We start from the raw sequence: 53,735 nt of genomic DNA, 5'->3' as shown, positions 1-53,735 counted from the left end.
GAGCCAAGCTAAGGAACTGGACTGTCACCCTGCAGCAGTGGGAGATGGGGAAGATTTTCAATAGGGATGTGACACTATCAGATTTGTGTTTTATTTATTATTATTATTTGTGGTGCTGGGAGTCAAGCCCAGGGCTTCAGGCATGCTAGGCAGATCTGTGCTTTTAGCCATGCATTGTGGCCGGATATGGGAATGGATTGCCAGCGGTGGGACTGGAGGTGGGGAGGTTTGTGTAACTTATTTTAACCTTCCTGTAAGCTCCCTAAGGGAAGGAACTGTGATCCAGGCAACCTTGTACCCGACAGATGTCTAGGCATCCTAGAGCTTAACAAACATACTATTGTCACCTCAGACACACTATCTCCGCCATCTTTCTCTTGCCTCCCCATCACTGCCTTCACCCCGTGCCTGGCAGCACCACTATGGACACATACCATGCACAGTCCATTAGTGCCTTTCTCCAACTTTTCTCCAGAGGCCTAGCCTAGAACAGACTGCGGCATTTCCAGTCAGCGCCTTGAGGCAAAGATGAGAGCCCTGGGCTGCAGTCAGGGATCCTGGTCCTTCCTTCCATCAACTCTGCTGTTCAGTCATTGTGTGACCCCAGCAGGTCCTCCTCACTCTGCCCTTGGTTTCCTTATCTATTAGAGTAAATTAGTGGTTTTCAAACTTTTTTTTAGCCTACGCTTTTTCTCCAAGAACACCTTTGGAAAGTCATTTATTTAGAAATCTGAAGCTCCTTGTAACACAATTTGACAACCTCCTGGATCTGCCAGCCTGGTGTTTGAAGAATAAATTTGACATTTCTGGCTTCTGCCCTGCTTTTTCTACAGGAGCCATGAATGAAAATTGAGGGGACAATCAGATGGATCAAATCCTGGGTCTCAGGCACTGCAGGTACCTCTGGTAGGACCTGGGTAAACCCTTTTGCTTCCCATCCCTCCAAGAGGTCATCTGGGAAACTCCTGAAAATAGGCAGATGGGTGGCAAGAGGGATCACACAGATGGGCAGGGATCCCACATGAAGACTCCATGAGTGCAGGACCCCCAGAGAGCCACTATGGGTCAAGTGAGATTTAGGCAAGAGCATCAGCTCCAGGCATGGGCAAGGGATACAAGGAAGGCTTGTGGCTCAGCAGAAAGAATCCTTAACCTGGAAGGGCCCAACCTTCAGTCCTGAATTCTGGGCTGAAGGCCAGACTGTGGCTGTGACTATAAATAGACAAGGCTAGCCTAACGCATCAGGACAAAGGGCATCCAGGAGAGTTGGTACCATGCTCTAGTGACCTTATTTTTAGGGACCCTTGGAGCTCTGCTGACCGAAGGACTAGGAACTCACCTCCAACATACCCAGCAACCTTATCGTAGAGGCTCATGGCTCCCCTACTTGCTCTCTGAGTTCCAATGTCTAAGTGCCAGAGCCACAGAGTCAGTGACCTCTAAATGGATGGCAGCCCCTCCCGGCAGGCACTAGGCCAGACAGACAAGATCCCTGGAGATGTGAGTGGCTGGGGAAGGCCCAGGCCTGGGCCAGCCCCTGAGGGCTGGATATTGACTGCAGGCTCTCCACTCATCAGTCCACCCACTCCCACCTCCAGAGTCCAAGGGTCCATGTGGTGGAGCAGGTTGAGCTGTGTTAGGTACTACAGAGGGACAGCTGGTGGGTGGGCAGCATGGGCTTTGAGGAGCTGCTGTACCAGGTGGGTGGCTTCGGGCCCTTCCAACTGCGGAATCTGGTCCTACTGGCTCTTCCCCGACTGCTGCTGCCCATGCATTTCCTCCTGCCCATTTTTCTGGCTGTCGTGCCTGCCCACCACTGTGCCCTGCCTGGCACCCCTGCCAATTTCAGCCACCAGGATGAGTGGCTGGAGGCCCACCTTCCCCGGGAGCCTGATGGCACCTTTAGCTCCTGCCTCCGCTTTGCTCACCCTGGGGCTCTCCCCAACACCACCGTGGGGAGAGAGGCACAGAACCCTGGGGAGTTGAAATCGAAAGGCGAAACCACTACAGTGCCCTGCTCCCAGGGCTGGGAATACGACCGCTCTGAATTCTCCTCCACCATTGCAACTGAGGTACCCAGGCCCAGAGGATGAGGGAGGGCCTTGGGTGGTGGCTGTGTGAGCCTTAGATAAATCCCTTTACCCATCTGGACACAGGGTCTATGAATATAAATCACAGAATTTAATTAATGGCCTGTAATGAGGGACTCCATAGGCAGGAGCCACTGGGAGGTGATGACGGCAGGGAAGGGCTAAGGTGACTCTGGAGAGTGGGAGCTCATTCCCACTCCCTAGAGCTGAGAAGTGTGTTTCTATAGTGAGAGTCGAGAACCTACAGAAGCCTCCTTTCTCCCAGTCTCCCATCCTCTTTTCTGGCCCCAGGTCTGAGGTGTATGTAATCCATCTGCAGAGGGAGTGTGGGTGAGGCAGTTTCCCTGGGGATGGCAGGACTCCCAGGTCATGGTCAAGAACCTCCATGGGAAGAAGTTGAGGAGCAGGACTTCTGATGCGGGGGTGAACAGCTGGAGGCGGGGTAACACAGTTGTCCTGAAAAGGTCCCAGGGTCTAGAGAGGAGGGGCTGGTGCTCCCTGGCGAGGGACTTTCACCCATAGGAGGCCCCTGACTTCCTGTCCTTGCAGTGGGATCTGGTGTGGGAGCAGAAAGGCCTGAACAGAATTACATCCACTTTCTTCTTTGCTGGTGTGCTGGTGGGGGCTGTGCTCTTCGGATATCTGTCTGACAGGTGGAGTGAGGCATGGGGTGAATAAGGGAGCAGGTTGTCCACCCTGTCCCATCATCTGGGGGTTGGGGTGAATCTACCTGTATCTTAGAAGCTCCCCAAGAAGCTGATTCTGTAGGAGCCTTTGTAGGTTCGGACGACGCCGGCTACTTCTGGTGGCCTATGTGAGCTCACTGGTGCTGGGCCTGGCGTCTGCAGCCTCGGTCAACTATGTCATGTTTGCCATCACCCGCACCCTTATGGGCTTAGCCTTGTCCGGTTTCACCATCATTGTGATGCCACTGGGTAAGGCACTCAAGGGACAGACAGGGCTAGAGGGCTGGAGGGAGGCTTTTGCCAGGGTGAGATGGTCCATCTGGCTCTTGCTAACTCTCTTCCGGTCTCCGGCCTGGTCCTGGGCCTAGAGTTGGAATGGCTGGATGTGGAGCACCGCACGGTGGCTGGTGTCCTGAGCACCATGTCCTGGACAGGAGGTGTGATGTTGCTGGCACTGGTTGGATACCTGATACGGGACTGGCGATGGCTTTTGCTGTCTGTCACCCTGCCTTGTGTCCCAGGCATCCTCAGCCTCTGGTGAGGACTGCAGGGAGCTGGGAAGTGGGAGATACACGAAGTCAAAGTTAGAATCAATCAGAGGCTAAGGTTCAAAGGCAGAGAGACTGGAGGGATGAAGAGAAAGGGAGAGCCCAGGACCAAGCAACAGAAAGAGATACCGAGAGAAAGAGACGGAAACAGAGACCAACAGAAAGAAGATGGCACAGGAGAGTCAGAGAACAAGACACAGAGCGACAAAAATGAAGAAACAGAAATCAAACTAGTGAGAGATAGTGAGGGACAGAGACCAGAACTGAAAGGGACAGATGGAGACAGACACAGTGAGGGAAAGCAGAGTCAGTGAGAGACAGGAGAGCTCTCAGTGAGACAGTGCCAAGAAGAGGCTGAGGCTGGACCTCAGAGGGGTAGGGATTGGGCAGAGCCAGAATGGTGATAGGGGCTCAGGCAGGAGGGTGGGAGGCCAGACAGGGTGAGCATTTCATTGCCTCCCAAAGTTGGACTAACTGGCTTTGGATGACCTTTCTGTGTGTGTCACTACATCTGTCACTCCTTCATACTGGGCCCTCCTGTGAGAAGTGTTTGGCTGGTGCTGGGAGATAAGGTTTTGAGGGTAACATCAACTTAGTTGAGTAAGGAAGGAAACCCTGGGAGATGCAAACCTGAGCAGGGAAATATGGGAAAAGATGGCTCTTAAATTGGACCTTAGAAGATCAGTAAGACCTCATCAATGGAAGGTTTAAGAAGGCCTTGGGGAGGAGATGACACTCCAGGCAAAGAGGACTGAATGAGCAAGAGTCTGGAGGTTGACAGCCTGTGATGAGCCCAGGAGGGAGAGGTTGCTTACGGTGCTGACTTTCTCTGCTGAAGGGTCTCCTGACTCCCCTAGGTGGGTACCTGAATCTGCACGCTGGCTTCTGACCCAGGGCCGTGTGAAGGAGGCCCAAATGTACTTGTTCCGCTGTGCCAGGCTCAATGGGCGGCCCTTGGGTGAGAACAGCCTCAGTCAGGAGGTGGGTGAATGTGTGTGTGGGGGTGGTGGCGGGGGCTGTGCCAAGTGCCCTTGGGCTCACCATATGTGGCAGGAAAAGCCCTTGACCACTGGTGGGGAGTTCAAACAGAGCCGTTCTTGGTTTTGGTGGGTCACATCTTTCACTCTCAAGGGCCACCTTCTCAGCTCCCATGTGTACCTCCACTCCCATCACTGCAAAGGAGAGGAATAGAAATGAGAGGGAGAGAGAGAAGGAGAGGGAGAGGGAGAGGAGAGGCAAGAGAGAGAGAGAGAGAGGGAGGGGGAGAACCTTAGCACTCAATGGGCCCTGCTGAGACCAACTCTGATGTCACAACCTCATCTCCTCCCCTATCAGGCCCTAAACAAAGTGGCTGCTGGTGAACAGGTGGTCCAAAGGCCCTCATACCTAGACCTGTTCCGAACACCACAGCTCCGAAACATCTCACTGAGCTGCATGGTGGTGTGGTAAGGAGGAGCTGACTTGGGTCTGGTGGAGTCGGGTAGTGAGAGGGAAGGGACGACTCCAGGGTGGTGCTGAAGAGGAGTGAGAAGAGTGAGTGACAAGAGTCCCTATTATGGGGGGGGTGATCTGGCTGGGGAAGGTCAGAAGATGGAGTAGGCGGCAGAAATGCATGGGTTCAAATTCAGCCTCTGCCATCTCCTTCCCATGTGACCTTTCACCACTCACTCAGTCACTCTGAGCCTCAGTGTTCCTTTTGTGAAATGGGTAGCATTAGTTCCTATGTCACAGGTTACTGTGACGATGGGAGTAAAGGTGCTTTAGCCACTGGTACGTGATACACACTCAGGAATTGTGGTGGCAGGAAAGGTCCTAGGCAGCGGGCTCTGAAGTGGGGGGGGCCAGTCTTCCTGAGAAGTGAGGACAAAGTGGGATGAGAAAGAGGCCCCTGAGTGGCACTACGACTCCGTTCAGGTTTGGAGTGAACTTCTCCTATTATGGCCTGACCCTGGACTTGTCCGGGCTGGGGCTGAACGTGTACCAGACGCAGCTGCTGTTTGGGGCTGTGGAGCTGCCTTCCAAGCTCTTGGTCTACCTGTCGGTGCGCCACACCGGACGCCGCCTCACGCAGGCGGGAATGCTGCTGGGCAGGGCCCTGACCTTCGCCATCAGACTGCTGGTGTCCACCGGTGAGCCCGCGGGCCCTGCCCGCGCCGAGACCCCGCCTCCTTGCAAGAAGTCCCGCCCTCCCCGGGCCCCGATTCTGCCTGGCATCCAGGGAACTCTTGACTACCCCACCGCACTGCTGGAACCCCTTTCCCTTCAGAGACCAGGTCCTGGACCACCGCCCTGGCGGTGATAGGGAAAGGTTTTTCTGAAGCTGCCTTCACCACTGCCTACCTCTTCACTTCAGAGTTGTACCCTACTGTGCTTAGGTAAAGGGACCTGGGTCCCAGGCAACCCACCTGGGGGAGGGGCTGGTTAACCCACACTTCCTTGTACACAGACTGCCCTCCCCTGTCTTTCCACCACACCCAGAACACAGAACCCCTCAAGTTTTGGAGAGGGCGGGGCATTTTATATTCAGTACTGTATGACCTTAACCAAGTCAGACAACCTCTCTGGACCTCCTTTAGAAGAAAACAGTCCCAGGAAGCCCTATCCAGCCCACTCATTCAGAGCTGCCACTGGGGCTTTCCCTGGACACAAGGCCAGGAGTCCTTTCAACTAGCCACTGGCAGGGAAGGAGGGGACTTGTTGAGAGGAGCCTTCTATGATTAGCATCTGGTTTAGAAAGAATTGGGCCTCTAGCAACATGGCAGCACCCGTGCAAGCTGCTGACCCTCTTCTTTCCACACTACCCTCTCTTCTTGTCTGGTAACTTTTCTTTTAGTGGTACCTGATTGGTACGCTGTCAGAATACACTCCTGATCCTCTGGTGGGTGCTGGCTTGGGGACTCCTGGCCTGGGGGATGGGGGAGAGGCCCAAGCTTTCTTAGTTGTCGGGAAAGGGATTGGCAGGGCCTCCCAGCCCAGGAAAGGGGCCTTACAAGGACTGGCTCCAAGTAGGCATGAGAACCAGTTACACCCTTCATCCTCTCTTTGAACAGACAGACAGGGATGGGGATGACTGCCCTGGTAGGCCGGCTAGGAGGCTCTTTGGCCCCACTGGCAGCCTTGCTGGATGGAGTGTGGCTGTTGCTGCCCATGCTTGCTTATGGGGGGGTCGCCATTCTGGCTGCCTGCACCGCCCTCCTGCTGCCAGAGACAAGGAAGGCCAAGCTTCCAGAGACAATCCAGGATGTGGAAAGAAAAAGGTGTGTGCACAGGATTCTGTGTGTGTGTATGTGTGTGTGTATGTGTGTATGTGTGTGTGTGAGAGAGAGAGAGAGAGAGAGAGAGAGAATGAGCGGACAGTGTATATGTATGGGGGGAGCAGGTGCTCAGGTCCCTGACACCTTAGGATGCAGAAGGGAAGATACAGCTGCACAAATGCACTTGGCACATATACATGTGTGCATAGGTGTTTCAGGGTGCATGCTCTGGGGTATGTTAACTGTGCATAAAAGTGTACATGAGTCCATACATATCTGTGCATACAAATAGCCAAGGTTGTTCAGAAAAAGGTGCACACATGCACAGTCAGCCATGCCTACACATCAGGGATGTGTGTTTGTATACCAGGAGCTGGGAGGGGCTGTGGGCCAGCCCTGATGGAGCGGCAGGCTCCAGGACGAAACCCCACCATCGCTCCCAACTCCTTCCTTCTCAATGTCTTCCCCAGTCTTCAGGAAGAAGAGATGCAGATCCAGAACTGAGTGGAACTGGGGACAGCCCTCCACAGAAGCTCTGTGGCAGGAGTTGAGAGCGCAGAGGGCAGACTCTAGTGGCGGGCTGTGGTATTGCACCCCACTGCCTAGGGCTTGAGTTCCACTAGTGCCCTTGGCTGCAGTCATCCAGCCTGACTATTCAGCCTCCAGTGACAGGACATCTCCCAAAATGCAGTGGGCTGCTGGGGATTCTGGGCACCCCTTTCGTGATTGGTGGGATTTTTATAAATTAAGGTGAGGAGATTTGGGGAAGAATCCTGGATGGGAGGCCACTGAATTTGCCCTGGGTTCTGATTTAAGGCTTGTCACAGATTTTCTGTGTGACCTTGGGCATGTGGCTTTTCCTCTCTGGGCCTCAGCCTGTTCATCTCCCAAATGGATAATGAAGCCTCTCAGCAGACCTTCCTGTAAAACCTGTTGTCATGCTCAAAGTGAATGAGGTGCTAAGAAGGGGCTGTCCTATGATGACTTTGGGTACCAATGACGCTGGTGAACATGTTGTCCACTGTGCAGTGCTAAGGGCTGACCAGGGGACCAAGAGAACAGAGCTTTTTGGCACCATGGCTCATGCTGCTACCTCTGAGGCACTCTCAGGACTCCCATCTCTTTCCTCCACACGCCCCACTGCCCTTGTCCCACCACAACCCACTGTCCAGGCTCACACATAAAGAAGAGTTGAAAGCATGGGAGCCAACATTTTATTAGATAAGCCAGAGATGCTGAGGCTCAGTAAACAAGTTTGATGAGTACCCTGAAGCTCTACAATTTGCTGGGAAAGCCAGGAGGCCACCAAAGTGAGGTAGCCTATGTCCCCTATCCAGATAAGAGTGTGAAAAGGGAAGAATTGGCAGAGAAAGTCTAGACTCTCTGGTCTACCATGCAGCCTAGGCCCAGGCCTCCAGGACCCCACCTCTTCCCATCCCCAAGGGACTGGAGAATTCTGTAGCTCTTTTTGGACCAGGGAGGGGTGGTGGGAAGCTTTTGAGGTAGGGTGACCTCTCTCCAGAGCGGCTCATTTGGACTTTATCTCCACTGGATCATAGATGTAGCAGCCCACATCGCCAATGTTCACCCCTGAGGGAGAGAGCACTATCACTAAGGGCCTTGGGGCTGGGGAGGGGAGGGTGTTGGGTTGAGGGCTGGAGGGAATTGGGAGAATCCTGGGACATGTTTGACCCTAAGAGAAGTTGTTCACACAACCGCAATGACCATGTACATGCCATACTTTAGGCCTGGTGTCTGGGGTGGGGCTGCCCACCTTTGGGACCAAACAGGTAGCCGTAGCAAGGGATGTGGCAGTAGGGGACACCATCATGCTGGAACAGAGAGAAAGACAGTCTTCTCAGCCTGGCTCTCTTCTCATCCCTAGTCTCCCTCCTCCCAACATAACCACTATCCCTGCCCTGCTCACCTCAGCATGACTCCCAGCAGTCAGGGTCTTCCTGCAACGCTGGCACCTCAGGCAGGGTCGGTGCCAATTTCTGCCCAAAGACATCACCTTCTCAGCTGGTGGTGGAAAGAAGTGCCAGATCTTCCATTCTAAGGGCAGAGCAGGGCAGGGAGACCCACCTGCCTTGGACCACCTCCCTGTCCCTTACTGTCCTCCCAGTGTTTCTCTCCCTCAGCTGTCAATTGTCACTTACCAAAATAAACAGGCTCCCCACAGCCAGGGCACAGCGAGGTCTCCCCAGTGAATGTCTTCAAGTGGGGAGGGCCTTTAAGGGGAAGAGGCCCCGGCTAGGGCTGTGGTGGTGCCAGAGCCTAAGCAGGACCCACCAGCACCTGCTTGCACATGGCACCATCCTCTTCTAAAACCCATACGCATCCCAGAGCCCCCCACCCAGGCAGCCATGTGTATGCCTTCCCTGAGCCCAGAGCAGATCACCCTCTGACCCCAACTCTCGCCCCATCCCTATCTCATTAGAGACAACCTGCTTCCTTTGTCATCCTCCCAGATGCTCAGGTAGCCCCTCAACCCCCACTCCGACCCTGTCAGCAACTCAATCCTCAGAAACTTGAGCTGATATAGGAGCTGGCTAGGGCAGGGGTGTCAGGTGTCAGTGCCCACTCCAAGGGGTGGGAGGAAGGAACAGAGACCAGAGGAAATAAGTTGAAGAATCTGATGGCTTGATCCCATCCCAATGAGCCCTCACTTGAGGTCTTTCCTTCCATTGCCTTGGCTGGGGGGAAGCGAGCTGAGTTCCAGGCCAGCTTTGCTGTGACTACATAAGGTCATGTGTCCCTTCTGGACCTCAGATGCCCCCACATGTTAAATAAACATCATAATACCATCTACCCAGTTTACCTCTTAAACTCAATCGCTGACATGAGGGAGTTTCAAAAAAGGGGCCATAAATAGAGAGGACTTTGCCAAGAACTAAGCTGTAGGACTGTAGAGCAGAGGGCTGGGTAGAAGACTGAAACTCTGGCCCAGCTTTTCTGCTGCAGCCTGAGGAAGAATGGGAAGAGGAGCAGAACTGTTGAGGCCCAGCCTCACTTACTTTTCTTGCCATGGGGAAGGCCAGTCCTTGGCCTGGGGGGGCTGAAGTTGCTGGGGCTGAGGAGTGTACTGCTGGCAGGGGAGGGAGTGGGGGGGTTGTAGAGATAGCAGCCCACACCACCAATGTTGACTCCTGCAGAGACAATAACCGATAGGGGAGGCCAGGCTTGAGCCCCTTCTTCCCAGCCACAGTGAGGGTTCTGTGGTCCCTTCTAGCAGGGTACTTACCTCTGGGTCCAAAGAGAGCCCCATAGCATGGCTTGTGACAGTATGGCCTTCCATTATGCTGTGTATAATGGGGGGGGGGAGGTCACTCAGGGATAAGGGGGCCATGCCTCACAGGTCTTTCCCAAGATGGGATGCCAGGTATGTCTGTCCACTGGCCTGATCTAGTGGGGATGGGAGGGGTGGGTGACAGGCTGGCACACCAGAATTGCCAATGTGGTCTGGGGGTGGGGGATGGGGGAGCAGGTGGGGATGGGAGAGGAATGACTATGCTGCTTACCTTCTCTCCCAAGCCATGGGGGCACAACTGAGGCTCCCCAAATCCTGGTGGGAATGAGGCCCACTGGGTGGGTGGCCCTGAGGTTGCCTTTGGCAAGCTTCCAAGGCTTGAAATTGGGGGCGGGAAACAACAAAGGGTTGTGGGCTCTGTTCAGGACTTACCTCTGCATGCCCGCCAGGGGACAAGACGCAGTGGCAGCGCTCACATTTCAGGCAGAAGCGGTGCCAGTTTTTGCCGAGGGAGCTCACTTTCTCAGCTGTGGGGAACAAGATAGAACCAAGCTGCAAGAAGCGGGGCCAAACACCAGACGCCCTCCTTTCACCCTTTCAGCCCTCTGAAGGAATCAAGGGAACCAGCCCCTCCAGCCCTGCTTCCTGGAGACAACGAAGAATGTCTGCAGCAGTCCAGCTCCATCCTTCCACGATGCCACTCTTCCTTAGCTCTCAGAGAAGGGGAGGGGACCACACACACATCCCTACAGGTGGAAAAAGGTGCCTGGGACCGCACCATGGCCATCCCCATGGAACCCCATGGTTCGCACTCTCCCCATCTTTGCCCCCTCATCTCCAGCCTTACCAAAGTAAACAGGTTGCTGGCAACGCGGGCAGGTCCAGCTCATGGCTCCACTAGGGGCATCCCGCCGGCTCCACACCCCGCAGGCACGGCCTGCTGGGAGGCTTCCGCCCCTCCGCTGGCTCCGCCCCCCGCTCAGCTGGGAGCCCACTGGGTTGTGGGCGCTCACCGGACACCAGAAATCTACCCCTGGGGAATATAGGGGCTTCTCAGTCACTTCCAAGCACATTAAAAGCCTAGTGGGCTTGGGACTGGGAGCACTGGGGTGCCATGAAGATGCATGGCTCTAGTTCCTGGGTAAGGAGAGGAAAAATTTCCACAGTGCAGACACCATGAAAACACTATTGATACTCTCAAAACAAAGAGGCAGGCATTCTTTGAAGTGTTTTAATTCCACTTTAGCAGTCTAGCAAGTGGTTGAGAGCAAGGGAATGTGAAGTTCAACTTTACTACTTCCTCTTCCTTATCTATACAGTGAGTATCATGATATCATAGGGTTGTTATGAGAAGTAAATGAGTCAATACATGTAGAGTGCCCAAACAGCACCTGGCACATAAGTGCTATAAAAGTGATAGCTGTCACTATGATGGTCCCTTAATGAACTCAGGACTCTTAAGTTTGGAAGGCTCAAAATGTCTGCATAAAATCAAGGGCTTGCTCATAAAATTATAATGGCTATTACATTTAAAAGTATAATTTAAGCACCAATCACATATTTCTAATTTAAGGTTTTGTTATTTCAGTTTTTGGGTTTTTTTTTTCAGTACAGGGGTTTGAACTCAGGGCCTACACCTTGAGCCACTATACCAGCCCTTTTTTGTGGTGGGTTTTTCAAGACAGGGTCTTGAGAACTATTTGCCTGGGCTGGCTTTGAACCACAATCCTCCTGATCTCTGCCTCCTGAGTAGCTAGGATCACACTGGCACCTGGCTAGTTTAAGATTTTAAAATATGTTCTCACAGTAGCCCAGCAGGCTACAAAACATACTTCAAGAAATTTACCACAAAATGGGAGAAAATGTTTGCAATTCATCTATCCGATAAGGGTCTCATAATCAGAATATACAGATAACTCTTATAATGTAATAATGAGAAGAAAATCCAATTAAAAATGCAAGAGTTTGAATACACGCTTTCTGGAAGAAGATATATAAATGTTCCTCAAGCACCAGAAGAGATGTTACACATTAGTCACAAGGGAAATTCAAATCAGCACCACAAGGAGGTTCCATTTTAAAGCCATTAGGATGGCTGGAATTAAAAAGATAACAAGTCTTGGCAAGGATATGGCAAAACTGGATCCCTCATACATTGCTGGTGGCAATGTAAGATGGTACAACTACTTTGGAAAACAGGTAGCTCCTCAAAAAGTTAAACATACAGTCACACTATCACTTCGCCAATTCCACTCCTAGGTTCAGAGCCAAGAGAAATGAAAACATGTCTACACAAAAACTGGACTGTGAATGTTAGCAACAGCACTATTTATAATAGCTGAAAGGCAGAAACAACTGGAATGCCATCAACTGACAAATGGATAACAAACTGTGGCATATCCATAATGTAGAACATTATTCAGCCATAAAAAGGAATGAAAGACTGCATGCTACAACATGGTGGACCATGAAAACATTAAGTGAAAAAAGCCAGACATATATGATTCCATTACCTCACCAATTCCTGCCTAACCTCAGCACTCCCTCATCTGCTCAATACTGGGCTATCACACCTAGGTACACTCTCCCATAATCCTCTGGTGGAGGGTAGAAGAGGCCCAATCCAGGCCAGCCATGTTTTCCCTGCCTGAATGGTGAACAAAATGAGAGAAAAAGGCAAACAGAAACTCATATAATCACCTTTATTATTGATAAAATCTAGGCTGTACCTTAGAGTCAAATAGGTCTGCCAACTTCCAGCTCATCTCCCCAACTCCAACCCAGGCAGTCTGTCCCCTTAGTCAGAGAGCTCCGTGATGCAGGGACCAGGGCTACCTTGTCAACTTCTATGTACATTTCCAGTACCTTGCCTAATAAATGTTAGTGGCCAGGCATGGTGACTCATGCCTGTAATTCTAGCTACTAGGGAGGATATTATGAGGATCTCAGCAGGTTTGAAGCCAGGGGGTAGAAGTGGGAGTGGCAGTGGGGGTAGGGGTAGTGTCACAAGACCCCATTTCAACCAATAAAAGCTAGGCACAGTGGTGAACACCTGTCATTTCAGGTACATGGGAAGCATCAATAGGAAGATCACACTTTAGGCCACAAGAACCTGAATAGTGCTGGGCACTGGTGGCTCATGCCTGTAATCCTAGCTACTCAAAAGAGGCAGAGATTAGAAGAATTGAAGTTCAAAGACAGCCTGGGCAAATAGCTTGCAGACCCTATCTCGAAAAAAACCATCACTGGAAAGGGCTCATGGAGGGGCTCAAGGTGTAGGCCCTGAGTTCAAACCCTGGTACTGCAAAAAAAAAAAAAGAACCTGAATAGTTACCTCTTGATAAAAAGCCACAAAGAGGGCATTGAATCTTTGCAGCTTTGTAGGTAGCATTTACATTTTTTATCTAGAAGCATTTTCTTTGGAAAACCTTATCTCCTCTCGTTCCACATTAACTGAACTTAGTGCATAGATGGTTCAGTAAGGCAGACCTCTTCCCTGTTGGGCTTGTGACATGTATCTCGTCTAAGTATTCCATCCACCTGGCCAAGTAATTGTTCAGGGAGAGAAATGTGGCCCAGATTAAATTAATTAGTAACTTCCCTAGACTTTCTGGCATTGTAAGGGAAGATATACTCTCATTTTCACCGGTACACCCATGTTCATTATTGCACTATTCACAATAGCCAAACTATGCAATTGGCCTAGGTGCCCATGAATGGATGAATGGTTCAAGAAAATCTGGTATATATACACTGTTGTTTTAGTTACCCATAAAAAGCAAATGAAATTTGGCTGTTTGTGGGAAATGGATGGAACTGGAAATTGTCATGTTATATGAAGTAAGCCACTCCACAAAAACAAATATCACATATTTTCTCTCTTTGTGGAAAGTAGTATTAAAAAAAAACAAAAAATGAAAAACAAACAAGGTCATGAAAGTGAAAGGGAATTACTGGGAAGGTGGAAGTGGAAGGAAAAAGGGGAGAGGAGATAAGTAGGAGTGATAGAGCAGGTGAACATGATCAAAATACATTGGAAATATCACAATGAAACCCCTTACCTGTACAACTCATATATCCCAATAGAAAATGAATTAGCAAGTTAAGAAAATAAAAAACTTAAAAATTGTGGCAGCTTGAGACTGCAGGGAGTATCTTGCTTCTGCTAGAGAGACTTCATTAGTCAAGCAGAATTGAGGGAATGGAGAAGAGAGTCCTAATGACATTTCACATCTCCTGAACCTGGGTCTGTCTTGCTTTCCCAGTTACCAAGCCATAAATTACCCCCAGTCCTTTGTTTTTCTTAAGCTTCAGTTTGGTTTCTGATATGCACAACCAAGAGGATCATAATTAATATAACATGTGCCTTTATACAGAAAGAAATGCTGCTTCTTGTATCTAAGAATTATATGACATAGTGCAAAGTTCTGACAAAGGTAAGTAGTTTTTATACACACTTTCTTTTTTATTTTTTGATGGGACTGGAGTTTGAACTCAGGGTTTTGTACTTGCAAAGCGGATATCTACCCCTCAAACCACACCTCTGGTCCACTTTGCTCTGGTTATTTTAGAGATGGGGTCTCACTAACTATTTACCTGGGCTGGCTTTGTACCACAATCCTCCCAATTTCAGCCTCCCAAATAGATATTATTACAGGAGTAGACCACCAAGGGCCCAGCTCATATTTTCTTAATATATGATTTTCAAGATAATCTTACAGAAACAATAATAATAATGACAAAGGATTGGAGGAAGTGAGGAACAAAGTGCTTTCTATGAATAATCACTTTAAATGTAAACAAACTACCCTCAACATTGCTTTGGTCTGAATTTTTGTATGCCTTTCTCCACCAAATTCCTATGTTGAAACCTAATCTCCAAAGCAATAGTAGGAAGAGGTGCAGCCTTTAAGAGGTGATTAGGTCCTGATAGGGGAGCCCTCACAATAGAATTAGTGCCTTTATAAAGGAGGCTCAGGGGAATTTGTTTACCTCTTCTGTCACATAAGGAATTATAGTGAAAAGACATCCATCTATGAGGAAAAAGATCCTTATCAGACATGGAATCTATGCTTTGATCTTGGAACTTCCAGCCTCCACAACTGTAAACAATAAATTTCTGTTGTTTATGTTAAGTTATCCAGTCTAAGTTATTTTGTTATAGCAGCAAACTGGATTAGGACAGAAACTAAAAGACAGAAATTGCTGGATATGGTGGTACAAGCCTGTAATCCCTGTACTCAGGAGGCTGAGGCAGAAGGATCATGAATTCCAGGTCAGCCTGGGTTACATAGCAAGACACAAAAAGGAATGGAAATATAGCTAAGTGGTAGGGTGCTTGCCTAGCATTGCAAGACCCTGGTTTTGATGATACCGCACCTGCACATGCATGCACACACGCACGCACGCACACACACACACATGCATGCACTGGTAAAATGGCTTAGAAAAAGCATGATCTAACTATATGTTGTGTATAGAAGGTAGGCTAGTTGGCTGGCTAGTTGGCTTGCTTACTTTATTCATTTATTTTTGGTGGGGATGGGGATGGAATCCACTGCCTTCCACATGCTATATCCTCAGTCCCAAGAGGCTTACTTTGTCTTTGTGACATAGATTGAAAATGAAAGGATAAAAAGATATTGCATGCAAATAGATCTTAAATAACAATTGTTACAAGAGACAAAAAATCATCATGTATTGATAAAAGGATCAACTCATCAAGAAGATACAGTTTACTATAAACATACAGGAACTAGACAATAAAAGCCCAAAATATATGAAGCAAATATTGACAGAATTGAGGGGAGAAATAGATAGTTCTACTAACAACTACAATAATAATAAAAGTACCTCACTTTAATAATAGAACATTAGACAGAAGTTCAATAAGGAAATAGAGCCTTCAACAAAACTAAACCAAACAGACCTAGCAGACATATGTACAACACACATTATCTAACAGCAGTATGCAGTCTTTTCAAGTGCATATGATGCATTCTCCAGGATAGAATTGGTGTTAAGACACAAGTATCACCCTAGTATGGCCACAAAACTATTGTTTTTTGAAGGGTTTTTTCAAGATAAGGCCTTGCAAACTGTTTGCCCAGGCTGGTTTCAAATGGTGATCCTCCTGATCTCTGACTCCTGAGTAGCTAGAATTACATGGGTGAGCCACCCGTGCCTGACTAAGAAACACATTCTTAAACAACCAATAGGTCAAAGAAGAATTCACAAGGGAAATTACAAAATACTTGGAGATGAATAAACATAAAACCAGAACATTCCAAAAATGGGATGCAGTTTAAACTGTGCCAAGAGGGAAATTATACCTGTAAATACAACTGTGCAAAAGAAGAAAGATTTCAAATCAATAGTCTAACTTTATACTTTTAACTAAATCAAAACTAGCAGGAGGAAGGAAATAGTAAAGATTACACAATAGAAAAACATTAGAGAGACTCAATGTCCAAATATTTGAAAATCAACAAGATTAATAAACCTTTAGCTAGACTAAGAAAATAAGAAAGAACATGCAAATAAAACAAATCAGAAATGAAAGTGAGGATATTACTACAAATCTTCCAGAAATAAAAGGATTGATTATAAGAGAATGCTGTGAAGAGTAGTAGGCCAACAAATTAAGACATCTAGATGAAATGGACAAATTCTTAGAAACAAATTATTAACACAAATTCAAGAATGAGTAGAAAGCCAGGTGCCAGTGGCTCATGCCTGTAATCCTAGTACTCAGGTAGAGATCAGGAGGAATGAGGTTAAAGCCAGCCTGGACAAATAGTCTGTGAGACCCTATCTTAAAATAGCCAACACAAGAAAGGGCTGGCAGAATGACTCAAGTGGTAGCGCGCCTGCCTAACAAGCATGAGGCCTTAATTCAAACCCCAGTGCTGCCAAGAAAAAAAAAAGGAGAAAAAACACTGAACAGCCCTTTAAGAAGACACTGAATCACTAATTAGAACCCTCCCAAAAGGAACAGTCCAGAACCACCTGACTTCACTGGTGAATTTTACTAAACACTTAAAGAAGAACTGACACAAATTATACTTACTCCCTTCCAAAAAACAGAAGAGGAAACATTTGTAATTTATATATGAGGCAGCATTACCTTAATACCAAAGCCAGAAAAAGATATCACAGAAAAGCAAAAAAAAAAAAACAACAACAAAAAAAACTGTAGACCAATATGCTTATTAATATAGATGCAAAAATCCTCAATAAAACATAAGTAGCAAACCCAAATTCCATAGTACATGTAAGGTGGTTCAACGTAAGAAAATCAATTAGTAATACTGTAACACCACATTAATAAAGAAGTATTTGATAGAATACAAAACAACACTTTTTTTTTTTTTTTTTTTTGGTGGAACTGGGGTTTGAATTTAGGGCTTTGAGTTTGCAAAGCAGGCCCTCTACTGCCTAAGCCACACCTCTAGTCCTACTTTTTTTTTTTTTAGTGGTACTAGGGATTGAACCAGTAGTGCCCCATGCAAGGGCTCTATTACTTCAGCCATGTTCCCAGCCCTTTTGTTTTGAGATAGGGTGTTGCTTACTTTGCCCAGGCCAGCCTTGAACTTGCAATCCTCTTGCTTCTGTCTCCCCAGTAGCTGGAATTACAGTTGTGTACCACTGTACCTGGCTGAGAATAAAACACTCTTTCATAATAAAAATTCTTAAAACACTAGGATTAAAAGGGAATTCCTTCAACATGATAAAAGTCATTTATGAAAAATCTATAGCTACCATAATACTCAAATAAACCTGATGGGGAAAGGCTGAGCTTTTCCCATAAGATCAGAAATTAAAAAAAAAAAAAAACAAGGATGCCACTTTAATCAATCCTATTCAACACTGTACTGGAAGTTCTAAGTGGAGCAATTAGGCAAGATAAAGAAATAGAAGATATCCAAAGTGGAAAGGAAGAGCTAGGCATGGTGGTGCACGTCTATAATCCCAGCACTGGGGAGGATGAGGCAAGAGGATTTTGAGTTCAAGGCTAGCCTGGACTATATAGTGAGACCCTGTCTATAGATAATTAAAAAATAGATTTTTAAAAAAGGAACTAGCAAGTACCATGGAAAATTGGAACTGCTGTACACTGTTGGTAGGGATATAAAACGGTTCAGGAGTGGAAAATTGGTGGTTCCTCAAAATTTAAATATAGGGAGTAGTGGTGGTGCTCTGTGGTAGAGTTCTTGCCTAGAACGCAGTGTTCCACCCCAGGCACTGTAAAAAGAAATGTTGAACACAGAATAACCATATTCCTCTCAATTCCACTTTTAGGTATATATTGAAAAGAACTGAAAACAGAGACTCAAACAAAATAGTGCTGTTCGTAACAGTTGAGTAGAAACAACTCAAATGTCCACCAAAAAATGAATGAACAAATTGTAGTATATACATACAATGGAATATTATTCAGCCACAAAAAGGAATGAATACTGTTACATGCTACCACCTGGATGAACTTCAAAAACATTATGCTAAGTAAAAAAAAATATAAAAGTTCATACATTGTATGATTCCATTTATAGGAAATATCCACAATAGGTAAATCCATGGAAACAGAAAGAAGATTACTGATTTCAGGGCTTTAGGGAGGTAGGAATGGGACTAACTGCTTAAGGGATTCAGGGCTTTACTTTGGGGTAATGAAAATGTCACATATTTTATGATGTTAATTTTACCTAAATAAAGAAAAAGCACCTGAATAGCAATCAGGTAAAGTTACAATTTGGAAAAGCAGTGACTGGAAGAGAATATGAGAAGACTCAGGGGGTATTGGTCATAGTCTGTTTTTTGACTTGGTATTGGCTACTCAGGTATGTTCACTTTATGAAAGTTATTGTTGTGTGTGCTTTTAAAAACATGAATATTATACTTAATAGAAAACTTTATTTTTTAAAAAAAATATATAGTTACCATATGACCCAACAATTCTACTCCTAGGTATATATCCAAGAGAACTGAAAACATGTTCACACAAAAACTTGTATGGAACATAGAAGCGTTATTTACAATAAGCCCCAAAGTGGAAATAACCCAAATGTCCATGAACTAACTGATAAACAAAACCTGGTATATTACTACAATGGAACATTATCCAGCTATAAAATAAGATGAAGTAGTGATACATGACGCCACACAGATAAACCATGATGGCAAGTGGAAGAAATCAGACACAAAAGATCACATATTGTATGACTCCATTAATATGAGCTGCTCAGAACAGTAAATTCAAAGAGACAGAAAGCAGATTGGTAATTGGCAATCTTGGGCGTGACTTGAGAGTAGGGGGTAACTGAGAGTCTCCTATGGGCATGTGGGTTTTTTTTTTTTTTTTTGGAGGGGGGCAGTGGAAATGTTCTGGGATTAAATAGTGATGATGGTTGCACAACTTTAAAGATATTAAAAAAACAAATAATTTTATACTTTAAAGTATAATTTTGACTTTAAACATGACTAATTTTATAAATTTTAATGTTACATGAATTGTATTTCAATAAAAATATCTTAAATATTTCATCATTCACAATATGTATATACTCTAGTATATCAAATAAAAGAAGGGAAAAACTTTATTTATAAATGTTCTCTTATCCTCTGCCCATTCCCCAGATCAGTACACCTTAGACATGGACTTCAGATGCCACTGGGAGAATTGAGGTCTAAGCAACAAAACGGGCTGGAGTGTAACTGTGAGCCACAGGAATGAAAGTTTGTGACCAATACCCTTGATTGTCCCTAGGCAGAGAAATGTGATAGTTGATGATAAACAGATCTTGGGCTGGAGCGAGGGAGAGAAAGTGGTGGTGGTAACAAAGTGTTGGCAGCCCTGGTACCACACTGCTTTCCACTGCTTCACCCACAGCCTCAGCATTATGAGTGAGGTCCTCACTGACAGAATCTCAGAGCAAGAGCCCCGAGATACTTCCTACCCTTTACTTTATAGCCATCACTGATGGCTTTAATTATACACTGGGTTTTTTAAAGTATTTGTAGTGTCATCAGCATTCCCCAAAGTTACCATAACCATAGATTTATCTGGGCAGTAAACTAGACAGACCTCCAGGACTCTAAAAACGCCTGAATTTACAAATCAGGAATAAAACTAGGTTAATAGTTTTCTGGGTTAATCTGGAACTGGGGCAGCTCAGACTTAAATTAATCTCAGAGTTTAAAAGACTAAGGCTAGGCAAAGTTTCATTGTGTTCTGGTTCTCATTTACACTGTGTTGCTGAGCCTACAGTTCCAAGTACACAGGGGAGTGAAAGAAGTACCTGGAAGTGTTTTTGATGAACAGAGAATAAGGAGTTTCCTTGGTATTTTGGAATGGTGCCATATGTTCCATGTATATAGGAGAGGTAAAAAGACTGAATGGGAACTGGTAGACACTGTCCTGAAGTCTGAAATCTCAGCACTTCAAACCTCTGCTTTGTGATTGTCCCTCCTGGCTTAAGCCTCCTTTGGCTACTTGTACCCCTCTCCTCTAAGGACACACTCAATGTCACATTGATCCTTGCATGGACAAGTAAGGGAGGTTAGAACCAAGATAGACGTTCCACTTGCTGGGGATATTAGAGTACAGGGCCCAGAAAGAATGGGAAGGCTTGAAGTCTACAGTTTTAATATAAGTATGTATCATGGCACAAAATGAGAGGTGGAAGTTTAATAATTTATTCAATGAATGAGGTGTGGATGGCAAGTCTAAAATAAACTCTACGTCCATTCTCATCTTGGACCTCTCTATTAGTACACACACACACACACACACACACATATTCACTCACCCAACTCACCATTTACTGGAAGCAAAAATGACAGATCCTTCTCCACAATCCATGCCTGCCCCAAGCAGCCATACCTACCTCCTAGAAGTCAGACCCAAAGGTGATTGCCTTCTGGCCACAAGGATGCTCATTATTTCCATGGTCTTAATGGCTTCTATTCCTGCCTCCCTGGAGTAGAAATGTCTGCTGCAGATCTTCCTTTTGGAAATCTGAAGACTTCTAAAAATTGCCCCTGAAAAGAAAGATAGGTAGATGACAGTTAACAATGTGGTCACAATTATTCTTATGTAGGTAGGCTGCAAAGAAGGCTGAATGGAATCTTAGGTAGAATTATTAGAAGATGAAAGAAAATAATTCCTTAACATGGCTATTTACCTCTTTGCTATCTTTCTCCACATCTTTTGTTCTCCCATATGCGACTGTTTCTATTTTCATCCTGCTCATTCACTTCTCTTAAAACATACTCATTTCCCTTATTTTCTATAAAACTCTTTTCTTGCCTGATCCCCCATGAATGGAAGGGACAAAAGTCTGTAAAGCTTTAAATTACTACATCTAGATATGTATTATCTTCCATCCTATTCATGTAACAAGGACTTTGTGATGTTTGCTGTAACCACATTAAAGCAAGCTTTGTGAAAACAAGTGCCTTGATTTAATCATTTAATGTGCAAATGCTTGTACAGCATTAACAGATATGCACAATCAGCTCAACAGAAAAGGAGAGGAGGAAGAGTCTGAGAAGGAAACAATGGTGGGACATTCTTGAAGGAGGTATGTTGCTCTGGAATGGAAAAAGTCAAGGAAAAACAGCAGGATTATTTGCAATGAAATGTAGATGAAAGAAGTGAAGATGGAGAGTAGGAGACACAGCTTTAAGGAAAAAAAAAATACCCAGAAGTATACAGAATGAAAAAAAAAAAAAAAACCCGAAAGTTGGCTCATAATTCTGCAGCACCAGATAACCCTTACTGACGTAAATATACTTCACACGTGTGCGTGTCTATTTTATATGCATGTGAAACATTTTTACTTTATATAAACTGCATTATCATTATCAGAAGATTGAAACACAACACAAAGTAAAAGGATCCTCCCTCCTTGCAAGCTAAACTGTTCTGGTTAGCTTTGTTTCCATCCAGAAATGAAATTGATAGTTTGATTTAGTTTTGATGAGTTGATAAGAGGATGTTGGTCCATACTGACTTCAACATGCTTATCTGGCTGGAAGGACAAAGGGGACCATCTGAAAATTAGAGCAAACTCTAGTGTCAGTTCCTCCTTCCCATCCTTGGTTTCTCTTGTAGGGGCTGCAGAGGCGGCATGTGCCTCTCCTAGCCTAGCACCACTATTCCAGAATGCTGTTGAAATATGAGGGGACCACTGTCAACCATTCACTACTGTAGTGTTCTGTATGCAAAGATCCAGAAAGAAGCAAGAAGACAGTTGGCTTCTAGAACTCTAAGCCCTCAGCAAATAAAATCAACAATTTACAGTTTTTACGCACTTACAAAATTGTTAAGTATTAACAATCAGTTAATAAAACAGCTATTATGACCACACTGATTCTTTCAATAATTTTTTTATTTAGCATCCTCTATGTGTCAGACAACTATGTACTGTGAATACAATGATGAAAAAAAGAGCAAGCAAAAGCAACTTCCTTTGGTGGGCTTATGATGCAGTGGGGGCGGGGGTGTATTAGTCAAACACATAAATGTAAAACTACGACCATGTTAAATGCACGTTTGTGAATGTTTTCTTCCAAGTGTGTATGAATTGGGGGCAAATCAGGATATTGATGATTTTTTAAGGAGATTTTTATTATAATAAGTTCAAATGCTTGTCTTATTAATACTGTTATTGTATATATTTAGGTACAATTATGTAAACATAATTGCAAAATTAAACTGTAAATAAAGGAGAAATGTGCTTATAACACCAAACTATTTTCATGTGTCTATGTTCTCACATAAATTCGTAAACGAAGACTTTGCTTAGGTTCTTATCCTGCACCTGTTAACATTTGTTAAAGTGAGAATTGTTCTCTTCAGAAACAAACCATTTAATATTGTTACAGGGTATCTCCTCTCTGAACCCTTCCCCATTTAAACACACACACACACACACACACTCTGTTCTTATGGGAAACCCGTCTCCTATATGTCCACTCTCCACCCTAATCTCCTCAGTCCCCGAACCTGGCAATCTAACAGACATGCGTACATTCTGGCATGCTCTGCTACTAAAACATTAACTGCTTTTTTTGACTTTTTAATTTTTTTAGAGACAAAACAGCATGGGGTAAGGTGAAAATACTTTGCTATATTACTCAGCAGTATTAGCAGAAGGATTATTAAGAGTATTTCATGCCCTATGAATAGAATTGTGGTGAACAGGACAATGGCAGGAAACCTCCATTCACAAAGCCAAGGGAAATTTTTAGGGAGTTGTAACTAATGCTACAACTTAAGTAACATTAGTTATTTGCTCACATTTAAACATAACTGCTGATAATTTGTTCTCACTGTTGAGGGGATCCAATAAGCATTGTTCCTTCTGGTTGCAGAAATTTAAAGCACAGCTATATTATACCATAAACCACATATAAAGATCAGGGCCCATTCCTTGTATGTGCCTTATCTCCAAGCTGAAAATTTATTCAGTACTCTGATAGTAAATAAAAAAAAGTAAATATGCCCTACCTCTAGGTGCCAGCTACTGGGTTAGAGTTCTACCCTTCCTTTCACATGGCATCTCTGGATGGGTTCCAAAGCTACTGCTTAAAGAGAAAAACAGACAGAAACACTTCTTGCCCCACCACAGAATCCTAAAGATTCTCCCTCTGCTGTCTCGGAGCATATAGGAAGTGTCATTCCTTCCATTGCTACAAGTGAGAATTCTAGAAAAAGTCGCAGTTCGGTCGACAACTTTGGTATAAATCCTGAAGTTATTCAGAAATTACAAGACATGTTACCCAAGTTTAGGCTCAAGTACTCCAGCCCCACCTACTTGAACTAGTTCTGCCTTTCCTAGATTTTCTTCTCTGCCATTCTCATCTCTTTCAAGTGGTCCCCCCTCCTAACCTAAAGTAACAGTTTTACTCCGAGAGGAAGTGAGGTTATGATCTAATTAACCCCTCTCCAATGCTTTCCCTAATTTACCTCTATCTCCCCAAAGAGAGGTGGAACTTACTGAGAGAGCAAACCAGAAAATCAGTATAAACTGGCATTTTAAATTCTTATGTTCCCCAAATTTCTGTGGATAACCTCCCACAATAGGGAGGGGGTAATTCTCTGAGGAAACAAATCTTTCTGAAGCTCATGTTCAATCTCTTCTAAAGGGTACCTATTTGAGTCAGTCTATGGTTTCCAGGCCAGAAAAGTGCACTGACCTCACACTTCAGTCTAAAAAGTAGGCCTAGAGACCACTCATGATGGCCTGACTGTAAACATTTGGTCTGAGATGAGGATAACCATAACCACCCTTACCTTAAAGGAACAAACGCATACCAACCCCGTGACCCAGTGAGGTAAAGGAACTTGTCCAAAATTACAGCAAGGCAAATGGCTGAGGCATTTTCAAGGATCTAGCTCTCCTAAATCAGAGCCCTTTCTATCATATAGAGAGCAGAATAACTTTGAAATTGACATAAAAGCTTCTAGAAAAATTAAATACCCTCCCTAATCTCAAACTAGGGATTCTGTACTCTCTATATAAGGAAATGGAAAAAAGAATTCTGAGGAGGGCTGGTGGAGTGGCTTAAGTGGCAGAGTGCCTGCCTAGCAAGTGTGAGGTCCTTAATTCAAGCTCTAGTACCACAAAGTGGAGGAGGGATGAGGGGAGAATTCTAAGAATAAAAAAGATGAGTAATACTGAGGTGTAAGTGGAGAAAGATGACTCTGAAGTCTCTGTTGAGCCAGGTTACAAACTGATGACAGCAGGGATGTCAGAAGAAAACCCGAACAAAGATTAGAAAATCTGAGGACTGCCAGATATCGTGGCTCACGCAGCCAACCCAAGTAAAATAGTACGAAAAAACCCAATACAAAAAAAATCAGGGCTGATAGAGTGGCTCAAGTGATAGAGCACCTGCCTAGCAAAGCATAGCAAGCGTGAGGCTGAGTTCAAGCCCCAGTACTGCTAAAAAAAAACCAAACAAAACAAAACAAAGAAAGAAAGAAAATCTGAGGACTGAGCTTCCTGATTCCCAAGAGCATCCTGAGCAATCATTTGATTGTCCCAGGGGGCTCAGTTCCCAGAAAAGCCTAGGGAGAGCCAACACAAGGGATATAAAGAGCTTTACAGTAGGACACCGCCAATACCAAATGACTGCTGTTTCTTACTATCCATTCAGGGCAGCGCTGGGGCACACACTTTATAACCTAACATTCTGGCAAGAAGGAAGTAGCTCTGGGGGTAAGAATGGTTATGGATGGGGATAGCCAATAGCGTAGCAGGGGTTCACTATTCTAGTTTTCCTTTGAAATTCAAATTGTGTGGTTTCCTTGCCTAGCAAACAAGAGACCTTGAATTCAAACCCCAATACTGAGAAAAAAAAGTGTGTGGTATCAAAACAAAAATCCAGAAAGAAACATAAGATTAATGCATTTATTCCAAGAAATTAACACATTAAAAATAAAGTTAAACTTGTCCAAGCCAATTCATAAAATCTTTAATCTTTTAAACAAAATGTACAACCCAAAACATCACACTATGGTGGAAACAGCTTGGGAAAGGGAGAAGTAGAAGGATACATATAGGTTTATGGAACAGAGAATGAGTCCAATTCCAAGACAAGTTTCAGACCTTCTATCTCTTCAGAACAGAAAGGCTGCTAAACAATTTAATACAAAGAGTTACCAGACCACAATACAATGAGCAAAGACCATTTAAGAAGTAAAAGTGAGCTCCAAAACATATCTGCTCCTGGTATTGAGCTATGAATGCCTTACCGATTTGTTGTCTTCCAAAAGTGAGCCTGTCAAATTTTCTTCCATGTTTATTGAGGCTATTTCCAAACAAGTTTATAGATTAGCAGAGCCATCTCAAGCAAAGGCAACAGAACAAAGGAAGTATGGGAGCTGACATGCCAAAAAGGAAAGTGAACATTAAACAAAAGGGCTACTCACGCTGGATTTCAATCAATGTTAAGGCAGGCCCATTCAAATGGAAGCCTAAGAGATGAACAATTCTTCCTTCATCAGTAGAAATTATCCATTTCTGCAAGTTCCCTAGTTTTTTCCCAGAGATACATCGGCTACCCAGGAAATTAGGTAGGGATACAACACAGCAATCGGAGAAATCAGCTCTGTCCCCCTCCTCCTCCCTCACATTCCAGAAATGGCAGCATTAAAGCCAAAATACAATTAAAGCACACTATGTGGTGAGCCAGATAGACATTTGATTTTAATGACAAAGTAGGAGAAAATAATTTGGCCAAAAAGAAAAAAAATTAACAGAAAAAATTTTTTACAGATATTTATAGAAGTTGTTATGATTGATTTGTCTGATATTTTAAGGGGAAAAGAAAAAGAAAAAAAGGAGGTAAAAGTTTTTAGCTTCCACAAATGTTTACTGTAAGATGGTGATTGAATCTCTTGGTGTAGGTTCCAGATGAAATTGCCAACTAGTCCTAGAATCATCTAAGCATATGATTTCTAGAAGCCAATCTGATTCATCCACAAGTAGCTTAGTCATGAACACTGGATTCTGTGTGGTCCTGGATGGCATCAACTGTGACTTCTTGTTCAGGCATTTCCTGAGGGACCATATTGCCTCCAACTATCCTTGAAGTTGGAGTTTTTACCAAATTCAAAGAATCATCATTGTCCTCAACTGCTTGAGGAACTGCTATCTCTGGGATGGATGCATTTGGAATTTCTAGCTGTAGTGGACCCAACTCCAGGGAACTACACTTAGGACAGTCATCTGGTTCAGAGAGTGGAGAACATAGTTTCTCTTTTGGAGCTACAGATGTCCGAGTAACAAAGTCAACAAGGTCTGGAAGGCAAGGAGATGGCCCAAGGCTTATATGAGTAATTGTTTCGGATTCCAATCTGAGTGACTCTTGCTTCTTTAAAGTTTCTTCTTCCTCAGGCAACATTCCTCCTGCCAGTAGGTCAAGGGCCTGGTGTGTTCCTTCTAGGCCCCCTAAGCCATGCTCAATATTTTCTATAGGAAGTCCAGTTTTCAAATAGTTAGAAGTGATTCTCCCACTTCTGGGATCAGATGAGTTGTGTTTACCCTCTATTCCAAAGTTAAGCACCAGGGTTTGGGGAGAATCTAACGGAAACTCAGAAAAAGATGAAATTGGTTCAAAGTCACTGAGGGTGGAGGTATTACATCCTATAGGTGATAAAGAATTTTCTTCATATTCTTTCTGAGACAGGGCAGTTGGGGATCTGTGTGCTGGGTCTACCTGAGTATTGCAGAAATCAACATGCATGACTCCTAGATCCCCTGGTGCAGCAAGTTCTTCTACCTGTAAATGTGTAGCTTCAAAGTCTTCTGAGGCTTTACTGTCTACTGTCACTGTTAGTTCTTGACAGAAATCTCCTGGTTCCACAGCTTTCATTTCTGTTTTCTCTGGGCTTTGCCAGGTCTCTGACCTCTTGTTCTTGTCCCAAACAGCCAGCTCACAGACAATTTTACCTTGAAAATCTTTTGATCTTTCTTTTTTGAGTTTGAGGCTTTTGTATCTAGAACTTCTAGAAGCTGATTCTGGAGCTGAATTTTCTAGCCACTCTTGACTACTAGCTGTAACTCCTTTCTTTTGGTGACTATCCGATCTGGCTGGGGACAGAAGAAGCAATTCTGGGGCAGAAATTTTCCCAGGCATATTCTGTGGGTTCTGGAGTAAAGACTTAGTTTCTGATGGAAATGAGCCTATTTTTACCTTTGTGGAACAGAAAGCCTGTGAACTACTCAATTCAATTACTACGTTACTTGGAGTTTCATGTCCTGTCATCAGTGTCTTAGATTGTTCTGCTTCTTCATCAATCATCAGCAATTTAGGTTGTTCTACTCCTTCCCATCTGTTCCCAAGAGTTAAATCAGAATCTGCTATGCTGTGGGGTTCAACGTTGGTACCTGCTCCTTCATCAACTGCTACCCTTCCTTTTAGTTCAGTGTTTGTCTCTACCTCACTTTCTCTACAATCCTCAGATCGGTTAAGCTCTTGGCTTTCCTTATCTTGGTTACCAGATTCTGTGAGATGAATTTCTACCAATTTCTGAGATTCCTTACTATGACAGTGTGTATCTGACAGCTGAGGAGCTGGGTCTGCACCAGATGGCCTTGGCTCTCCCAGGCCAAACTCAATTTTCCCTTCTGGAGGTATATCTCTATCAGTATCACTATGAAGGGAGCTAGAAGCCAAAGTATCTGTCTTTGGAGTAACAGTTTCACAAGACCTGTTTTGGCACAACCTTGTCAGAGGCTGTAAGAAGCTGTAGCTGCTGCCTCTGCTTTTTGGGTCTACTTGCTCTACAACTGGCCATTTCTTTATGGGCACCAGAGTTTTTTCAATGGGATTTTCAGGGCTGCTGACTGTAGGAGCAGGGCCCAAACCCTTATCTCGAGGCAACTCCTCTTGGGATGCACTGCTGTTCAAAGTAGAAGTGGAAGAGGTATCTGAACTTTCAGTTTTAGACAGGTTGCTATTTTCCCCATTGGCCAATGGTCCACCACCTAGCTTCGGCTCAGAGGCTCCCTTTCCACCACTACTGTAGAATATATCATACAGGTCCTTAGCATTGGCAGTAGCTAGGCATGAATTTCGCTTCTCCACTTTTTTGGCTTGTTCACTGAATACACTTGAGAGGGGTGGTGGAGGACGTACTAACACCGAGAATAGGGTCTGGTCCCGGTCGCTCTCACTCACCCCAGGAGCTGTTTCATCAGAAGGAATGGCAACTGGCTGTGCTGAGGCCATAAAGGCTACAGGCAACACTGGGTTCAAAATGTTAGGACCCAGAAATCCAGGACTGAGGGTCTGAGATACAACTGAGTTAGATTTTACTGGAGCCAAGACAGCATTTGCTTGAGCAGGAGATGGAGCAGTTGGATGAGGTATAACTGGGGGTGGTGGAGGTGGTGGTGGTGGTGGAGGTGGCGGTGGTGGTGGTGGTGGTGGTGGTGGAGGAGGAGGAGGAGGAGGTGGTGGCAACATTTGCTCAGGTATATGGGATGGCTCATTCCTTTCAGCCAGCACCAATTTTTCCTCTGGAGATCCTTTTAGAATCACCTCTTCCCCTCCAAAAGCTTTGGAGATGATATCTGGGGGCAAGAGCAGATCAGCTGAAGACTCTTTAACCACTGGCAGAGGTTTAGCAGTGGTTCCAGAGGACTTGATAGACAGAAAGGTATTAAGAGGAGCAGGCTTGCTCACTGTGGCTGAACCTGACTTGCGGAGTACAGTGGATGGGATAGGCAGGTTCGGTCGGATCTTAGTCTGTGTTGAAGTTGTAACAACAGGCATCCAAGGGTTGGTATGTGCAACAACAGTTTTCCCAGAAAGCTTAATTTTGATGGGCTTTGCCTTCCCAGCTTCAGCTTTGCCATCTTCTTTGTCCTTACTGTTTTCCACAATCTCTTCCTTAAGGACACTTGAATTTACCACTGAACTTTTTTCCTCTTCTTTTTCTGGCTTCTTCCAGCTGAATTTTCCAAAAGATGATGGTATTGGTGATTCCTTCTTTACCTCTTCTTTTACTTGTAGTTTGATGCTAATGTTCCTTTTATTTTCAGATTTTTCAGGGGAATTCCCACCCTCAGAGACTTGGTCCTCTAATTCTACAGAAACCTTGTCATCTTCCTTTACTTCCTTCACAATCTTTGCCTTTTTTTCTTTCTTCTCTTCCTTGGGTTTCTCACTAAGTTTGCGCTTTAGCTCATTCTGCCGTCGCCGTTCTGTCTCTAGGACCACAGCCAAGCCAGCTTGGCGGTCCAGATTCCGTCGCTCTTCATACAGTGGGTTTTCCTCCACATATTTCTGGGAAGAGAAAAGATGAAGGCTCAACACCTGGACAAACTACTATAAAAAAGAAAATCTTGGCTCCTATCACTGTTAGAATTCACTTAATAGAAATCCCAAGAGTAATATCTTTTCAAGGATTAATCCTTGAATAGATGGTTCTATTAGCGCAGCATTTCTTACTAGGATCAAGAATTTCCTAGATGTTACATGGAATCTGAAGTGTCAGTGACACTTTTCCAGCTCTGAAGTATGACAAAGTGAAAAAAATTACTAAAGGAAGTGAGAAACTACACAGGGTACAAAGGATACCAACCTTGTATTTCTCATTGTGTTGGTGACCCTTCACATGTTGTTCTCCAGAAATTGGATCCCCCAAAAATTCCTCACAGAGCTGGCAATAAAATCCAGTGATGGGAATTAGAAATTCAGAACCTAAAAGAAATAGAAGAAAGTTAAGGAAAAAAGTCTTTTCCACAAAGGGTGATAGCAACCAAAGGAAATCCCACCACTCTTTTGCAGTAAGAGGACCTTACCCAATTTGGAGTCAGAAATAACATTTAGATGAATCCAAGAGCATAGCATTCCCCACCTAAGGCTTGAACTTTAGGTTTCTATGCTATCTACTTCTTGGAAACACGAACTGTGTGTCAGACCACTCCTGTTACTGACTCTCTTCAAATTCTAACTAGCATTAAGCATCTTAGGAGACTTAAAAACTATACTCAGAAATAGTTACCCCACTACCATCTGGATGAGGATCTCTCATGTTGGTATTAAGTACTGAGGAATCTATCTTCTACAGCTCAAGTAGCAGCACTGACTATTTGCAAAGATAAAAAATTGAAACGTTTAAAGATAAACTTTTTACTTCTCAATTTATCCCTTAATAACAACACTTCAAATATATTTTATAGTTCTTAGTTGAAAAGGCAATTAAGTTATATACTTCTTACTGTCTTTTATGCTTGGATTTCAAATAAATAAGACTTTGGTACATAAGCCAATGACAAAGAGAGTTGTTGTTCTGCTATACTTCCAAGTGACTGTATGTATGCATACATGTGTGAGTGTGTGTGTGTATATACTTAACATCTATTTCTGACCATATAGGTAGAGATCATTGTCAGATAGATGGATCCCTTTACATCTTCAGGACTTGATACACTATTTTGCACACAGAAGGCATTCTTACAGCTTTGTTAAAAAGATGGTATGACTCATGCTATGCTGCTTCTAGCATCTTGGTTCAGAGACACCTCTTCCTCAGCTGAATATAAGGAAACCACAAAGGAGGTACGGAAGAAACATACCTTTTGCTGGAACAGTTATCCTGTCAGTGCGCTTTACAGCATCTTGCTTGGCCTCACTCTGAGTCTTTGAAGCCCAAGGTCTGTTGTAGGGATCCAGTGTCTATTTGCAAGAGGCAGAGGCGCTCACACAACAGCACTAAAAACTCAATGACCCATTTTTTTTTGTCTCTTTTTTTCCCCCACACATAAAATCAGGGAACCAGAAGTCCCTAGTTACCCAACCCACCAACCCACTCTGCCAAATGTTTAAATGGAAATCACCTGTGGAAAAGGTAAACACATGTTAGAGGAAGTACTAGAAACAGATAAAATGAAACAAAAAATCAGGTACTCAAGGAATCAAAAGAGGCAGAAGACTCACTTACACTTGTCATGATGTTTAGTTTTAGGCAGATCCCCTGGACTGAGCCCTGGGGATGGTATCTCCTTTACTGGTATCTCTTGGCTCTTCAGATTTGGGCTCCTGCCCATATGAGAATGTTTCACTTTCAGCTTTGTAATGCAAATGGGAGTACAGAAGTTGGAAGAGAATGAGGGTGATAGTGGCCACAGCAGAGGACAGGATACCTACCTGTGTGTGCTTCTTATTGTGCATGTGGGTGAAGAAGTCAAACATGGTCCCGCAGATGGTATTGCAGTCTTTGCACCAGTGACTGCCAGCATCATAATATTCATAAGCAGAAATGGGCTGATCAGACTGTTTAGCAGTTGGCTGGGGGCTTTCGGCAGGCTTAGGGCTCTTAACTCGGGACTTCTCATTATTTACCTTTGATTCCTATAGGGAAAAAAATCTGCACTTACAAAGAATTCAAGGCAGTCTAGATTTGTCTTTTCTCAGAAAGAAATAGGTGGCCATAATAATATGGCCATATAGCCATATTCCCAGTGCCCCAAAAGCTGTGTAAGTTGAGATAACCTCAAGAGAAATCTGTAACCATGGCTCAAAGAGAACTAATTAGACCCCACAGTTTATCACATCATGAATATACTTACATATCCTAAAATACCTCTAGAATTAGTTAAATTTAGAAATAATAATGACAACTAGGGAGGGATGAAAAACTGAAATGGAAAAGATAGCTAGCAGGTTAAACAAATGAAGAACAGATGATAGTGAACTCATTTATCACCTACGTATCCTATCATGGAAAGAGGGTCTGGTGCTGTGCCTGGGTAAAACAGACAGTAATCTATGTGAGATTACTTAAAGATATTGGAAAACATATTCCTAACTGCCTAAAAGGTCACCAATAGAATTTATCTTTGAGTTAATATGAATTCTCTTTTAAACAATTCCCCCAATGTAAGTACTTTAATATGAATTAGTCACCAAGCTGGGAACAAAAGACTTAGGAAATGAGAATTTGGTTAATGTTGGACCAGGAACAGAAAAAAGATAACTTTGTAGCATAGAGAATGTAAGTATGAATGGGTTCTACAGTAGACAAAATAAGGAAACTGGGCCCTGATATATTGGCTGGTGAGAAGAGAGGAGGCAAAGAAAGGGAAAAAATACAGACTTCAAAGATACTCTTTCCTAGCAAAGTCCTATGTACAGTCACAAAGATATCATGCCCAGCAGGTAGGGAAGGGGAGACTTCCTACACTACTGGTGGGAACATTAAATAGCACTATCATCTGGAAGATAATCTAGGAATACGTATTACATACCTCAAAATTCTGTATACCCTTTGACCTAGCAATTCCACTCCTTGACATTTATCCTAAGGAAATTATTATGTCAAACAAAGGTGATTTGACTGGTCAAATAAATTTTGCTATCTGTATGACAAAAACAACAAAAAAAAAGATCATTAAAATGATATTAGAGAGTGTACTTACTGACATGGCAAGAGGTATGTGCAAAGATATATAAATAGATGTAAAAGCTCAGAAGACCTCTAACCACTTTATATCACTTTTTCTTTCTTTTTTTAGTCATTTATCATTACCTAACATGTACTTGTTCATTTATTGTCTGTCTTCTATTTCATGAGAACATGGTCCAAGTCCAAATTTTTCCTTGCTATACTTTCCACACCTAACTAGTACCTGACTCTTTCTTGGTGACCAATAAATAAGCATTAAATGAACAGAAGAGTATTTGGAATAATATACATCAAGGCATGAATAGCTATCTATAGGTAGATGGAACTGTGGGTTTTGGTGCATGTATATTTTTCTGAAATGAACAGAAAGAGAAAAAAAAACTCAAACCAACTATACATTTTATGTTTTGTTTTGTTTTTTGGTGATGCTGGGGTTTGAGTTCAGGGCCTTGCATTTGCTAGGCAGGCACTCTACTGAACTATACACTTTATTTTGTTAAAAAAAATTTTTTTTGTATGTGTGGTACTAGGGTTTGAACCCAGGGCTTTGTACTTGCCAGGTAGGCACTCTACCACTTGAGCCATACTCCAACCTCCAGCTATACATTTTAAAGAGAAGTAAAAGGCTGGGGATATAGCTTAGTGGTAGAGTACCTGCTTATAGCATGCACAGGATCCTGGTTTAATCCCAGGCAATGCAAAATGAGAGAGAGAAAGAAAGAAGCAAAGAAGAAAAACTACAGGCATCTCCTATTACTGAGATGTAAACTGAATTCTAACATATCCGTGGTTAGCTTAAGAGTATACGTAATCTTAGTGTCTGCATATATACATATAAATAAAGATGTATATATACACACTAAGATAATAGAATATCATGGGGTTGGTGCATAAATAGAGGCTTAATTAATAAGTCAACAAAGGAATGGAACTCTTAATCTCCTCTCTCATCAAGGGTCTTAGACTCAAGATCCAGATATAAATAAACTGTAGTTCTATCTCGTTGAGAAAAAAGAGCTCTTTCAGGAAGAAAGAAATAAGAGTTTGGTTGATAAATAATACAGTATATCCTCTGCACTACCCTCAACATTAACTGAGCATCAACTATGTGCTAGACATACTGGATGCTGTGAAAAACACAACTATAGTTATACTCTTTTATTCTCATGAAGTGCTCATTTAATGGCAAAGACAGACATGAGAACAGTCAGTAAATACGACAGAATGAAATAAATCTTACAAAGAAATAATCTATTATGAAAATGCCAAAGAAGGGCTAAATAAATCTGGGTGAAATTCTGAGAATGGTTTAGGGAAGAGAGCTTACTCATGTTGAGCTTTGGACTGGAGATGTGGCTCAAAGACTAGAGTGCCTGCCTGTTTTGCACATATGAAGCCAAGTTCAAAACCTAGACCCACCAAAAAAAAAAAAAAAAAGTGTCCAAGTTGAGCTTTAATGGATGAGTGGGTTTGGGAAAAAGACTAAGAGGATTATTAATGCAAAATCAGAGAGGTGTAACAGAATATTGAACCTACAAGTGAAATACTACAAGTTTTTTGGAAAACTACAAGCTTTTTGAAGTTGTAGGAGTATAAGATGTAGTGTACTATTTCATGAGTATTACTTATTACTATGTGCAAAGCACTGAGTTGTGTATTGAGGACTATGTTGGAGAATGAGACAGATATAGCTCATTTTAAAGATCCTTTGGAACTTTAAAATCTAATTGGGAGAATACATATAATTAAATAATTATAACTGTCATCATAAATGTAAAGAAAGAAAATTATAAGATATTATGAGGGTGTGTATCAGGAAAATTTAATAGTGTGGAGAGTCACAGAAGTAATTTAAGCTGTGATCTAAAGGATAAATATGAGTTAGAAGAGAGGGTAAGGAAAGAGTTGGGCTTGCATGGTAAAGAAAGGGAAGATGCAAAAAGGCATTAGAGAGGATGATATGTTTGAGCAATAAAAAAGGTAGTAAAGAGATTATAATGAACAATGCCAGGTGTGGTGACTCAAGCCTGTAGTCCTAGTTACTTGGGAGGCAGAGATCAGGAGGATCACAGTTTGAGGTCAGCAAAGTTCACAAGGCCCCATTCTCAACCAATAGCTGGGAGCAGTTGAACATATCTGTCATCCTAACTAAGTAGAGAGGCACAAATAGGAGGATCGTGGTCCTGCCTGGCCTAGGCATAAAGTGAGACCCCATTTCAAAAATAACCAACACAAAAAGGAATGGAGGAGTGGCTCAAGTGGTAGAGCTCCTGCCTAGGATGCATGAGGCCCCGAGTTCATGCCCCGACCCCAGTATTGCCAAAAAAAAAAAAAAATTATAGCAAATAAGAGGGACAGAAGGCATGCAAGAAGGCTGAAGTGGTAGGTAAGGGAGGCGACAATCACTGGCTGTGTGTGGAGAACGGGTTAAGAATGTAGCAGCACTAGCAAGACTGAAGTGGCTTGGATGGCAATGGAGATGGTAATGTGAATATAGTTGAGACTTACTCCAGAGGGAGAGCTGATAGAATTTGTAATTGGGTATAAAGCAGTTAGGAAGAGGACAGCACCAGGAATGCTTTTCAGACTGTTGTCATGAAAACTGTTGGATATTGGTGCTAGTCACTGAAAATGGGTAACACTGAAACTGAAGAAAGACAATATTGAAGGGAGGTTAAGTTCAATCATTCATTTAGTTTAGGACATGGTGAATTTCAAGTGCTATGAGATAATGAAGTAGAAATGGTGAGTAGGCTGTTAGACACTCAAAGAATCATTTGAGCTCAAATATAAAACTGGAAGTTGTCACCTGATATTTTAATGACTTAGGGATAAAGAGCAGAAGTTTGGAGAATGAGTCCTAGGAATAAGCCCTGAGGAAAGATCTTGTACAGGAGGATAGGCAGCAAAAAAAGGAGAACAACCTGCAGCAGCCAGTATACTAGGGATGTGACAGACGCCAAGGGAATAAAACATTTGTAGGAGAAAGTGGTTATTTGTGTAAAATGCTGTTGGTTTGAGAACTGAAGTATGTCCACTGGCTTTAGCAACATGATAGTAACCTAAACGTGAACATGGTTGCTAAATATGGACTTCCAAAATGGTATACACAAGTTGTAAATAAGATTCAAAGCTAGACTGGAGTGGTTTAAGGAGTAAATACTGTAATAAGAACATAAAAGACCTGAATATTAAGGATTGTGGATTCTACTTGATAGGCAACAGGAAACTGCTGAAATTCTGAAGGCAAGTACAATGATCTGATCTATGCTTTAAGAAAATGACTCTAAGTCCGGTGCTGGTGGCTCACACCTATAATCCTAGCTACTTGGGAAGCTGGGATCAGGAAGATCATGGTTCAAAGCCAGTCTGGGCAAATAGTTTATGGGACCCATTCTCAAAATAACCAGAACAAAATGGGCTGGAGGTGTGGCTCATGAGATAGAGCACCTGCTTTGTGAGCACAAAGCCCTGAGTTCAAATCCCAGTCCCACCAAAAAAACAAAAGAAAATGACTAAAAAGAGTTAAAAACAGGTTGGAAAAAAAGGTAAGAAAAATGTCAACGTTTCTATAGAACTCCATGGGGAAAAAATATAACAAAAAAGGAAACGCTATTACCTTGTTGTTGGAGGAAGAGTTTGAGGATGACACTTTTTCTGGGCTCTTAGATTTTTCTGCTTTCCCAGGCTTCTCTGTAGGCTCTTTACTATCATTTGAAGTTTTCTGGGATTTATCAAAGATGTTAATTCCCAAGATCTGAGCTACTTTGTCCAGTTCAGATTGTTTCTTCTCTGCCTCTTCTGCCTCTTGTCGTAGCTCTGCAATGTCCTTCATAATGTTATCCTGAAGCCGACCCACAAAGACCAGAAGTGGGTCTTTGTGACCATCCTTTTCCCTTCGTTTCTTGCGCAGCATTTCCCCTGAATAGTCAAATGTCAACAAAAAGAGACAGATGAAGTAAATTAAAATGAGTAGTTTTTCATTTATGAGTACTTACCTATTAGGGCTATATGGTTACAAAATCATTTTCCACAAAAGTTTCTAAGAGCAAGTGAGACTCTCCTTCCATATGGGCTGGCTTAGTGAAACTTCTATGAAAGTGAAGGATAAGTGATCATATTATCTTTTGTGCAGGAGTAATCAGCTAAGGATCTATGATTGGCTTTAGGCACTCCATGAACTCCCAAAATAATAGTTAAAAGTTTGTGTATATATGTCCCCTAAAAAAAGATTAAGAAATACTATAATTATGAATATAGTAGCTGTCCTCTCTTCAGAAAGCCAAAGAATTCATATTTAGAGGGTAAAAAACATTCAAATGTACATATCTACACTGAGTTAGGTTTTGTCTCAGGCTCACCTAATGTTATCTCCTATTCCAAGTTACAGGTCCTCATGGATCAATTCTCACAAGATAAATAATGCCGTTTCTGATCCCCAAACAATCTAAACTACTATCTGTTCTGTCATATTGTCATCAAGCTGCAGGATTTGGTAGCCTTATTGTGTTCTTTCCTCACTGCGAATGCAATGATAAAAATGATATGAGCATAGATAAAGAGATAGAATAAAAAGTGAGGTGTCATGAAACATCTTGGACCAAAATGTAAGGAACTACTCAGAAAACGATGAGGGGACGTCAAAAGGACACTAGAGCCAATTCAAAGGGGCTCCCACTAGCTAAATTTGGGACAATTGAGCACGAAAACAAATATCGATAATAAATAACTTACTACTAATGAATGAGAAATCGATGAAGTCACACTGATATAAATGACTAAACAAATGGGCATAAGGGCTGGGAAGTTTCTCTTTATGGTAGAAAGCCAACTAGTAAAGGTACATGGGATGATGAAATTAGAAAATCACTACTTAATAACCACAATCACAATAACTGATTCAGGCAAGAAACAGCAAAGGATGCAAAAATCATGGCTAGAAGTCTGAGGAGCAATTGGATATTTACATAGTCTCAAAGTATTAACAAGATATTTATTAATTAAGAAGGATAAAACAGTAACTTTACAGTGGAGAAACCTAGAAGACACCTTAACCAAATTATGAAAGTTAACATCAATAGTAATAGGACACATCAAAACCTGACATGAATTCAGCATCACTTTTGTGATGTTTCTGCCAAAAATAAATAACCCAAACTTCATCATAAGGAAACACCAAACAATCCAAAAATAAGGGACATTCTATAAACTGTGACATTTTCTCTTCTAAAATGTATTATGAAACACAAAGGCTAAAAGATAAAAGAAGGGCTGGTGGCATGGGTCAAGTGGTAAAGTACCTGCCTAGCAAGCATGAGGCCCTGAATTCAAACCTCAGTAGCCCCTCCCCCCCAAAAAGATAAAAGATAGCAAATGTGACAAATACTTTTATAATTTCTCTTGCTAAAAGGACACTATTAGGGAAAATGAAAAAATATGACTAAAACCAACAGACCAGATGAAAGTATTGTATTATTAATTTCCTAATTTTGATTAGTGCACTTGGAATTCTTGGTTGTTAGGAAATACACCCTTAAGTATTTAGGGGTAAAGGAGCATCATATCTACAATTTACTATAAGAGAGCTCAGGAAAAATTATACAAACACATGCAGATTGAGAGAAAGAAAAGAGTATAATAAGTGTAGCAAAATATTAATAATCTGGGAGAGAATGCCTGAGAGTTTACAGTTATTACAACTTTTCTCTAGGTCTATGTGAAAAATTTTTTTACCCTCAGGTTCAGGGTACCAATCCTTCTCCACTTGGATCTCCTACTCAAGTCATTACAAAAAGCAGCTATGAAAAGGGCTGTCCGATACCTTGTTGTTTATGAAGCCGCTCCAACTCAGTTCTGAGATAGGACATTTTTTTCTGGCGGGCTTCCCGATCACTCTTTAATTTTTCCCTCTCTTCAATAACCTGCAAAGTAAAACATGATAAGAGAGTCCCTCAGCCTCTAACATCCTCCCCATTTTCTTTTCCTTCTTCTTTTTGGTGACAAGGTCTTGCTAGGTAGCCCAGGATGACCTTGGGTTCATGAACCTCCTGCCTCAGCCTCCTGAGAGCTGGTACTACAGGTATGTGCTGCCATACTCAGGTTCCTCCCTCTTCTATTGTTCTCTTCAAGAAAACTTCATGCTGGGTATCTTAAAGATCAAATGCCTGCCCACAAAGGCTCTGACTTGGTAGTCAAAGTGGCATTTCATTCTGATCCAAGTTCTAAAAGAGAATTTCATACTTCTTTTCAGAATTATACTACCCAGAAAGTATTGTGCTTATGCAAGAAGCATCTAAAGCCACTGACAGCAACTACTGGATAGTGTTTCTGAGCCAAAACAGGAGCACAAAAAAGGGAATATGTGTTATGGGTCAGGCATATACTAGTTGCATAACATATTTCATGTTATTTAATCTTCACATTTTCTCTTATTTTACACTAAAAAAATTGAAGTCATGCAGGATTAAGTAATTTACTCAAAGTCACACAGTAAGTAGACTTAAAATAACTGTCCTAAATCTCATGATCTTTCAAGCATGTTCCTACCACCAAATGGAAAAAGCATTGTCTTAACAGGCAGTGAGAAAAATTGTTAGTCGTGTCTTAAGTGCTAGGGTCATAAAGGAAAAGTGTAAGGAAAGGGCTCAGTCTCCAGTGTCTCTGAAGTCTTGTCTTCTCTTTATTGAACCTATTCTCCACTTTCCCAAAAGATTTCAATAAAATTAAAGGCTGAAGCTCAGGGTATTTGAACATAATAGAAAATTACGAGGAAGTATTTATTTGTCTTCAAAGGATTAGCTGAATTTATTTGCTTTGTGGATTTTACTTGGTCTTTGTGAGACAGGGTCTCACTATGTAGCCCAGGCTAGTCTTGAACTCGTGATCCTCTTGCATCTGCTTTCTGAGTGCTAGGATTACAGGTGTGGACCACCACACCTGGCTAATTATTATTAAACTGGAAAAAAAAGAATATGGAAGACTTCAATGTTCCCAGCTTCCACCCTCAGTGTTCTAAGACCATTAATATGAAGATGAATTTTTTTAAAAAGGAAAAAATGGTTTATCTCACAGTGGGATTTACAGCTAGACTTGTTCAGCTGTAATGACTAAACATGTGAGAAGGTCAAAGGGGTCATACACATTACTTAAGGTAATGACGGTAACTGCCAAAGGACTTAAAAGTGGAAGAGCCTTATAAATTTTCAGCCCCTTCTAAAAGATAAGCACAGATTTATACGTTAAAATAGAAAACTCAAGCACAGGATCCCCAAAGCTAATACTCACTTTCTGCTTCTGGGAGGCACGGTTCTTTTCATCAGAGATCTTTTCTGGATTATATCTTACGAGTGATGGGATAGACACTTGGACAGGCACCTGGGCAGCAGGAATTGAACCTAGCACTGACTCCTTCTTTTTGGGTTTATCAGGAGTCACAGTGGGGATTACACGAAGATTGGGACGGCTACGAGTAGCTTGTTTGGTTATTGGCATTATCCTATGTGGTTCGGGTAGAGGGTGGTTTGATGGTTGAGAGGCAGGGTACATGGGCCACCTCGAAGCTGCATATGCCATATAGTGCCGATAGGTGTCAAAGGAGGCAGGGGGAATGGCAGCTCCCTGGTCATTTGGAGGTATCTGAGCTGCAGCAAACTGAGAGGGCCTTGGCATGTGAAACTGAGATAAAGAAGCAGAGTGTGGAAGTCTAATCGGGGTAGATGAAGCTGATGGCAACATACACCTGACTGCAACAGATGACTGAAACCCACTGCCAACCACTTCTGGTCCTGAAATATGACCCACTGAATGGTCAGACTTTAGGAATGGAGAGCTGTTTTTTGTGAGCAGGTAAGGATCTACAGGGGAGGCTGGGTGTGGATGAGACACCTCTGGGGAGTGGGTATTGCTATGGTGTGCCTCCCTGCTTTCCAGTCTGTGGGGATCTGAGGAGTGCCGATCAGCTGAGAAACGGTGGTCAACTGAGGAACTGCGGTCAGCTGAAAAGTGTCGGTCAACAGAGGAACGATGGTCAGCTGAAGAGCGTGATGATGGCTTCTTGCCGTGCAGTCGTTCCTGGGTTCGAGCAGCCAGTTTACTAATCTCTGCTACTCCAATATCCAGCCCTATGGTCTTAAGCAAGTCATGAATTTTGGCATATTCTGGATTGGTCTCTTCAAGCGATTCTAGCTTTACAGCTGGAGTTGAAGAGGGCAGAGAGCTTGCCTTCTGCCTCACAATGTCATTCTCAGAGCCCCCAATGGACTTTGGTGGGGATTCTGCCTTTAAATCCTCTTCTTCATCCCCATAGAGAAATTTCTCTTCATCCTCAATGTCAGGAAAGCTACATCGTCTTTTTTCCTGTGTACTGGTAGAATCAGCCAACATGCTCAAAATGCGGGAAAAACCACTGCCATCCTGGCTAGCTCTCTCGTGGGGCAATAAGAAGTCGGTGTGTCGCTCAGGTCCCTCAGCCTTCAAATCCAAATTATCCTTGTGACACAGAAAACTTCCAAATTTTTCTCTGAGAGGACTACTGTCTTTGGGCACCCCAGTGAGGGCACCCCACTGGTAAAGATTGCCTTGAGGCTCCTTCAATGGAGTCTCCACTGTAGTCCCCTTGTTTTCAATCTCTGAGGCAAAAGCAGCAATAGCACCACTTAGTGGAAGAGATGAGTGTCCAGAATAGGGAGGGTGATCATGGCTGGAGCTGGTACTGCTGGAAAAATTCTCAGGCTGCAAAGACAAACACAACTGTTTTAGTCCTATGCAGAATCTGAGAACGCTAATAACAGATAAATGCTTAGCATCCTTGTCCTTCCTGAATTAATGGTGAGATGTAAGTGTAGACAAAAGGGAGGGAGAGTATTATTATTATTTTTTTGGCAGTACTGAGATGAACTCAGTGCTAAGTAGGCGCACCACCACTTAAGCCACTCTGTGTGCCCGAGACTATTCCTTTTTTTTTTTTTTTTTTGCGGTACTGGGGCTTCAACTCAGGGCCTTCACCTTGAGCTACTCCACCAGCCCAGTTTTTTGTGATAGGGTTTTTTGAGATAGGTTCTCTTGAACTATTTGCCAAGGCTGACTTCGAACCGAGATCCTCCTGATCTCTGCCTCCAGAGTAGCTAGGATTACAGGTGTGAGCCACTGGTACCCAGCTCCAAGAGTATTCTTAATGAAGTTCAAGATATGAGTCCCCCTCTCTCCAGATCTCTCCAGATATCTCTGCTGTAGCAAGGAGAAGTAGGAAATAAGGCAGATTGGATGGAATTCTCGAACCTTTGCCCATTTGTTTTAGTGCTTATCAAGGAACATGAAATCAAAAGGATTTTAAAAATATCTTAACTTGTTTTCATTACTATGGATGCCCATAACAAAAAAGCATATACAAGTGGTGCAACTTTGAAGTAGCAACAGGAAACTCTGGAACCCTAATTGATCAGCCTTTCCCTGCTTCTCTATGTGCTCTTAGACAATTGCTCAGAAGCCTTTAGCTATACTACTGACCTTGCCTGACCATCTTTTCACACATAAGAAAAGAAAACAATATCAAGTCTGGGAATGCTGAAGTGACTTATTTAAAAATCATACAGCAAGTTAGTGGCAGACGTAGGTCCAAACTCAGAATCACTTGATTTCTGGTCTAGTATCTTATAACACACACATTTTGTTTCCTCTCTAAAGAAAAATGAGGAAATTTGAATCATTTTCTCCCTTTGCTCTTTAAGCTTCATTCCAAGAAATCCATATTCAAAGACTGTTTTAATGCTAGCCAATTTAAGGGAAAAAATTATAGTAGATACTCTTCAAAATGTCTGTTTAGAAATCCTAAAATAAGGCATATAGCTTTGCTGGAGAATCCTGGAAGGTGTAGCTTATAGGCACAACAATGTTGGTTTAGAATATATTACCCCCAGGAAAGTAACCACAGTTCAAGATATTAGAAAGATTAGCAAAAGACCCTAGAAGAAATGCAACAGAGACCTGCACAGAAGGTTCCATGTCCCCCTCAATCCGCTTCTTCAGAATGGACTTCTTGGGCATCACAGATACATCCTCAGGCCGATGCAATGAATATCCTGGCTCTGATGCTGTTAGGACACCTGACAATCCAGGAATGGAACAGCTAGTGCTACCACCATCAACTCCCACCAGCTCCTGACTCAAGCTCCTACTTCGTTCCTCCTCTTCTTCTCGCTTTCGTCTGGCAAGGTCCAGCTCTCGAAACTCAGGATCTAGAAATCTAGGACTTGGGCTTCGCCTACGCTGTCGATAGTTGCGAGTCCCTGATGTAAAACTTGAATGATCCCCGCCCATGCTGTGTATCTTCTCTGTGTCATCATAACGTGGCCGTTTGGCCTCCCGGCTCTTTTCCTCAGATCGTATAGAGTAGGAGCCTTTGAGTTTGTCTCTATTCCGTTCTGTTCCCCGCAACAATTCATCATGACAACTGATATGGGAACTATAATCAGATCGATGCAGGAAAGTTTCTCTTGTTCGGTAGTCCTCATCAAGTTGTCCCAAGAAGGGACTAAGAGGCCCCTCCTCCCGAGAAATATATCGCTCAAGACCCCGAGAGCACTGGGAGCTTCGTGTGAAGACAGAATCATCAGTCAGGTCATCCCTGCTGAGGAGGAGAGATAAGAATTACTGAATATAATGGCAAGGGTAAGACTTGACAAGGCAAAGAGACTGATAACTGACAAGAAAGCTATAGAATGTTCAGAGCAAAAGACCGTAATCATGAAATCCAGCAACATATCTGTATATAGTACATGGAACATTTCCTCTTCTTTTCCCCAGGGCACAAGCTGCTTCAGTCTAATCAAAGACTCATATTACCAATACATCTCTTAGGCTAATTTCTTTGATTTGACTGAGGATGCAGAGTACTATATTAGGATTTGAAAGATGTGAAACACCACTAACACTACAAAGAGTCCCACTTTAGACAACTCCAGACCATCTGAATTCTACATTTTTACTACCAAAAGGGTGGCCTGGACTACCAGCATTTGCACTACCTGGAAACTTATTAGAAATACAGATTTACAGGCTCTACCCCAGGCCTAATAAACCAGAATTTGCATTTTAATGAGATTTCCAGGTGATTTGTATGCACTTTATTTCAAGTTTCAGAAATAACAGTCAACAATAGGAGTTTTTAAGCTGTATTCCTCAGAGATTTTTTTTTTTTTTTCAGTGCTGGGGATTGAACCCAGGGCCTCATGCACAATAGGCAAGCACTCTACTACTGAGCTACATCCCCAGCTCCAAGATTCTAAAGAGTACTTAGGAGCTGCTAAAGGAAAGAGATGTTAGAAAAGCAGAACCAGAACCATACCAATAGGGCTCTACCTTCTACCCCATTCAAATTATACTAGTCCCAACTTTATGTCTGTTTATTAAAGTTTTGTATGACATCTTACTTGGAAAAAAGGGTTTCACTGTGGAGAAAATTAAATATCATAAGACTGTCTGTTTTGTCACCTTCTTTCCGGTCTCCCCTGGATATCCAAAAGCACTGTTAATCATGGGCCCAAAAATAAGTAAATAATGGGTGTGTGTGTGTGTGTGTGTGTGTGTGTGTATGTATATATATATATTACATATACATATATATATATATGTAATATCTCCTGGAGTTTGAACTCAGGCAGGTGTTCTATTGTTTGAGTCCTCACTATATATTATCTCACAGAAATACTGAAGGAAATATACAGGATGAGATATCTGTCCTTTCAGCTCGGAGCTCTATGTCACACATAACAGATCTTATCTTTTTGGGCACTATAACAATAAAGGTCTATAACCCAAAAAAGAAAACTTTTGATTTAAGTCATAGATGGAAACAAAGATCCTCTTCTCACTGTTTAGTATTCAATTTTTAAATAATCTGGATGAAAATGAAAGTGCTTCCATGTTTCTCACATTCCAGAGTGAATTAGTACCAGAGGATGGTAATTATTGGTATCTTTTGTTGTTGCTGTGGGTTTTTTGAGACAAGGTCTCTCTATACAGCCCTGAATTCACAATCCTCATGCCTCAGCTTCCCAAGTGCTGGGACTGCAGGCAAGTGCCACCACGCACAGCATTATTGATATCTTGTACTGCTTCTAGTAGTCATTTTGGGGGCTGTTGTGTTTCTAGAAATGAAATTCTTATCACTGGGAATACCTTAACAGAACATCAAAAAGTTGCCTTTCCTTATTTACCAGCCTTGGCTCTGTTCAAAGTTGTAGACTTGAGCAAGACTATCAAGGTTAAACTTTATTACCTCTTCTGCAAAGAATGTCACCTGTGGGAATCCAGATTCCTGCTTCCCATTTCCTCCCCAGGTATGTGAGGAATTCTGAGGTCTCAATATGCTATGCAATCTCAAGGAATGTAAATAAGCCAAAGATGATCTCTGAAATTAGACATAACTGGGTAAAAAAAATTTGTTCTGTAGCTCTGTCAACCATCAACACATTTATTTCCAAGGTGGAATTTTCATGAGTTGAGTCACTCCATTGCTAAAACACTATCTACTATACAAAAAAGTCTCATCATTAGCTATATGGATAGTAGCAAGTTCATCTCTCATGTTCACAGCATGAACACGAGCTAGAACTATTACATACCACCACCAGGTGAAATACTAGTCCAAGATCTAATCCAATACTAAATCTCAAGAACCTGGAAATATGGCTGGTGTAGTGGTGCAAGTGGTAGAGCATCTACCTAGCAAGTATGAGGCACTGAGTTCAAACCCAAGTATTGCCAAAAAAACAAAACATTACTAAGAAGCTAGAAATAGTAAGATGGCTCTCTGAAAGCCTCAGTCCAGCCTTGGAATCTCCCAAACTATAGGAAGAAATTAGAAGAATCTCCCAAACTATATGAAGAGATATAGTCAGAAATCAGGTTGCCTTCTAGAAACTCAGTTCTCCTTCCTCAGGATTCTAAAGGGAACAGAGAGAAAACTGACTGCAATAAGAATGATTCCTAAGAAAGATCACATTGCACATTGTCCAGTGGTGAACAGACTCTAAAAATCTTGGTTAATCTGTGGATATAGCTCAAGTGGCAGTGCTCTTGCCTAACAACTGCAATGCCCTAATATCAAACCACAATACCACTAAAAGCCTTGGTTAAGTTCAAGTACAACTCTTTTCCACGCTGGAGGTCTGGCTTAAGAAGTAGAGTGCCTTAGTTCAAATGCTAGTATGGCCAAAAAAAAAAACAAGTATGACTCTTTTTGCTGTTCTAAAAATTGATTGTTTGGGCTGGAGGCATGCTACAAGTGGTAGAGTGTTTGCCTCACAAGCATAAGGTCCTGAATTCAAACTGTAATACTGCCAAAAAAATAAAAATTGATTGTTGAATGTTGAAAATTGATTGTTAGTAATGCTTACACAAGAGTCTGCTGCACCATTCTACTTTTTCCCCAGCACTGGGGTTTGAACTAGGGGTCTTGCATGTCAGGCAGATGCTCTACCACTTGAGCCACGCCCCCAGCCCTCTACTTGTTTTTAAGTATTTTTTATAAAAGTTATACAAAATAATTGTTTCATGATGACACTGTCATACGTGTCTATAATGTACTTTGTATTCATCCCCATTATCTTCTCTTGTCCTCTTCCTCCTCCTGCTGGTGCCCTTCTTCTTCCTAAATAGTCCTTCTCTCTACTTTTTTTTTAATTTCTTTTTTTTTTTTTTGCAGTACTGGAGCTTGAACTCAGGGTCTACACCTTGAGTAACTCCATTAGACATTTTTTTTTGTAAGGTTTTTACTAGATAAGGTCTCTCAGACTATTTGCCCTAGCTGGCTTTGAACTGTGATCCTCCTGAGTAGGTAGGATTAAAAGTGTGAGCCTCTGGGGCCCAGCTCTCTACTTTTTTTGTTTACAAATTTCTATAAAACTAACTAAAAATGTAGCGCTGAGGGTATATTTCAGTGGTATAGCACTTGCTTAATACACATGAGGCCCTGGGTTCAATCCTCAGCATACACATGCACATAAAAGCTTGTACACCAATGTTCATATCATTATTCATAATAGCCAAAACAGTGAAAACCCAATGCTATACCAATAGTGAATGGATATTCACCATTGATGAATAAACAAAACGAATATATGCATACAATGAAATTTACTGGCAATAAAAAGAAGTGCAAACATGAATGAACCTTAAAAATATTATGCTAAGTGAAAGAAGCCAATAACAAAAAAATCATGTATGAGTGCATTAACAGTAAATGTTCAGAACAGGCAAATTTATAGAGGCAGAAAGTAGATTAGTAATTGCCTAAGACTGGGAGTAGGGTAAGGATATCAGGTTTTTTTGCAGTAAAAAAAATGTTATAAAATTGATTAGAGTGGTAGATGCACAACTCTGAGAATATACTAAATGTTGCTGAACTATTTATACTTTAAATGGGTGAATTGTGTGCTATATTAATTCTACATCAATAAAATGATTAAAATGGATGATCAAAAAAAGATCCTTCAGGGCTGGGGGTTATAATTCAGTGTAGAGCACTTGCCTAGATACATAAGGTCCTAGGTTTAATCCCCAGTACTACAAAATAAATAAAATAAAAGGCCTGTAGAGCCTAAACGCTCCATTTTTTTTCTTTGCTGAGTGCTCAAAATGCCCTGAGAAAGCCCTTTGCTTCTGTCTTTTCTCTAAGTATATGAAAAGGGAAAAAAAAATTCTATTCTATCAACCTCTATAAGGTTAAAAAGGAGTTAAGAGGTAAGAATTCCGTAAAAGGAACCTTTAAGTTGCAAAGTACTTTAACAGGAGAAACTGACCTTATCTCCACTAAGTCTTTAGAAGCCAAGTGTCTTAGAATTTTTCACACAATTTGTTCATGCTCCCTTTTCAGAACAAGTTATTGTCAGTTACAGGCTGCGAAGGTAAGGATACAACCTGGTAACTTGGCTGTCACCAAAACCTGATAATGAGACTTAACAGATTCATTAAAGGAGAAAAAAGAATATTGGGGTCTCAGGAAAAAGAATAAACATGACCTATCAGAAATGACCTATTTAATTAGTTGAAGAGTAGACTCACTGTCAGGAGACATCCTGAGTATGCCAATGGTCCTATGGCCTGGTTTTAATGGACAGTAATTATTCACACAAACCACATTGCATAAGAGAAAAGGAACACAAATGGGCAGGTGGTAAAAATTTAAGAATGACCCTATAATTTCCATTAGACCCTTAATTTCACCTTCTCTGAAGTAGACTTCTTTCTTGTAAACATATGACTTTGGAAAGATTATAGTCCTAAACACCCTAAGAGGGAAATTTATTTATTTTTAACTTAAAAAGACAACAGGTTATCTGAAGCATGTGTATATAACAAAGTTCATGCAAAGAGGAGGTGACAACCTAAACCTAATCAGAAGAAATGTTGAAACTACCTCAAAACCTCAGCAAGGAAGGAAGAGAATCACACCATGCACTACCTACCCAGACCGCCTACTCAATCATCTCCCAAAATAGAAGCAGACGGAAGGGCAAGAGCTGTTGCCTCAATTAAATAATATAGTCACATACCTTGAAGCCCTATCTTCAGAAGCTTCACTATTATATAACATAAGACTATCCTGCCTTGCTTCACTGCATCCACAGTCGCTGGAGCTTTGAAGTAAATATTAAATAGCAGCATTGTCCTCAGACTTCCTGCCCAGCTGTCCCCACCTGCCTATGTTCTATACACTACTGAACAGTATCAGTATTAAAGAATATCTCCTTGATTTATTGCTACTGCTAATCATTTATGAGAACTCCCAAGGTGCCAAACAGGGACCATACAGACATGCTCTCCAGCTCTGAGAAAGTGCTATTCTTCACTTCTTCACTTTTATGAAGTAAAAACACCTATATGATTATTTACTTCCCATATAAAACTTCCTAATACCTGAGGTTTATGTTCAACACTCTGGTGTATTTGCTGTTTCTTAAGTACTCAATAGTTATAAACTAGTAACTGAACTTAAACATTTTTAAAAGATCTCTTTCTATTATTGCTTTATATATTTAATATACATACATAAATTAGACAATTTATCTAAACTCTTTCTGAATCTATATCCTGGCTTGGACAAGTTTAAAAAAAATCATTAAAAAAAAAAAAGACTTCAGGGCTAAGGATAGTTCAGTGGGAGGGGACTTGCCTGGCACACCCTGGGCTTGATCCCAAGCACCGCAAAAACAGAACAAAAAAAAGATTTCAGCCAGGCATGGTGGCCTGCTCCTTCAATTCCAGCTACTCTGGAGGTGGAGGGAGGAGGATCATGAGTTCAAGGTCAACCTTTGCAAAGGTTATCAAGAGATCCTATCACAAAGTCAAAATTAAAAAAAAACGGGGGTCTGGGGGTGTAGCTCAAGTGGCAGAGCGCTTGCTTAACAAGTTCAAGGCCTTGGAGTCAATCCATAGTACTAGAAAACAAAATTCCTTTCTTTTTATTTTGGTGGGACTGGGGTTTGAACTCATTACCTTGCCACTTGATAGGTAAGTACTCTACAATTTGAGCCATACTTGGAGTCCTCTGAAAAGTTTTGCTCAGAACTTTCCTTTGCATAAAGGACCTCTCACAGTTCCAGAATTTTAGAATTAATGTTATTTCAACTATTTCTGATTTGGGGGACTCTGATTATGATCCTTTAGCCTTTTCTACTTGTACCAAGATACTTTTTAAAAGTCTTTTCCTCCATTCATTCATTCCACAATTCATTGAGAAGCAGCACAGTTTATCAACATCAACACACTCTCCCCACTCAGAAAACCTTTTCCAGTGTTATACTTTTTACTGGAAACATAGGAAATAACTTCAGTACTGGTACAATCATTCAGAAAACAGCAACTTTTTTGTTTTCTAGTACTAGTGCACCTTGCCCTAGCTGAAGCCTACCTGTCCATGTCCTCCAAATTATCCACTGGTGACCCCAGCCGATCACTAAGCCGTCGCCGTTCTGGTGTGCTAACACAGAAGTGGTCATTGCCAACAGTGATCCTTAGGCTCTGTTCCAAAGAGTCAGAACGCAAACCAGGAGAGCGTCTCTACAAAGGTTAAAAAAAAAAAAAATCATATGCTAGTCAATATGGTGAACACAACCCTATACCAAAAAATGTTCTCCCTACTCATAAAGTTGTGGTCCACCAAGGTGAGAAAAAGCTATGGCAAGAAACCACTCCAAGAAATAAAGCACTTAAAGCCAGATGTGGTGGCTCACACTTGCAATCTTAGCTTCTAGGGAGGTAGAGAGTGGGAGAATGGCAGTTTGAGGACAACCCAGGCAAAATGTTTGGGAGACCACATCTTAACAGAAAAAACTGGGCATGGTGGCACACGCCTGTCATCCCAGCTACTAGCAGGAAGCCTCAAATAGGATTGTGGTCCAGGCCAGCCAGGCAGAGAGCTTACCTTAAAATAACCAGAGTAAAAAGGGCCAAAGATGTGGTTAAAATAGTAGTGCTTAGGAAGCACAAAGCTCTGAGTTCAAATCCCAGTACTGCCAAAGAAATCACTTGAAAATTATTTTCATAGAGATAAAAGCCCACATGTTCAATCCTCCCAAACAGTAATGTCTCATTCTTACAGGGCGTAGGAACAGAGAAGGAAATAAAGTTCCTGACTTCAGAAACTATAGTAGACAAGGCAAAAATGGATTTTTAAAAGTATTTCTGATACTGATAACTGCTATAAAGTCATTAAAATACTATGAAAGACCAGGGAAAAGGAGGATTTACTTCAGATAGAAGTTAAAGAAGACTTCTGTGATGTTAAAAGAAGATGTCAGTCTTCCCAAGAAGACATCAAAGGCTGTTTTAGGCAAAGGGAAGAACCACCTGAGTAATTAAATTGGCATGTTTTCAGTAACAGAAAGAAAACCAGTATGACTGCAGCAAACTAACTGAAAAGTTAGGCAGAAACCATGATTAGAAAACTTGGATTTTATTCTTAGTGCAGTAAGAGCTCCAGGAGGGTTTTTTTTTTTTTTCAGTACTGGGGTTTGAACTCAGGGCCTACACCTTGAGCCACTCCAGAGGGTTTCTTGAATTATTTGCCTGGGCTAGCTTCAAACCACAATCCTCCTTATCTCTGCCTCCTGAGTAGCTAGGATTACAGGCATGAGCCACAGTACAGGAGGGTTTTAAGCAAAACAGTGATGTGATTTGACTTCATTTTTCTTCCAAATGCTTGTCTACTCATCCTCCTCACCCTCTTCAGGTCTTTATTCAAAGGTCACCTTCTCAGGAGGCCATCCATAGCTATCCTATAAAAAATGTTAACTTCCTTCTCTGTTTTGTCTTTAGCACTTAATCACATTTTACATACCATGGAATTTCTAACTTTCCCACCTTAGTTGTTATCCAGCTCATCCTGCTAGAATTTCAACTCTATTAGGGTATTAGTTTTTGTCTGGTTTGTTCACAGTTGTGCCTAACATATGGTAGATGTTCAATAAATTTTTATTAATATGTAAAATGAGGGTTTAAAATGATTTTGATTGCTGTATACAGAAAAAAACTACAAAGCAGAAAGAGTGAAATATAAAAGAGCCAAATGCAGCAATCCAGAGAGGAGCTAACAGGGTTTATACCAGAGTGAGGGTAGAAGGAGGATAGTTTTGGGGTTGTAATTCAGAAGTACAGATAGCTGGGCATGGTGGCTCATGCCTATAATCCTAGCTACTCAGGAGACAGAGATCAGGGATGATTGTGGTTCCAAGTCAGCCTGGGGAAACAGTTCTTGAGACCCTATCTCAAAAAGACCCTTCATAAAAAAAAGGGCTGATGGAGTGGCTGAAGGTGTAGACCTACACCTTCAAGTGTGAGTTCAAGCCCCAGTACTGCACACACAAAAAAAAAAAAGTAGTATAGCTAGCAGGTTAGACAGATAAAGTTAATCTCACAGAGGACATGTTTGACTTGAACAATGGATACTATTTATTGAGAAAGAAGCCTGGAGCAAATAAACTACACTGAAAAGAAAAAGCACGTTGTGGAAAACATAGTATTCTGTTCTTGCTTCCTCTGTAGTAACTGACACTAAGACTGACACAGCTCTGCTTTGAAAATCTTAACAAAGTGACAAGTCAATTCAGCTATTACCAGAGTACATGGGTAGATGTTAGAGAACTCAAGAAAACAGAAACTTTGTCACTGAGTTAACAAAAAGATTGATGAACTGAAAATAGAAACAAATTCCAAACATCAGACCCTGTGTGAGGCTCTACTAGAATGGTGGTGACCTAAGAGGTCAATATCATGTCTAAATTAAAACTTAAAAAAAAAATGTGGCGCTGGGGATGGAACCCAGGGGGTTTCACACGTTAGGCAAGCCCCCTTCCACTGAGCTACACCCCAGCCCCACACATTAAACTTCTTTTTCTTCCTCCTTTTATTTTATCGTTTTTACATTTACTTACATGTGTATACATTGTTTGTGCCACCTCCCCTCACATTAAACTTCTTAATCTCAAACTGTTTCTCTAGGAGAAAACATAGCGGGCAGCGGGAACCAGACGTGTAGGTTAAGTGACAGCTCCATCACTTAGCGGTGTTACCTTGGCCAAGTTACTTACACCTCGCCTGGGTGTGTTCCTCGGCTGTAAATGAGGAGTAACTAACTGCTCCACCTCAAAGGGCTCTGAGGACCCAAAGGCGTGAGCGAAGAGCTCAGCACAGCTGGGGGTGGGGGAGGGAGAGCTATCACAATGATAGTTAGGGACACTTCACTTCGGGGAGGACGCAACCCAGTTCAGATCCACTATCAGCTTAGGGTTCTTAGCCTGGTCCAACTCAGGCTTCCTAACTAACGCGCCCCAAAGACGCTGTGCTAAGCTCAGGAGGAGCCCGCGGAACCGTCAACTCGCCCCAAAGTACCAGGTACCCGGGCTGGATGAAATTCCCCCGGCCCTGGCCAACTTTCCCACCCCTCCGCATAGGGGCAGGAGGAGGAGGAGCGCACCCTGCCGCCCAGGCGCCCGAGCGGGTCCCGAGTCCGTTACTGGGTAAACGAAACCCCCGGGCTGGCGGGATGCGGAGGGGCTTGGGTGGAAGCGGGAACTCCGGGAGCAGGGGGCCGGGTGGGGGATCGAGGGCGTCCCAGGCGAGGGGTGGGATTACCCGGCTGCCGCTGTCGCCTGAATGGTCTCCGCGGCCGTCCCGGGCGAAGTCGGCGCGGGACTCTCCCCGGCTGCTGCCTCGGAAGCCAGTCGGGCCCGGCGGGAAGAGTCGGCGGCCCCGCGGTGGCGACGGGGAGCCGCGACGGGCCCGCGGCGGGGAAGGGGAGACGCGACGACCCCGTGGCGGGGACGGTGAGGCCCGGCGGCCGCGGGGTGGGGACGGGGAACCGCGGCGACCCCGCGTTGACGGCGACGGCGAGGCCCAGCGACTGCGGTGCCCGGAGGGCGAGCGGGGCCGGCGAGCCGGGGGCCGCAACGAAGAGAAGCAAGAGGGCGGCGGCGGTGAGCTGCGGCGAACCGGGCCTGAGGAAGAGCCGGAGCTGCGGCCGGTGCGCGGGCCGCCCCCGCCGCCGTCTTTAAGCCGGTGCGAAGAGACGGAGGATCGGGAGCTGCTGCGGTACATGGCTTCGGAAGCAGCGGCCACGGCAGCACCTCCGACCCAGGGGCGCCCTAGACTCGGGCCGTGAGCGCGCCGCCGCCGCCGCCGCAGCAGCAGCAGCCGCCGCCGCCGCCACTGCCGCCGCGCGCCGCCCCCGCCGCGGGCTCGGCCCCCTCCCCTCCCCTCCGCCGCGCGCCAGCCCTGAGGCCGGGCCAAGCGCGCCTCCGCGGCTGCGAGCACGCGACCGACGCGAGCACGCGACCGACACACCCCCGCGCCCTCACAGGCTCCCCGCTACTCTACTCAGGGAGCGGTCACAGGAGCCCGGAGAAGTGGGGAGGAGCGCGTAAGCGCCGCGAGGCTGAGCGAGGGGTGGGAAGCCGAAGCGCGCGCCCAGCGTGCCACAAGCCCC

At 43.1% G+C, this 53,735-nt stretch overlaps 3 protein-coding genes across 6 annotated transcripts; 1 reads left to right on the top strand and 2 right to left on the bottom strand.

Moving 5' to 3' along the window:
• The first annotated feature begins 1,537 nt into the window (after positions 1-1,537).
• Positions 1,538-8,512, top strand: Slc22a7 (solute carrier family 22 member 7). Of its 2 annotated transcripts, XM_020157232.2 has the most exons (10): positions 1,539-2,072; positions 2,640-2,743; positions 2,871-3,025; positions 3,145-3,313; positions 4,182-4,305; positions 4,660-4,769; positions 5,239-5,453; positions 5,591-5,699; positions 6,375-6,581; positions 7,049-8,512. In XM_020157232.2, the coding sequence occupies exons 1-10, from the start codon at positions 1,674-1,676 to the stop codon at positions 7,080-7,082; spliced, it is 1,626 nt and encodes a 541-aa protein (XP_020012821.2). In that variant the 5' UTR covers positions 1,539-1,673; the 3' UTR covers positions 7,083-8,512. The 2 variants fall into 2 exon arrangements, with proteins under 2 accessions (XP_073938246.1, XP_020012821.2); XM_074082145.1 differs by lacking the exon at positions 7,049-8,512 and having other exon boundaries at positions 1,538-2,072; positions 6,379-6,546.
• Positions 8,032-20,795, bottom strand: Crip3 (cysteine rich protein 3). 2 transcript variants are annotated; one of them, XM_074082146.1, is made up of 8 exons: positions 10,676-20,795; positions 10,261-10,355; positions 9,823-9,880; positions 9,596-9,727; positions 8,738-8,809; positions 8,506-8,633; positions 8,353-8,410; positions 8,032-8,168 (listed from the first exon to the last, which is right to left on the bottom strand). In XM_074082146.1, the coding sequence occupies exons 1-8, from the start codon at positions 10,899-10,901 to the stop codon at positions 8,107-8,109; spliced, it is 831 nt and encodes a 276-aa protein (XP_073938247.1). In that variant the 5' UTR covers positions 10,902-20,795; the 3' UTR covers positions 8,032-8,106. The 2 variants fall into 2 exon arrangements, with proteins under 2 accessions (XP_073938247.1, XP_020012822.1); XM_020157233.2 differs by having other exon boundaries at positions 8,506-8,600.
• Positions 20,796-25,233: 4,438 nt separating this feature from the next.
• Znf318 (zinc finger protein 318) lies at positions 25,234-53,438 on the bottom strand. Of its 2 annotated transcripts, none has more exons than XM_020157231.2 (10): positions 52,886-53,438; positions 49,665-49,813; positions 42,737-43,376; positions 40,040-41,485; positions 38,577-38,676; positions 36,375-36,676; positions 31,498-31,701; positions 30,927-31,026; positions 29,930-30,048; positions 25,234-29,631 (listed from the first exon to the last, which is right to left on the bottom strand). In XM_020157231.2, exons 1-10 carry the CDS (start codon positions 53,345-53,347, stop codon positions 26,329-26,331), a joined length of 6,825 nt encoding a protein of 2,274 aa, XP_020012820.2. In that variant the 5' UTR covers positions 53,348-53,438; the 3' UTR covers positions 25,234-26,328. The 2 variants fall into 2 exon arrangements, with proteins under 2 accessions (XP_020012820.2, XP_020012819.2); XM_020157230.2 differs by having other exon boundaries at positions 42,737-43,379; positions 52,886-53,437.
• Between the last annotated feature and the right edge of the window lie 297 nt (positions 53,439-53,735).

The sequence above is a fragment of the Castor canadensis genome, chromosome 8 (genome assembly GCF_047511655.1).
Source record: "Castor canadensis chromosome 8, mCasCan1.hap1v2, whole genome shotgun sequence".
NCBI lineage: Eukaryota > Metazoa > Chordata > Mammalia > Rodentia > Castoridae > Castor > Castor canadensis.
The sequence above is the reverse complement of the archived record's forward strand: the minus strand, read 5'-3'. Positions and strand labels throughout refer to the sequence as shown.

Bases quoted from the DNA above. Each gene is read 5' to 3' on its own strand.
- Slc22a7 (XM_020157232.2), top strand. From the start codon at position 1,674: ATGGGCTTTGAGGAGCTGCTGTACCAGGTGGGTGGCTTCGGGCCCTTC. The intron at 2,744-2,870 runs GTGGAGTGAGGC...GAGCCTTTGTAG, and splicing joins TTCGGATATCTGTCTGACAG to GTTCGGACGACGCCGGCTAC. The intron at 3,026-3,144 runs GTAAGGCACTCA...TCCTGGGCCTAG, and splicing joins CATCATTGTGATGCCACTGG to AGTTGGAATGGCTGGATGTG.
- Crip3 (XM_074082146.1), bottom strand. From the start codon at position 10,901: ATGTGCTTGGAAGTGACTGAGAAGCCCCTATATTCCCCAGGGGTAGAT. The intron at 9,881-10,260 runs GTAAGTCCTGAA...CATTATACACAG, and splicing joins CCCCTGGCGGGCATGCAGAG to CATAATGGAAGGCCATACTG. The intron at 8,169-8,352 runs GTGGGCAGCCCC...TCTCTCCCTCAG, and splicing joins CTACCTGTTTGGTCCCAAAG to GGGTGAACATTGGCGATGTG.
- Znf318 (XM_020157230.2), bottom strand. From the start codon at position 53,347: ATGTACCGCAGCAGCTCCCGATCCTCCGTCTCTTCGCACCGGCTTAAA. The intron at 31,027-31,497 runs GTAGGTATCCTG...TCTTGCAAATAG, and splicing joins ACAATAAGAAGCACACACAG to ACACTGGATCCCTACAACAG. The intron at 29,632-29,929 runs GTTGGTATCCTT...TTCTCTTCCCAG, and splicing joins AACACAATGAGAAATACAAG to AAATATGTGGAGGAAAACCC.